Below are 72089 nucleotides of genomic sequence, written 5' to 3' on the forward strand. Positions count from 1 at the left end.
AATCATCAGGAAAATGCAAACCAAAATCGCAATGAGCTATCTACCTCATACCTGTTAGGACAACTACTATGAAAAAGCAAAAAATAACGTTGGTGAGGATGTGGAGAAATGAGAATCTGTGTACTGTAGGTGGGAATGTAAAATGTTGCAGCTGCTATGAAAATCAGTAGGGAGTTTCCTCAACAATTTAAAAATAGAATTACCATATGATACAGCAACTCATTTCTGGGTGTTATTAAAAAGAATTGTAATCAGGGTCTTGACGAGATATACCAGGGGTGCCAAAAAATGTACACATGACTTATATTCATCTTTGTTATTGGTATATATTGAGTATTACAATTTTAATACAGTTTTTCCTTTCTTAAAATGTGTATTTTTGTTTGGCTGTATGTGTGTCTATGTTTATTGTAGCATTGTTCACAAAAGCCAAAATATGGAAACAGCCTATGAATACAGACAAATGTCCATGAATGGTTGAATGAATAAAGAAAAGATGGTATATAGACGTAATGGAATATTATTCAGATTTTAAAAAGAAGGAAATCCCACCACATGCAATAGCATGGATGAACAAGTACGACATTATGATAAATGAAATAAGCTAGTCACAGTAGGACAGATACTGCATGAGTATAGAGATAATAAATCACTCTTTCAACCTTAAGGCCTTTGATTGGCCTTCGGTTTTAATTCTTATTTTCTTGACTCTTTATTCTTGAAAGTTGTCAGAGGCAAAACACTTTTCTAAATTATTTTAGCTTTAATTAGAATCATCCAATTTTTCTTATATCCTGAAATTAGATGGAACTAATGCTATGGCATAGAGAAAGTTGAAAGTTCTAGGGGAAAAAAAAAAAAAAAAGCAAGCAAAGAGGAAACAGTAGTAATCCCTAAGCCAAAACAGAGAGTGCTTTTCTTACACATGATTTTCTTTGCTTTTCTCTGGAGTCCAGAACTACTATAGTTTACTTGGAAAAGAAGCTTCAGGTTGCAACTATACTTGACTCCTTGCCAAGATTAAATTTCCCAATTGCTGCAGCAGATTTAGACAGTTTTCCTCAAGACATCCCATGCTTTAATGAATGGTTAAGACTCTCTATCCAGTATTGTCTCACCTGTTTGATAGTGGGGGAGTGTGGATCGGATAGGCCCCTCCTGTGAGCCAAACACCTAGGAAAAAAAAAAAATAATAAAAAAAAAAAAATCCCCCAACTGTAGTTGTTCTTCAGTTTCAAACGCAGTTCAGACTATCTATTCACCAATATATCAGAAAGTGAAAATCTGTTATGAGCAATTTTAGCAAAATTTGGTTTGTGGTTTAATTTTTAGAATTATTTGAAAAACTTTTTTGCATGGGATAGCTTCTGAGATTTGAATCCATAAACCTGCCAGGTTACCATTGTACAGAAGCTTGTATCCGTTGTCTTAAAAGAAAATGAAAAGAATGTAACTATAGCGCTAGCCTTAAAAAAAAAAAAAAAAAAAAAAATTCTGGTAACATTTTCCTGAGGCAAGTTATTTAACTTTTATTGTCAATTTCTTATTTTATATAAGGACATGCTCTTGCCTCAAAATATTGTTTCAGCAAATTAAAAATAAATACATTATGCTAACTTAAAATTTGAAAGTTAAAACTTTGCCTTTTTTTGTTGTTTTTTTTTCCCTAACAATCTATGTCTTAAAACAATTCTGACTTAATTTTAGTGTATAGGGACAAATAGTCTAGTTTCTTTCTTTTGCATGTGGCTTTCCAATTTTCCCAGCACCATTTATTGAAGAGGTTTTCTTTTCTTCTTTTTGGGGGGGGCTCCTTTGTTAAAAATGATTTGCCCATATATATGTGGGTTTATTTCTGTGTACTCAATTCTGTTCCATTGGTCTGTGTCTGTTTTTCTACTAATAAAATACTATTTTGATTATTGTCATTTTGTAGTATAACTTGAAGTCAGGGAGTATGATACCTCTGGCCTTGCTGATATTTGCAGGATTGCTTTGGCTATTTCAGATCTTTTGCGGTTCCATACAAATCTTATGTTTTTTTTTGTTCCATTTCTTTACAAAATACCATTAGGATTTTGATGGATCAAACCCCTAATATAAGACCTGAAAAAATACAAGGCATGGTAAGAAAACATAGATATTAAACATATGGACCTTGGTCTTAGAGAGGATTTTATTAATTTGACTTCAGAGGCAAGGGAAGTAAAAGCTAAAATAAATGAATGGGACTTTATCAAACTAAAAAGCTTCTGACAGCAAAAGAAACCATTAAAAAAAAAGAGGCAACCAACCAAATGGGAGACAATATTTGCAAATAGTACATCCAATAGGGGCTAATATCCAACATATATAAAGAACTCATACAACTCAATAAGAAAACAAACAGACAATCCAATTAAAAATGGGCAAGAGGACCTAAATAGACACGTCTCCCATGAAGACATACAAATGACCAACAGATATACGAAAAGATGCATAACTTCACTAGCTAATAGGGAAATGCAAATCAAAACCAAAATGAGATACCACCTCACCCTGTTAGAATGGCTATGATCAACAAGACTAGTAATAACAAATGTTAGAGAGGTTGTGGGGAAAAAGGAACCCTTATACACTGCTGGTGGGAATGTAAACTGGTATAGCAAGTATGGGAAACAGTATGGAGGTTCCTCAAAAAATTAAGAATAGAATTACCATACAATCGAGAAATCCCTCTTTTGGGTGTCTATCCCCAGAATATGAAACCATTTATCCATAAAGATATGTGCCTCTATGTTCATTGTAGCATTATTCACAGAGGCCAAGACATGGAAACAGATGAAGTGTCCATCAATAGATGATTGGATAAAGGAGATGTGATACATATATACAATGGAATATTACTCAGGCAGAAGAAAATGCTGCCATTTGTGACAACATGGACCAATCTTGAGATTATCATGCTAAGCAAAATAAGTCAGACAGAAAATAATTGACAACCGTATGATTTCACTCATGTGTGGGATATAAAATTGAAAGCAACAAATGAACAAGAAAAGCAAAGAAACAAAAACTCCCAGACAGAAACAACAGTACACTGGTTATCATTGGAAAGTAGGTAGAGACAGAGGAAGAAAAGGGTAACGGAGGCCAAAGTATAGTGATGGAAGTAAATCTGACTTTGGGTGGTGAATATACAATACAATATATAAATGATATATTACAGAATGTAAACTTGAAACCTATATTAATTTATTAACTAATGTCACCCCATAAGTTAAATTAAAAAATAAAAGATAAAAATTCTGAAAGTTAGGTAAATTTCCTCAATGGATAATGTAATTTTATATGGTGTTCCTTCTTTTCTATTTACAGTTTTCCCAGTCACAGAAGTAGTAACTAAAAATATACAACACAACCACCTTTCAATATATCAGATAAAATGTAAAAATGCAAAAAAATAAATAAATGAAGCTATACAAATAAATAATTGGGGCACTTGCAGGTTAAGAAATGACTCTGACATCCATAAGTCTACTCAATATAAACAGATTTATAATGATTCTTGTTTTCACTTCTAAATTACTTTTGGTCATTTTGAAACAATCTTTGAAAAAAACATTCAGCTTGAGTGTTGGAATTCCCTAATCTCCAATTAAATTTTTTAAAAAATGAAGTTTTCAAAATATAACAGTATATTTACTAGATATTCACTGGAGTCCTTCCCTCTAGTGAAAGGTTTGTTAGATTAAAAACTTTACTATATAAGCTAATATTATTTGTTATATTGCAGATAATGCAATAGCAATCAGGTAGAGGAGATTTAATGATATAAGCATGGATTTACAGGAAAGTTACTGATAGGTCGAATAAAAAATCCATTGATTTGAAAGAAAGGAGAGAGAGAGAGAGAATACTTACAGGAATTTTCTAAACTATTAAATATCATACACGGTATAAAATACTAATACTTTCTGATACCATATTCATTCAACTGTTTTGCATAACTATATTGTGTATATTTTGGTTATATATTATTGCTAAGTAGAAATCTCATTTTTAAATTATTCTTGACTACATGAAGCAATATCACATTATTAGACATCTGAAAAACATTAAAGAATAAACTCATACTGTTGACTTAAAGGTATTCTTTTGGTCATAAATGTCAAATATATTCTGGCACTGGTACTACTTTTGGAAAAGAGGGGGAATTACATATTTTGAGGCAAAACAAGTTTTTTATCAAATCTGTATGAATTCCTAATATAATTGAACTGTGTGTTTTTTTAAACTTTTTTTTATATTTGGTAGTGACATATTGAGTTCTATTTAGTATTACATAGTTTTGTAACAATAGGGAGAAAATACTAAACCTAGCTCTTTTATATATCCGACAGAAGTTTCTGAGAGAAAGAATGTTTGTACAGGCTTCTCCTGTACTACATTTATAATACAAAGCTATAAATAACAAAGAAGGTAGATATAAACTGTGGAAAATATGGATTAAGGAAGGCAAGGAACATTAGAGGCAGAGAAGATACGTTGAATGCACACTTGACATATTTTTCTTTCCCTAAAATCTGAGTGTCACTGTGGGAAAATTCCCCAGTTTTATTCTACCAGGTCACAGTATTCTTAGCAATAACATGTAGTATAATGAACTGTTTTGGAAATGAAGGATTGTATAGGCGGTATTAGGCAGAAGTATGTCATGTCTTCTGGGTTTTTAACTTCCGTTTTCTTTCATTGATTTACAGCATCAATTCCTTGCATGATCTGATCATTTTGAATTCTGAAGGGTTTTAAAACAGCAAGCAACCTTGTAAGAGTGATTTAAAAACCTTCAAAAGTTCCTAGTTTTATTTCTCATAAATGTCAAAACTCCACAAGCTATGCGGTCTTCACACGAGGAATAATCAATCCTGTATCTTTAGTTTGCACTGATGGTGAATATTTCTCATCTCTGTCAGATTCGAGTGAATAACTCTATCAGAAAAGTAAGTCTGCCATTGATAGGCATGTTTATCACTTGACATACGAATCACATTTTCTGTAGCAAAGATGAAGATCAGTAGTGACAATTCACTTTTTAATCCCTGAATGGCAGCGGCCTTCTTGTCTAAACAAAACCCCACAGTAGGTGGAAAAGACAGAATGATAATGATGCTTAATTTGAATTTTGCTATTAATGTAAATGGAAATTAAACAAGTATGCAAATGAAAAATTCTAGACCTTTGTTTCTACAAAAAGTCCTAAGTTAAGGCCACACCTCAGCAGTACTTTTGAATTAAATACAATCTCTCTTCTGATGTTGTATTTTGCCCTTCTATGGTAAATAGAACATTACTCAGAAAAGACAATGAATAAAATAGAACAAGGACAGGAGCTACCCAGATACACATTAATGATTTATGGTCAACTAGAAGGCTATAGAAAACTGAGATAAATTGTACTATTCATAAATTTGCTGAAAACTATCATGTAGTGATTGAGAAAATCAAATAAGAATTTTGTTATTTTTAATTCTTAAAACACATTTTCATATGGAAAAATTGGTTAGAGGGAAAATGGTGCTCAAAGTGTTTTATTTTTCCAATAGCATAATAAATATTTCAAACAAATTTTAAATTCTCTATAATTGTACCTTCTAAAAATTACAAATCATAGTTTTATATGGTTAAGTTTACTAAGCAATATTTAATTGGGGAATTATTTCATCTGTAAAAGAATATCTGCTTATGTAATTAAGTTCCAGAATATAGCCAGAAAATGAATGCGTACAACATCATTTATTATAACATAGCTTAGCTTTAAACTTTAAAACATTAAATTTTATAATCAGTATTAGAAAAAACGAGGTATGACTGACTTGCTAAGAATTCCACCCTGATATTCATATTTTAGTTATATCATTAACCTCTGAAATTGTCAACATTCTGCCATGCATTTAATCAGCATCTAGGTTTTAGGATTTGCTTGATTAAAGTATACATAATTTTTTTTTTTATTTAAAAATGTTTTAAAAGATAATGCTATCTGAACATCTGCTTTTCTTTCAAAATGTAGATGTGTGAACAAAAAAGGCAGTTTTCAACAAGTCTTTTTTTAGTTGATGGTATTTATAGAAACTATAATTCCATTTGAAACAAGAAGACATTAGCGTATTGCTGACTAAGCTAAGGAAACTGAAAGAATGTTAACATATCCTGTTTTGTAAACTAATGAGACGGAAAAAGAGATCTTGAGAGAGAAGACATGCATCAGAATCACATGGAAAGCCTATTAAATGCAGATTGCTGGACCCAATTTAGAGTTTTGATACAATAGGTCTCGGGTGAGGCATTTCTAACCAATTCCTCGTTGATGGTGATGCTACTGGTTTGGGGACCACACTCTGAGAACCACTTCATCAGGGCTATATGCTATTCCACTAATTGTCTTGATAAGCATATTATGAAGTTAATTTTCCTATATAAATGTATGCTAAATATTATAACTTTTACTATTGATGAAAAATAAAATATTTATCTGAAAATTATGTATTGACATTCAACACAATGAAATATATTATCAAGTGAAGAAATTCAGTTTAAAGATAATTAATAGAGCAGTTTGATTAATGTTGGGGAAAAAAAGACCCCCTCTGCCATCTTGAATGATTAGGGGTCTGGGAGTTAATAACAATAGACTGATTAACAGGAATTAGTGTAATCATATGCAGGTGCATAAAAGAAGGAGCTCTTTGAATAGCTAGAGATATGGATTTATATATCCACTTAAAAAGAGAAAGGGAGCAAGGAAGAAAGGCTTCCATAGGAAGAACAAATGGGCTTAATGGGGGAATGACAAATGAATTTACTTTTAGGGAAATTAAGGTAGGAAGTTTGTGATAATGTTTGTTTATGTCATTTCTTATCAGACATCTCTCTTCTTTCTGGCTGAGAAACTTTCTGGCTGAGAAAAAGGGATTTATAGGAATTTCATTCTTGGTCTCCTTCCTGGGAGTGAAGCTGCCTTGAAGACAGGATTCTGGCAGCTTCCACTCAAAAAGTTTTGCCTTTAGTCAGGTAAAGGAAACTCCCCAACATCTTCTTTTACATCTGTTGAATTTCAAATATCTTCAATTTAAAATAATGTTCATGCCAAAGCTGTGATCTCTTCCGAATGAAAAATTCTGTGCAAACAATTAAATCTTCGCACACTGGAAAAGATTTTCAATTTTAAAAGCAAATTTAGTCAACATGAGTATAACTAATTTTAAGAATATGTATTTAGAATTCACTGCTTAAGTTGTTCCTGTTTTTCGCAGTAAAGCAGAGTTTAAAAAGCATAATCTATTAAAATGTAACAAAATAATTAATTTGAGTAAGGAGGTTTGAATCTCAAAATTTTAGAAACAAAATAATTGACATATTCTGTACCCTAACTGTACACTATTGTATAAACAACAATATTTTCAGTTACTTATTTCTAAATATTTCCCAACCAGTCAATAAAAATGTTTCTCTTTAACAATATTTTGTTATCAAATTCCTTTATTTTTTGTTCTTGTCCCGGTGGTAGACTCTAGTCAGAGTTTTGGACATTAATGGATGATCTGGTTTTGCAGAGACAAAGAGTCTTAACAGGTTGAGAAAAACAGTCATTAGCATAAGGATACCATTTACTTAAGCTGCACTTTAATATAAATTTATAATCATAGTCATATGCACTATTTTTTGCATATATCTATTCCACAAATAAAAGTTTTTATTGCTTCCATATTCATTAATTTTTCTGGACTGTAGTGGAAGTTGACTCTTAAATTTTAGACAACTGAAAAAAAAATCTAAATTTTATTTCTAATGTGGCACAATTTTATACTATAATGGAAATTTGGTCAGTAAAAGTAATGGTCAATTACATTAGAAAGATTTAGTTTTCTAAATGCTGCTCTTACATTGTTGACTGTATAAAAGATATAACAATGAAGACAAAGAAAATGTTTGAAATATGTAAGACTTCTATTATTACCCTGGGCAAAGCACAAGTCAAAAAAAAAAAAAAAATGTGGTGGAGGAGGCATTGCAATTTGTCTGAAGCTTCATAGAAAGGATAGTGATAGAGAAAGAAATCAGGCTCCCTGACCCCCTGATATTATGGTAAATTTTCAGAAGAAAAATTGATAGCTCTCTTTAGTGATGATTTCACTCTTCGATACAAAGAGTAACTATTTTATTACATTATAGGTTCTTTAAAGTCAGGATCACGTTTCATTCTTCTCTATGCCTGCATAACTTATAAAATTTAAGAGTCCCGTATATTCTCATCATGCATGAAAAATGTTTAAATCACTTTAGTTCATCAGACACATGGTGTCCCCACTCCTATATCACAAACTCATACCCTCCACAGCTTGCTCTGTTCATATCTTCCACTTGACTAGCCCTGGATTGCACCCTTTAAAATAAACCAGTAATAGTAAGTATATCACTTTCCTGCGTTTTTGTGAGACTTTCCAGTCAATTAGTGAACCCAAGGAGGGGGATGTGGGAACTCCCAAGTTTGTAGCCAAGTGAGGCAGAAGTGTAGATAGCCTGGGCAGCTCAATGCAGCTAGTGTCTGAAGTGGGGGTAGTTTTGTGGGTCTGAGCCTTCAACTGTGGAGTTGCTGTTAAGTAACTCAGTTGGTGTCAAGTAACTGGAGAATTGGTGTTGGGAAAGATACAACAAAATGTTTGGTGTCAGGGGGAAAAGCATGCAAAGGTTCAATTATTACCCCTGATCACAAGAAGGCAAAGTGAGGAAAGGGGAGACTTACAGGAAAGAGAGTTCAAGTTTATCTCAAATGCTGTGAACAGTCATAAGAAATAATCTAAAATTATAAATCCTTGTTTCCATTTTAGTTAAAAATTATATATTTTGTGAAATAAATTGATATATAAAACACCTTCAAGAGACATCTATCATACATTCCTTTTCTAAAATTAAAGTGTATTGGGGTGACAATAGATAGTAAAATCACATAGGTTTCAAGTGTACAATTCTGTAATACATCATTTTTATATCACATTGTGTATTCACCACCCAGAGTCAGTTTATGGACATTCTTATAGGTCTATATTCTAAAAATCTTAGAATTATTGCACCTAAATATTGAATTGGATATTTTAAATAAACCTCTACAGATTTCAAAATACACCATATGCAAACATTCAATAATAAATTATTGCAATAATAAAATGTCACATGCATTATGAATAATTCATACGAAGAGAAACAATGGAGAAATTAAACTCGGAGTCAGGATATTCCAGAAAATTCCATTTAATTCCATGCATTTCTCTGTGAAATCTAATGAATCCCCAAATTGTAACTAATTATCTAATATTGTCACTGTCTTGCCTTGTTTTAAGATAATTGATTAAGTAATTTCTTAATGACCCTGTTTTGTCCTCCATGGGATTTATTTATAATATTAGCTCTCATTTCATTTAGGTGGTATTTTGATGCAGTCACTTCTGGCACCAAATTCTCTTTAAAATGAGAAACAGTGTGATGTAAGCAGTGTTGCAATCCTGAACAGAATACTGATGCATGTTCTAGACCAGAGCTGCAACACTAGATGCAAACAAGTTACTTTAACTCTGATCTCTTAATTAGTAAGACAGACAAAGTGAACTGTTCGGTTTCTTGTAACTCTAGGGTGCTATGCGCCTAATATTAAAATTCTCTGAAAATGAATAACTATATTTTTATTTTACATCTTTCATTACATATTATAATATCTATAGCCACACAGCTCCCACCACCACACCCTCCTCCCAATAAAATCTAAGTATTGTGCCTCACCACTTTTTAATAAAATAAAGAGAGAAAGCATTAGTCTTCTATTGTTCCTATAACAAATTACTTCAAATTTAGTGCAACACACGTTTATTATCTTACAATTCTGGAGATCAGGTCTGATACAGTTCTCACTGGACTAAAACCAAGGCATTGCCAAGTCTGTGTTCCTTTTTGGAGTCTCAGATGCAGCTTCTAGAGACCAAACATATCCCTTGACACCTAACCCTCTTACTCCATTTTCAAAGTTAACAATATGGCATCTTTTAACCAGTGCCCTGCAAGTTGCCATCATTTTTGTGTCATTATCTCTCCTTTCTCGCACAGCTGGCAACTATCTCAGACGTTGCTATAACCTGAAACTAACTTCCTGTTGAATAGCTATTCATACTATATCTAAAAATGCAAAACCTAGACATGCATATGGTGTAATGCAGAGGACTTTTGCTTTGGAAATAGAAGACCTAAGAGTCGAAGACGCATTTCATCACATTAAACCAATGTCACTTAAAACCTATTTTTTCTCATTTAATACTATATGAGCTAATATAAGTAAAGAGTGGGGAAATAACTTAGGTATGATAATCAGGAGTTATGTAATTTTGAGTAATTAGTGAACATCTGCAAATACTCATTTTCATATTTTGTAAAAGTGAATATATAGGGACAGACCCAATACGACTTTGAAAGTATGTTTATATGATTGTGTATATCATGTATTATGGTAATTCATGATATATGTTTGTATCATGTTACATTTGGTCAGCGTATGATAGCTTCCCTCTGCAATTGGAAGATAATAACTAAATACTATATTACAAACTATATTTTGCTACAATAACCACAATTATGATAATATAATATTTGATGAAATATATTGATGTATTACAATATGTAACAGGGTATAAAAGGAGGCATTTGGGGGATCCTTGAAAGTTAGGTAAGATAAAGCCTCATAAGTAAAAATCACCCCCTAGGTCTCAATGTTGATGAAAGTAGCACCCTTAGATTCCTTAGTATAGGATTGTTGCACAGCTGTTTGACTAAAAATACCAATTACTCATCTCTAGTTGCATATAAACATCCTAGACACTTACATGCAAAAATATTTTTAAGGAAAATTTGGGAAAATAAGAATGCAGCATTAATGTCCTCTATTCTCTATGAGAAACCTTCTATTCTCCCTGAACTAAAGGATTCTTGTTTTGCGTTCCCAGGAGTTCGGGACAGAGAAGCATTTTTTGACTCTTGGCATTAAGAGTCTTAAGGTGTGGTTCTTATAAATTATCTTGTATACAGAAGGATCCCCAATATTATCACACAAACAAAGCAAAAAAGTTTTTACAATACCAACATTATTGTCACTAAATACCCTGTCCGTCAACTTAATAAATAGAATAACTGTCTCAGAAAGAGGTGCAGGTGTGGCTTTTGATCTGTGCAGTGAAGTATAATTTAGTATAGGAAGTTATGGCATTTTTAAAGGTATTATAATACTTGAACTAAAAGATATAGAGATATGACATAAAAAAGAAGCCTTTGGACCTGCAATATACTACAGTAGAAGCAGATCCAAATATACTCACCTATAAACCTCAGATCTTTATTATGGGGAAATAAAGGATGACTCATAAGGCAGAAATAAAACCCAGAGGGTGAAGCAAAGATCCGCAGAGAATCTTTTTCTGGGAGGAGAAATAAGCCGTAATCAATGAATTGACAACACACGTCCAGCCGGATTTCAGCACTGAAACCCACCCTTGACTGCTGTTGGCCTAACAACACCAAGCCCCAATGCCTTATTAATGGAAGAATCCAATACAATTTCCCTGTGGCAGACCCACCATTATATGTTAGGTGTTTGAAAGATAGATCATTTGTTTCTTTAAGTTCACCAGTTTTTAGATTGAGAGGAAGCCTACATGTAGCCGTACACTTAAGGAGCCTCATCCACACTTGCACTTGATTTAGATGTGAGCTCCTAAAATAGGAGAAAATAATATACTAAGAGGAGCCTTTATAGGTCATGGGAGGAGCGTGAAACAGGAGAATTTGTGACTTGATAACAGGCTATGTCAGGTTAAAAATGACTACAAATTCTTTAACATTCCTTGCATTGAGATGTGTTTTCTAATTATCCTCCCCTTCCATCTGTGCTGGCCTGTGATTTATCTTACTTCTTGGTATAGCAGAGGTGATATTTCGAGAGTTTTTAGCCTTTTCTGTAAGAAAAATGCCGACTTCTGCATTAGTCTTTTTAGAGCCATCAGTTTCCATGTAAGAATCCCAACTACCCGCCTGAAGAGGCCACACTGAGAAACTCTGAGACTACATGGAGAGGAAGAAGGCTCCAGCCTTTTCCAGCCCGCCAACCATTTTGACACTGTCCCATGCATGTGAGTGAAGCCATCATGAACACTCCAAGCCCACTCAGCTTTCCAGATGAGTATGATCAATTTATACCAGAAAAAACTAAATGATAGTGAAAAGTTTTCCAGCTGAGCCTTGCCTGGAATTCATCCCTGCTCCATTTACTGACCCAAACAATTGTGAAATAGAATCTAATGTTTGTTGTTTTAAATCACTAAATTGGGGGAAGTTTACTGTGAAACAATATGTAACTGAATACCTGCTAAATATCTTAGGTGGATATAACGATCGCCGTATAGGCAATAAATGTTTTTCTAATAAATATAATTTAATCTTTATAACATTATCTTCAATTTACACTTGAAGAATTTGAAGTGCAGAGACAGAGGTCAGTGAACTAAAAAGCCTCTGAGCCAATGTGGCCTGCAAAGACGAAAATGTTTACTATTTTCTCCTTTACTTAAAAAGTTTGCTGATACTCAAATTATTCTATCTTTTGGCCAGCAGAATCTCTTCAGATTGGCTTCTGATCTTTTGACATAACCCTAATAATCTTTTGTAGCTTTTTGCTTTATAGTATAACAAAGTATTCATGTTCACTTTGTGTATAATCTGCCCCAGACCTGGAATCAGCCATTTCTCCAAGGAGTGATCTCAATTCCTTTTGGTAGGAAATGGCATTTAGAGACCACACTGTGGGTGATTCTCTTCACTATGGAATTAGGCATTGTTTCTAGGTTATTCTTCATTTTTAAAAAACAAAAGTTAAAATTTTATCATTTATTAAAGTATACTTGACATACAATATTATATTAGTTTTAGGCTATGCAACATATTGATTTGACAGTTATATGCCTTACCATGTGACCAACCCAATAAGTCTAGTAACCATCTGCCTCTATACAAAGTTCGTACAGTATTATTGACAATTTCCATGTGCTGTATATTACAGCCCTGTGACTTATTTATTTTACAATTGGAAGTTTGTACATCTTATTCCCCTTCACCCATTTTACCTATTCCCCATTCCCCTCCCCTCTGGCAACTATCAGTTTCAAAAAAACAAAAACAAAAAAACAATAATAATAATAATAACAATAATAGCTACAGTGTATTGAAACATTAAATAATTTAAGCTTATGATTTAGACACTAAGATTTAGATATTTCGCTAAGGATACTAGGATACTAACTTATTAGTCAACTTTGAAGGATAGTAGTTTTCATTATGCTGAAAACTAGTAAATGAAGGGGGAAAAAAACTGCCTTTCCTACATGAACCGTATTTCAGAGTAAACAAATAGCAGTTGGGAAAGTCCTCTCAATAGAAGCTGTTAGTAAAAGAAGAGGAATGACAGAAAGAAAATATTATCTATTAGCAAAAACTCTAAAGAAACAATGGATCTAGAAAATGACCATCAATGAGCATCACAAAAGAGAGATAATATTGTGTACCATCCGATGGAAGCACAGGATGCTAACTATTAAATATTTTCATCTAACACATCAAATTTAAGTCAAATCAATCCTTCCAGATCTAACAACCACTTGACAGGAAATCTAGAGTACAGGAATGTATCAAACAATATAATCCCAAGGGAATACAATGAGCAAAATCTAGAATGTGAGACATTCTAAAGGACAAACAACCCAGTTTCTTAAAAAAAAAAAAAAAGATTATAAGAGGAAAAAAAGGGGTGGGGGGAAGGAAAGCCTACAGACTAAGGGATTTAGATATATCAATCAAATATAATGTATTAACCTCATTTAGATACTGAGTCATGCTAATACTTGTGGGGGAAATGAGACAATCAGTGCAATGTGAACACTTATAGATGTTTGATGATATCATGGAATTAATGTGGGCTTTTAAAAGATATGTTAATAATATTATGCACATTTTTTAAAAAAGTATTCTGCATATTTGAAAGATATAGAAAATATTTTGTAATTTTTTTAAAAATACAACTAATGAAATGTATCTGGGATTCACATGAAAATAATTCAGTGGGAAGTGAAGGGGAGATAAGTAGCAGTACAGTGAAACAAGAGTGACCATAGCTGACAACTGTTACAGCTGGAAAATGGGTACTTTAGTTTCCATGATACTATTTTCTCTACTTTTGCATATGTTTCCATTATAAAATTTTCCATTATAAAATGTGAAACAACAGGAAATATTAAAAGTTTGCTGACACGCTGGTCTGAGAAATTAACTGGACCAGGGCTACTTACTTACATATTAAAAAAGCAGAATCATGGTATTTCTATCGCTATTAAATTTTCCATGCTACAATACTTTCTCAAAGTATGAAATGATGGTTAAATCCAGCTTCATTGTATGACAAATTACCAGGTGTTTGGGGGTATAAATTGATTAAAGCTTAACCTCTTTATTCATAAAACATGGTCAGTGCAGTATTCCTTAGTGACACTATAACTTAATTTTAAGCCTTTGGAAAAGAGAAGTAAATAGAATAAGATAAAATCTGAAGAGCTGAATATATAAAGTATCAAGAAAGGTTTTACTAGTTAGATTCATTAAAAGTTAAAAAAAAAAAAAGACCTTCATGAGCCAAAAAATTACTTATAGCTTTGCTGGCTTTGTAAAACGTTATGTGTTATCTGTTTTGCCACTCCATAAAAATTACAATAATAGTGAGTTTCTAAAAGTCCTAACAACTGAATGTGGACTTTGGTCTTTCAGATCAAATTACATGAAATATGCCATTTCAGTGGTTAACATACAAAACATATCAAAACTAAAACATGTAACACCTAAAAACTCTCTACTATGGTGCATTACTTAAACCCTAATGATCAGCACTATTTCATTGAATTATGCCCTGATTCTCCCGTGTTCTTCCTTAGATGCTAAACAGAGCAAAATCTGAGGTTTCCTACTAGAAGAAAGAAATTCTACCTCAAGTCTGTAACATAGGAACCCTGTCTGAATTTCTAAACTGCTACCCTGTGGTACAGATTTCAGACAATTGTGTGAGTCAATTCCTCAGAATAATTATCTCTCTCTCTCATATATACATATATATATATATATATATATATATATATATATATATGAAACCTAATGATTGTAATTAGTAATCAAGCCTACAAAATACTTTCACAGCCACATCTAAATTAGTGTTTGACCAAATAACAGGGCATCATTGCCTAGACAAATTGGAACATAAAATTAACCATGACAAGAATCCATATTCATTTTACTTATGGGCTTCTTGTTATGATGTACCTGAATACAACCCTATGGAGATCAAAGTTCCCTGCATTTTGTACCTAGCAGCTGTATTATAACTAACTTTACATCCTCATCATCTGCACTCTACAAAGATACAAACTCCTTGGTGCTAAGTGTTTAATATTGTCATTTTTATATCTCCAGTGAATAACACAGGGCCAGATACCTCCTTAAACCACAAATATCCATTGTGAGAATGACACAGTTTTTAAAACATGGTATGTTAGTACAAAAGTTCAGTAGTTTCTTATAAATGGAATTCATAGAAATATAAAATTAGACAAGATTTAAAGATAATAAATCTTCAGGTGATTAACATTAAGCATAATGTCCAACTGGAATAATTATAATGTATAATAGAGAAATTTCCAAGATTTAAGAGCCACCATATATATATATATATATATATATATATATATATATATATATATGTATAATATGTCCCCAATAATGACCTGCTGTTTATAATATTGCTTACCATAAGCATACCCTAGTCATAATTTAAATGACAGCTGCAGTTTCTACCACATCAGTACAAACAGATGGTAATTGCAACACGAATGAAGCAGATTGTTAGATGCCACTATGTAGACTGGGCATATCTGTTATTTTATGAAATTAATCATCTAATGACTCAGATGATTTGCATCCACAGTAGCAATTAGGGATTTGAATCAACATTTTGGAAGAAAGAGGGTTGTGCAGTTGAAATACTTGATTAGTAAGACATGGACTCATTGCAGTGACAGAAGACAAAAATATTTACCATACTCGAGTTAAAATCTGATAAGACAAAAAGTAGGCAAACCTCACACAGGTCAAAAACAGAGTTACCACAAGTTTACTTCCATTATAAACCAGACTGACAAGAAAGTCAGTTTGTCATTTTGTGCACGTGTGTGTGTGTGTATGTGTGTGTGTGTGTGTGTGTGTGTGTGTGTGTGTGATTTTTACACCAATTTGTTATAATAATTCTATTCATAACACTTAATTACTTATAATTTTATCTTAACTATTAGGGAAAGATAGATAGGTTGATAAATACGTACATAAATGCATAAATACATATCTATATATTTTAAATATCACCAAATTCTCTGCATCATTCATAAATATTAAAGATCAGATAAGTAAATTAACTTCTTTGATTTTATCTGTTTCATTACTCTCTTTATACTAAAGTTAAAATGATACAAAAATGTTTGTCATGTTATGTTTATGAGATGTGATTTTAAAATCAAATCTATATACATATTGTGATTTGTTTCCAGTTGGACATTTTCAGCACGAATGTAGTTTCAAAAATAAAAAAAAAATATAAAAAAGTATATATATATATATTTAAATTGGGAAAGATATAAATATATACAATTTGGATATAGAAAAGCATATGAATGAGTAATGCGTATGTATTGTACCAAAGTTTTACAGTTCCTTAGATCACATTCATGATTCATCTTTTAATAGCTTTGTTCTTTTCCGGTGATGTTATTAGTGAGTAAAAAATAAACAATTGGTGGCATATAATTTAGTGGAACATATGTCTGTTTATTGATACAAGGGAGACAGTTTCAAACCACTAGGATCAGCCCCTGCTCCTATTTCTATGCACAATTGTATATTACCGGATTTAGCTACATATTAAAAGCTAGAACATTAAATTTTTGCTTTTTAGGTACACTTTCTCAATACATGAGGACTTTTTTAAAGCTCCATAATAATTGCATTGTGTTTTATCATGGTAAGTATTTCCAAAATCTAACAACAAGTTTAATATAAGGGAGGAATCAATATTTTCTCAAATAAATGCCTTTTAAATTAAGTTCAAGCAAATTGCAATCTATGCATGTAGAATAGCAATGATCAAAAATGATTGATTAGGTAATATTACTGAATTTCTAGTACTTTAATTTTTTGGAAAAGAGTCTATGTCCTAATTACTTTCCAATTGACTTAGAAATTTTATTTATAAAATTGTATAATTCTTAATGCTTGTAGGCATAGAACCCCTGAGCTCAATATTCCTTTATTTTAACATTTGCAAAATCTCAGCTCTCTGCGAGTACCTGCAGCATTTAAACTTGAACAAACAAACCCTCTTTTCTTATATGTGATAACTATGTCCTTTCTACAGCATAATCATTAGTTTTAGAGCTCTGCAGAGAATGAGGGACTTGATCGCAGTACTCAACTTTTCATCTCCTCCAAATATGGATATCCCTTTGAAATGAAGATGTTACTTCAGAATAGTAAAGACACATCTTCTCCTACAGTTACGGAAAGCATTTAGTTATGTAAACAATTCTTGAGCTTCTGAAGGCAAATTTCTCTATTATTTTCATCATCTATATGATAATATGACAGTAAAGCTAAAACTGCATCTTTTAAAAAGAGTTTAGCAGAAATATCAAAGTTAAAATGTAGTTTCAACAAGAAAAGAAAACCAAGACTAATTTTCTGATAAAGAAAGCAACCATAATCGGGGTCTGATAATTAACAATGATTGTAAACTGGAAATATATAGATCCTTAAAGGTGCAATCAAATAACATGAGAAGAAATTAGGAACATAAGAAAACAAAATCAAGTTTATTTTAGAAATGTCAAGAACCAGACATATTTAGGCAGTGAGTTAGAACATTATAATTCAGGCACGTTGGCTGGGGAAGAATAAAGCCCACAAATCAAATCATCCTCAGGGAGATAAACTGAAAGTCTTAAATACCTAAATTGTTCTTCTATGGCCTCCTCTTTCCCTTCTTTCAGTAGCTTTCAGAATAATTCCTGGATATTCAGACTACTTGCTTTCCCTAAGAGTCACCCTCTATGTGCACTATGATTACACAATGCACATGTATGGAAATGTCCTCTCTTAACTCTTCCTATCAATGTTCTGATAATCTGGGCCTTCAGTTAAACAGGAAAAATAAAATCGTTTGAATAAAGCAGAGTGTTTGGTTGTTTCACTATTATGAAGCGAGAATTTGCAGTTTTATCTGGTATCTACCTTTCACAATAGTTATATATGTAAAGAGATGGATTAAAAATTTGTAAGTATGTATTGAATACTTATGTGTATATTAAAGTAAAATATCTAAAATGATACACTTTATTACATATATATATATATATATATATATATATATATATATACACACACACACATATATACATAAACCACAGTGAGATACCACATAATACCCTTAAAATGGCTACCATCGAAAAGCAGAAAACAAGTGTTGGCAAAAATGTGGAGGATTGGAAGCCCTGTGCACTGTCCATAGGAATGTAAAATGATACAGCCACAGTAGAAAACAGTATGGCATTTCCTCTCTAAATTAAAAATACTATTACCATATGATCCACCAATTCTATTTTTTGGTATATATACAAAATAACTGAACACAGGGTCTCAAAAAGATATTTATATACCCATGTTCATAACAGCATTATTCACAATAGTTAAAATGTGGAAGCAACCAAACTGTTGTCTATCAATCAATGAATGGATAAGCAAAATGTGATACATACATACAATGGAAATTTATTCAGCCTTAAAGGAAATTCTGCAATATGCTACAACATGGACAAAATTTGAGGACAATATGCTAATTGAAATAAGTGAGTCTCAAGAAGACAAATTCAATTTATATGAGGCACTTAAAGAGTAGTCAAAACTATAAAGACAAAAAGTATTATGGTGGTTGCCAAGATATGTGAGGTAGGGAGAACAGGGAGTTATTATTCAGTAGGTATAGAATTTCAATTTTACAACCTGAAAAGAGTTACATGATGGATGGTGGTGATGGTTACACAACAATGTGAATGTATCTATTGCCACTGAACTGTATACTTAAAAATTATTAAGATGGTAAATTTCGCTGTATGTATTTTACTACAATAAAAAAGTTAAATATATATATATATATATATATATATATATATATATATATACACACACACACGTATATACGGACATATACTGAAAATGTCTCATATATTTAATTTTTTAAATCACAAAACAAAAATGCATTTAATGAAAATTAGCATATAATTAATAGAGTGCTATAGTAAAAACTAGGTAATTATTCATCAATAATAACCCAATCTTCCATGGAATATACTAGACTATATTTGCTAGTCCACTTGCATCTATTTGTAGTCATACACCTGGGATGACTTTTCACAAGGAGGATATGAGTAGAAATGATGTGTGTCCCCTCTAGCTTGAATGGTTAAAAGTGTATGTGCCTCCTGTATTGACTCTTTCTTGCAGACAGCCAGATGATGCACATGACACAGTTCCAAAATCCCAAATATTTGAGCACTAGGCTAGATGGAATATTTTTGTCCCTGAAATATAGCTTGGAGCAAAGATTCTTACTGCCTGTCTCATTTGTTCCATCTAAAATGTGATTTAAGGGGGAAAATAGCTTTTTGTGTATTCCCGAGATTTTATATTTGGTTGTTACTTTTGCCCTAACTTAATAAATATGATAAATCAAATGTGGGTGTTGCCAAAGAAAGAAAGAAACAAAAATTCAAAATCTATGATATTCAATTAGCAGTTACTTAGAAGTTGGAGAGGAAACTGACTTCAGAGGCTGGAAAGAAGCATCTTTATGTAATTGATGAGGCCCATGGAGAACTGTCTTCCAACTTGCCTTGTTGTGCTGCTAACAATGTTTTTCCCAGCCAGTGAGAAAGTCTGAGATAGCCTGCTGGGTGATGAGACACATTTAGCCATTGTTCCAGTTGACACAGAGTGACTCAGAGATATTTGAGAGAAGTTTTTCTCCTATCCCAACCAACCTTCTAGCCCCCAGAAAGTTGAGTGAGACCATTTGAGACTGATTATCCAGACCCAGCTGAACCTACCAAGATCAGAAAATCTGCCCTCTCAATGCACAACAGTGGGAGAATTAATACATAATTCTTGTTTTAAGCCAGTGCATTTTGAGATGATTTGCCATGCAGCAAGAGCAAACTGGCACGGAATTTGATGTGGGAATAGAGGTCTGCCTTAACGATAATTTAAACCACTTGGCATTGTCTGGAACCATGTCAAGGCTGCAAATGTAGCAAGGAAACAGTAAAGGATAGGTAAATGTAATAGTGCTGGAAACAGTGGAAACACATTTTTACCAGGTTGGAAAAACTGCAACTATTGGAGTAGTGGCAAAACAATTAGCAAGCTGGTTGTCTGCAGTAACACGGAAGATAGAAAATATATTTGGTGTACTTGAACATCTGACTAATGCCATCAGATGAAATGTTATAAATGTCAATTGGTTGAACCTCGTCTGTGGCAAGAGACAGATGACCTAATGAAGAAATTGTTTAGCTTGCAATCCAGGATTTAGAGGAAATAGACAATATCTAGATCTTACTGAATAATACTCTCCTCTTCAGCCTCCTCTGTTGATAAAGATCACAATGTGAAATGAAATCTGGTATCAAAAATCAAATCTAGGTTTTAGCTCTAACAATCCTTGTTACGACTTCTGAAAGACTTAAAGTACCTAGCAGTCATTCTCAGTTTGACAAAAAGGACTTCTCAGAATGCTAAGGGTGTAGTCTCTCAACAACCTGATATGCAGACCAAAGTAGACAGATGTATTATGGATGTGGCTTTGGCGACATGGAGTGGGCCTTCATCAGGTATATTTACGGACCCACCAGAAACTTTTAATAAAGGTGTACTGGCAAAAGTATTCTCAGCTCTTAACAAAAAAGAGAATGCAATAAACAATTAGAAACAAAAAAGTAGGGGGAAAAAAGGATTCTGTGCTTCCTACTTTTTACTGTTGAGAAGCAGGCTGAGATATCTAATATGAGCAATATCTTATGAGAAAGGAATGTTATTTTGTGAAGATCTGGCAACAATTGTTTACCTGGAATTCAGAATTACCATGGACCAGTGAGTCTCATGTTCTTTCTGTTCTTCCAAATCTTTTTGAATGTCATTGTTATTGCAATTATCCTGTTCTTCTTTCAATGGTGTACATTGTGTACCTTTTGGGAATGAGTTACTTGACTATGTAGTTCACCATTGCCTGTTAAGAAAGCTACAATTTGCCACAACCAGCAAGCTCATGGAACCATTTCTGTTTACTTCCTATGTGTACACTGCTGCAAAATTTCCAAGCTTCTTTTGCAGCAAATTGCAAGATTCCTCTAGTCAAAAAGAAATTCAAGTTTATTTTAGTGGTCTGAAGAGAGTGAATTTAGGCCAAAGGCTGAAAATAATGGTTTCACTTTCATTGGTTTAAACAAACATGAAATACTTCAATAGATGTAACTTTCCAGAAATGAATGATGTATAATGTAATAAGTTCTTTATTCCTGGAACTGCTCAAGCTGAATCAGGATGCTATCCTCAGAGGTATACGTGACAGAGAGAGAAGTGGATGAAATAGAGTTCATCTTGACTCTTAAGCATGATTCACTGAGAGTGGCTGGCTAAAGGATTGCTGGGGAACACTGAGAAGACAAGTCCAAGACGTTCACGGAGTGCTATAACCAATAACCAATAATTTTCTTGGGAAAGGGTAAAGTAGTGAGTGACAGCCCATTTAAATGACCTTTAAGATCTAATTAAAATTCTATTATTACTGTAAGTAATCTCTTTTTTATGGCCTAAAGATATTCAAGATGCTGATTCATCCATCATAGGATGAATTATTATAACTTTTTTTGTAATACAATTGCTCATTAAATATATTGCCGCTTAAATAAGAGCAATAGACCTGAACATAGACGTGAATTGCTGCTAGGAGTTATTGCAAAATTAATTGAACTTTCTTGTTGACTCTTTAAATTGATTCAAATACTATATTTCAAAACTGTGGTTAATACATAAAGATGATACACTTTCCTTGAAACAAACATGATAATTTTTGTTCTAAATTCATAATACATTTATTCAGGTATATAAGTGTATATGAACTGAAAGCTTATTTTTGAAGTACTTCATTGTGATTTACAAATGTATTTGACTTTCTCTTTTAAGTAGTAAATTTTGTTTGGAACATGGAGCTTTTCAGAGAAAGAAAGTAAAAACTTACAATTTGTGATGTTCTTCAGACAATACCACAGGGACTTCCATGTGGAAAGGATGCTGAAAAAAAAAAAATCTTTTGACTTTCAGAGAATTTGGTAATTAACCTCCTTGCGGTTTCCTCCAGGCTATTCTGTTTATCTCAATACAACAATGGTAACTTAATTCTACAAACAGAAATTAAATAGGCTTTGGACCAAGATCCTTTGAAATAATAAATTTAATATTCCATGCTTACTAAATGTACCTATCTATAGGACTGATATGAAATGAGATTTTAGTCTCCTTCCCTTATATCTTATAGTAGAAGATTTGTTGCTTGTGGAAGAAAAAAAAAAGTGGTTTCATCTTATATATTGATATTAGTTATAAAGATAAGAACTAGTAAATGGAAGACATCAATGTTTTTGTGAACATCCCTTGATAATTAATGTATTACAAATAACTTAGTACTCATTTCATAATATTAACTGTAAAATCAGATTACAGAACACTATCTAGTATAAATCAAAACTACAAAACAGATTATTATAGGTACCGTGTTTCCCCAAAAATAAGACTTAGCCAGACCATCAGCTCTAATGCGTCATTTGGAGCAAAAATTAATATAAGACCTGGTATTATATTGTATTATATTGTATCATATCATATCATATTAAAGACCCGGTCTTATTTTACTATAATTATTAATTTTTGCTCCAAAAGATGCATTAAATCTGATGGCCCATCTAGGTCTTATTTTCAGGGAAACCAGGTAATAATCAGACTATCTATAAACTTCCCAACATCAAAATTTAGGTAAACAAAGACACTAGGATTAAAATCTAGACAGGCGAACTCCAGAACCTATGCTACTATCTACTATAGTTAGGTGGCTGTTTGTATATGGAAACCTGTACAGCATTGTTTTATGGAAGACTTCATAACTTTTTGGAACTGAAAGATTTTCCAGGTTTACCTTGTACATTTTCTATCCCAATCCTAGAATAAGTCATATTGCTAGAAATTCCTACTGCTTTTGTTGGAGAATGGTATTAGAAACCAAGATAAAGATGTGCTCATTACTACTAGTTTTTTTTGTTTGTTTGTTTGTTTTTTTTGTTTTTTGCTGCTTGAGTCTGTCATCTGAAAGAGCAAGGGAGGAATTCTGTGTAAACACCCATATGTATAAATATTTCTATATGTAACGATCTATACTTATATTAAGGTAACCATGACTTCTTACCAATATCGCCAACTCTATTTCATTAACAAATGGATCATTTTATTAGGTGCGAAAGTAATTGCGGTTTTTGCAATTATTTTTAACCTTTTAAACCGTAATTACTTTTGCATCACCCTATTGGCTTATCTGTAAACTCCTATTCCAACAGTAGGTAATTTGGTCTCCACCATCAACCATACATTACTTCTCTATTCAGTTCCGGTGCTGTTGTGTAGCAGTATCTGAATTGTTAATATATTGGAGACTTTATAAACTATAGCATGGTGCCTACACAGTTTCTTTTGCCTTTAGTCTTACAAACTCCATTTCCAAAGTTACTTAGGTCAGCACCTTTTTCCTCGGTCACTTCAGTGAGATCGTATCATACATTTATAAAGCAGTTAGAGTGTTCTGTCACATTCTGCGTAACATACTGCAATCCCAATATCACCTAATTTTATTTCTATATATTAAAATTTATGCTTTGTGACTTAAAGCTCTATAGATTTTGATAAATCTATATTCTTATGGGTTCAAAATTTCAGTATCATACTGAATAGTTTCACCACTCTAAAATATCCCCAGTGTTTTATCTATCTATCTTTCGGTTCCTCCCCCAACCTCTAGATGACAAGCATTGAACTTTGTAGCATCTCTACAGTGTTGCCTTTTCTAGAATGTCACGATTGGACATACCATATGCATTCTTTTCAGTTTGTCTACTTTCAGTTAACAATATGTATTTAGCAACCATGTAAGTATCTTTTTGTGGCTTGATAGGTCATTTTTTTTCTCACTACTAAATAATATTCCATTGCACATATGCACTAGTTTGTTCATCCATTTACCTATTGAAGGAATCTTTGGTTATTTCCAGTTGTTGGAAATTGTGAATTAAGCCAAGGTGCAATAAAAACTCACATGCAGATTTTTGTGTGGATAAACATTTTTCCATTCAGTTTGGAATATATGGTAAGACTTTGTACAAAATTACTAAAATGTCTTCCAAAGTGGCTCATCATTTAGCATCCCTACTAGTATTGAATGAGAATTACTTTGGCTGCACATCCTGGCCAGTATTTGGTACTGTCTTTTTTTTTAATTTTTAATTTTAGCCATTCTAATAGGTGTCTATTAATAGTAATTCACTGTTGATTTACTTTGCAATTCTTTAATGACAAATTATGTTGAGCATCTTTTCATAGGCTTGTTTTTCATTTGTATATCATCTTTTTTTTTAATGTGCCTGTTCAGAAATTGTGCCCATTTGCAATAGGATGTTTTTGTTTCTGTGTTTTTTCTCTGGCTTCTTTCAAGATTTTCTCTTTGTCTTTGGTTTTCAGCAGTTTTAACATTATATTCCTGGGTGTATTTTTTGGCATTTATTTTCCATGTTATCAGATTACCTAAATCTCTGATTGGTTTCTGTCATTAATTTTCAAAGATTTTAGCCTTTGTTACTTCAAATATTTATTCTGCACCATTCTCACTTTCTTCTCCTGGTATTCAATTATGCCTATGTTACACAATTTGAAGTAGACTCACAGTTATTGGACATTCTGCTATTTTCTTATCATCTGTTTTTCTCTTTGCAATTCAGTTTAGGATTTTTTTTAATTGGTCTATCTTCAAGTTCACTGTTACCCCCACCCCCTACTCCCGTGGTTTTGTCCAGTCTACTAATGAGCTCATCAACAGGGGGACAAGTCCTCTGTCCCTGACAGCATTCTTCATTTATGTTACAGTGCATTTTATTTCCTTTGAAACCTTTTGATTCATTCTTAGTGTTTCTTTCTGCTTACATGACTCATCTATTCTATGCTGCTGACTGTTGACTTCATCCATTAGAACAATTAACATATTACTTATAGTTATTTTTAAAACACTGTCCAATATTTCCAACATCAGTGTCAAATATGAGCCTGATGCTGATGCTCGATTTTTCTTACTTGCATTTTGCGTGTCTTGTGATTTTTTTAATTTAAGGCTAAATATGAAGTATCTGGTAATAGCAACTATAATAAATAGAACTTTAGCATAAGGTTTCCTATTAATCTGGCTAGGAATTTGGCTGTGTTTAGCATTTGTTGTAGTTGCAGGTGTCAAAGGCTTGAAATTGCCCCAATGTCCTTGTTTTTATCTCCCTTGATTCCTTTGCTCTTCCCTAAACTCTCCTCTTTATATACAATACGTGTTTTGTAACCCTTTCAATTGCAACACTGTGTTACTGTATTGAAGCTGTGTTGGTGTAGAGGTAAGGTGTAGGGCAGGGGAAGCAATGATTATGATTAAATATGATTAAATATCAGTGGGACCTGTCTCCTTGGGCTTGACATTTTAAGTGCTTTTAGCTCCCCACCCCACCCCCCCCACCGCCTTTCCTTAGGTGAAACTGAAAAGTGTAACAGAGAATGCTCTGGGACTATCTGTCAATGGTTACATGTCCTCTGTCCCTGTTAGCACCAGGGAGGTATCTTTCTTGGTTATTTACCTATAAAACTTGGTGATGTTCTTGAATACAAAACCCATGAAAGTGTTTCTCCAAACACTACAGTGCCCAGAGGTTTCTCACTCTCAAGTTAGTCCACACTCACCTTCTAGCAACTCATTAAAATTACTGTGGAAATTCTTGCAAGGTTATGACTCCAGCAGCTGTTTTTCAGATAGGCATATCTCAGCTGCAACTCTCTGGATGCATCCATATCTACAGAGTTGATGGTGGAGGTTGAAACTGTGACCTCACTTCTCTGATGAGTCCAAGGAAAATCATTAATTCTCAGTTTGTTCAAAATCTGTTTTCTTGTCATTGTACGAATATGAGAGACAACTTCCATCCTCGTTATATGTCATAGCTGAAATCTGAGTCATATTTTTTTAATTTAGAGAGAAAAATGAGAATATGATGCAATAAAGACTTAATTACATATTCTCTGTTTCCATGCATGAGAAGTATTAATATTTATCAGATGTTGGCTACATTGAGGTGTAGAGAGTATAAGTATCCTCTGATGACCTAGTTACAAATCTTACTAATTTCTTTCTTCGTTCAATTATATCAGACATTCTTAAATTTCTGTGAATATAAACCTCCTATGTATATGTAAAATAAAGTACACATATTCCCCTTGAACTTAGAATGAAGGCTATATAGTTGTACTTTTCAAAAGTAGATTCCTTTATTTGTCTCGACTCCAAATATTTAATACTATGACAACATGAGGATCAGAGACTTAAATATATTATAGTTCATAAAGCTTTACTCCCTGAACTTTGAAGCAGCAACATTTTTATTCTCTGAAATAGATAGGCTTATTTCCAGTGGCATAAATTTTACATTTTTACCACTGATCCTCCAAATCCAGCATTGTCTGAATAATATAAAGTGTTTGGTATATTCAATAGGAAAAAAAATACACACACACACACACACACACACACCAGGGGTGCCAAAAATAGTATACACATTTTGAGATGTTATCTATGAACTTCAAGCAGAAGTTCACTGTAATCGGAAGTGTCTGGAGGCTGATGGTAACCACTTTGAGCACCTCTTGTAATTGCAGAAGTCAAATGTGACTTGTATTCATCTTTCGTTATTATTATATATTGAGTATTACAATTAATACAGTTTTTTCCTTTCTTAAAATGTGTATACTATTTTGGTGCCCTCTGTGCGTGTGTGTGTGTGTGTGTGTATGTGTGTGTATAAAACATTGAATCAGTAATGACATAACAACACGACAAAATGACCAATGAATATGAATATTAGGAACCATAGTAAAAGGAATGATAGAAAAAGAGATTTTTTTAAAAAATGAGCTCTATTGCCTCATTGTATCTCTCACCCCAAATCATAAAAAAATACTAAATTATTTTCCTTAAAATGCTTAACAATATATGACAATTGACAAAGTTACCAATTATTTAGGTATATTAATTAGTTCAAGATCTTACCATGTAGTAAAATTAAATATTTAAACATAATTTAGATTTGTATCCATACTCTACACGATTATAGTACAGTCATTGTACCATTATTTGAATAATATGAAACATCAGCTGATTCTCTAAATGAAGAAGGAAACTTTTTTTGGTTTCTTCTAAGATTTTTGAGACAAATGATTTGGCAAAGGGAAGGAGAGTCAGAGAGGAAGACATTTATGTTGAATGTTATTTAAAACAAACTTTAGAAAGTGTAAATTTATGAGATTCACGAGAATGCGTGTCCTCTTGAGTCTTTAATTTGTCTTGGGACTTTAACCCTCTTTATTCTATTAGACTTGCAAAGGTATAATTTATTCCAAATAAGATACAGTATTGGTGTAACATTCTAGTTCAAATGACAGCAAAATGGAATCGAAGCCCTTCACTTTATTTTTTTATAAATAAAGGGTTTAAGGCCATAATTGATTTCCTTGTGATATTAATCAGCTATTCAAATTATAAAATTATCCTACACACCACTTAAAAAAGAAAGACAATTGAAACATTTGAATAAAACATTTACTTAAAATAGACTTGGATTCTATTTGTGTGAATTTCAAGGTGCTAGATACAGCTATGATTTACAGAAGCTCTTCCTCTAATTTATGGTAAAGCATCAAAAAGCAATCAATTTTGAGATTGAAAAGTTGCCCAGAAGTAAATGAGATTAGAGTTGACAAAAAAACATCTTTTTCTCTTCCACTTTAATGCCATTTCTGTTCCTATGCTCCTCTTTATAAATGTAAGAGAAAATTATATATAAAAGTAACAGTATGAACTTGGCATGTCGTAATAATATGAAAAGAAAAGTTATATTATATTTACACTATGCTATTTTTTACAGTCTTTTCAACAGAGTCCCATTTTCACTCATAACTGGAATATGACTAAGTTTGAGTAAAAATATTATATTTCTCCTTTTCAGTGCCACTTCCATCCACCCATGACTTGACATTCATCTTTGGATACCACAGAATCATTGTAAACCACATTAAGGATGGTATTTTGCACTGTCAGACATTTCCACAGACCTAGGAGTCAAACATAAATCTGTTTCTTTTTTCTTTTTCTTTTTTCTTTTTTTTTGATGGCCTCAATATAGGTACACCAAGCCTATGTATATAGCATATTCACATACAGGCTGTACAATTTCATTTAAATTCTTATTGAGTTCAGAAAGAAAATGCCAGATATGTACCGGAATGTATTTAGAGCTCTCTATTTTACTGTCAGCACAAAGATTTATAACCATATCTCCTCACAAATATGCACATGCATAACTCCATGCAGGGCAATAAGGTAGGTGTTAGAAATGTTTTAAGCAGTCTTTGTGCAATATGATTTCCCCATCCAGTAGTCTATCATTTTCCTAAATGCAAGACATTTAAAAATGAAGAAAGTAATTTTCCCAGGAGGTTACTGAGTATGACAATTATATGGATCAACTTCTTGCATGAGTTCTTTGCAAACTGGCCTCAATCTGTATTTGAGCATACAGGTATCTATCTAGCATTAACTGAATGCAAATCATTGTGATATTAAATATCTGGGGTCAGTCAGTAGTGGTAGGAAATTAATAGCCCCCTTGCTTTGCTATAAGGATCATTTAATCCATTTGAAAACAGATATGTATGAACCATTCCATTGATATAAAAATATATATATAATTTAAGTAATTAATATGTAATTGGTATTTTATGGGAGTAGAAAAAAATGCAATTAATTTTGGCAGAGGATGCCGAGCATGGATTAAGTAGGTCACTCTTAATCTGGGCCTTGAAGACTAGATCAAAATTAGGGAGAAGCACACTTGACCAAGACCAAAATCAAAGCAATAGTGGAATTAAGCTGTGTTATTATGTTTTCTCATTATAAAAGTACCCTGGATTGTCAACTGTAGCTATCTGTTGGAGGCACAAGGATTTGTGTTGTATCAGTGAATAGATAAATAAGAAAGATTTATGGCAGCCTGTATCAAATGCATTTCATGTGAGCAGAAATCTACTCTGGGTTCATCCCATCACAAATCTTCTCCACAGCCACTAGAATGGAGCTAAAACATTAAACACATACACAACACAGAGCTAAAGTATTAAATTCACATCACACACACACACACACACACACACACACCTTTTTATTAAATGTTTGTCATTTCCCCATCACTACATTATAGTATATGCATTCATTATATCATGAAATCCTCTTTAGAATCCTAGGTGATCAGTCTTTATATTTGTATTTTATTTTCAAGTTTGTTCATGCTCAGGAAGCTTATAAAACTTGTCCAAAGTGTATAATGATAGATAGCATCACTCTTTATTTTTACATGAGTCCAGAACCAATATTCATCTTTGTACTGAATTAAAACAAGAGATTCCCTGGAATTTAAACCCATCCCATAGCTCAAAAACGTGATCAAATATACTGATCTCCCACTTGGTTTCATATATGATTAACATCATAATCTCTGGAATTGAAATGCCTCTGGCTCTACCCTCTACTGGCTATTTGGACTTAGAAAACAATTCTTATACTTTCTGTGAAACAGTATATTCATAAGTACTAAAGAAGAAATAATTATCTTATTAACCTGAGGATTATATAAGATATTATCTTTAATGTGCTTAAAATGTTTTCTCAAGCATAGTAAGTACTCAACAAATGTTAGATATATTATTAATACAATTGTTAATTATTGTGTATACATTTTAATATCAATATGTTGGTATATCTCTTGATTAGTTGATATTTCTATAAATATAATTAGTCTGATGTAATAAAATAATACTTAAAATAGGATGTGTAAAGTTTATGAAGCATCCCCTTACCTAATCTTTTCTAAAAAAAATGTTGATAATGATAAAACATAGACATAGACATATCCCCACAAACATTAACTCCCATCTAATTTCTGAGGAAAAGACCAAATTCCTCTTAGGAGAGAAACACTGATACCTATAGCATCCTTACCTTAAACTCACAAATTCTAACCAGTCTTCTAAGCTTCAGTCTGTCTCCACTTTAGTCCATCTATAAGAAAAATAATTTTCTCACATATCTCTGTGATGATATCACATCTGTAGACCTCACAGAAATCTACAGTGACTCATGATGTTTAGTGAGATGGAAATATAGACCCCCTTTTGCTATATGGGACATTTGAATTCTTCTAATTCAACTTTTTCATTTCAGAGATGTGAGACTTGAAGACTCAGAGAGTTAGTGAGCTTCATTTATTCAAGCATTCAACATCGTGTCTGTCGGATGTCAGTCAATATGACAGACACTGGGCATATAAACATAAGTCAATAGTACTCATATTTTATTGGTGGATACTGATATGTAAATAGGCACATAATGAAAATAATATATATGATCTAGTGTTTCATAGAATCTACTTTTCAGCAAGAGTGTATTTAACTGCTAGTTTACAACTGCTGCTTTTCACCCTAGAATATTTTACCTCTATGAATCTTAAATTTTATTTTCTATAAAATGAGGATAAAAATGCCTTATTTCATAAAGAATATTAATAAAGATTAATTTATACAGTAATCCCCCTTTATCTGAGGTTTTGCTTTCTGCAGTTTCAGTTAATCATGGTCAAAGGTAGTCTGAAAATATTAAACAGAAAATTCCAGAATGAACAGTACATTAAGTTTTAATTCCTACACCATTCTGAGTAGGAAGATGAAATTTCACACAGTGCCACTCTGTCTCACCCAGGACATGAATCATGCCTTTGTCCAGTATATCAACACTGTGTATGCTCCCTACCCATTTGCCACTAAGTAACGGTCTTGGTTATCAGATCTACTGTTGGGGTATCAGAGTGCTTGTGTTCAAGTCACCCTTATTTACTTAATAATGGCCACGACACACAAAAGCAGTGATGTTGGCAATTTGAATATGCCAAAGAGAAGCCTGAAAGTTCTGGACTTCAGAAGTCATTTTACCATCTCACATCATCACCCGAAGAAGGGTGAGTACAGCACAATAAGATATTTTGAGACAGACCCCATTCACATAACATTATTACAGTATAGTTATAATTGTTTTATTTTATGATGAGATATTGTTTTTGATCTCTTACTAGGCCTAATTTATAAATTAAATTATCATAAGTGTGCATGTATAGGGAAAAACATAGTATATAGAGTGTTTGCTACTACCCAAGGTGGCAAGCATCCACTGGAGGTCCTAGAACATTTCCTCCATGGATGAGGGGGAAGGGGTGACTGTACAATGTGTATTAGATACACATAAACTATTTGGGCATAGTAATTATTTCCTACCTTTCATATCTATCACTTATCTGATAGATATAATAATGTTGCATTTATATTGAAGAATATTCCACTATATATAGAAAGATACAGCTAACTGACCTAATTAAAAAAATGAAAACCTTCTGCTTTCCCATTATATATATCTATATATAATTTAACTGGAAAGACAGAAAAAAAGAAACAGGTGGGACTTCCAGAATAGCAGAGTGAGGGCTTCCAAAAATATGGAAAAGCAACAACAACATTGCCAACAAACTGTCAAAGTCAATATTTTTGGAACTCTGAAATTAACCAAAATATTGAAGCAAACGGGGAATATTTCTTTGAGAAAAATCTACTGAACTTCAGTAAGAGCAGCAGGATTTGTGGCAGTATAACTTGGCCTATTCCCATCCACATCTCCCAGCTCGGCAGCAGCCTTAAAAACAAGCAGGCGCACAAGCATAGTAACTGAGAAAGGAAGTAGCTGTGTAGCCATGGGTGAGGGTAGACCGGATTTGGAGTCGCTCAGAAAGTAAGTCCGATAATTAGATATAGGTTCATTATTTTACTTGTCTGGCTTCTCCTTAGAAAAATCTCAGTTGCAAAATGATGTCATTATTTGTCCTAACTAGAAGTTTATATCAAGAGAGTAGCCCTATCTCCAGGGTCTTTGTTGAAAATAATGAGTGAAAATAAATTTTAACATTATAGCTGCCTAAAGATGCCTGATGAATGCTGTAGCAAAGATAAAGATAAGCAAAACATTAAAAGGAAGATCTAGGGAATGAGTGTCCGCAGTGGGCTTTAAAAAGCTTTGAAATATTATAGGAGACCTAATGACTGTGCAAGTGCAAAGATGAGTTCAGACCCCAGAGGATGGCAGACAGCCCCAAACTCTCACTTAAGGAAGACCCCAAGGTCCTTTGTGAGCAGGAAGTGAAGATTAAGGCAGAATTGTAAATTATATGAGATTAAAGGCATGGCCAAACATTGGTAATAGGCAGAAGCCTTATGGTTCAAGACATTAAAACAAAACAAAATTCTAACTAATCAGCAGCAGCACTGTAAGCTAACTGAGCAGAAACGTTATTGCATGGCAAAGAATACAGGCTATTAAAGAATTAGTCCTGAAAGGCAAAATTATGTAGACAATAAATAAAAGATTAGTGGTTGCCAGAGGCGTGGGGTATGAAGACCAATAGGCAAAACACAGAGGATTTTGAGGGCAGCGAAAATACTCTGTCTGATATTACAATGATGACTACATGCCATTATGTATTAGTTCAAACACATAAAATGAACAATATCAAGAGTGAACCCTAGGATAAATTATGGACATTAGTGATTATGATATGTCAATGTAATCTCATCCTTGGTAAAAACTGTATCATTCTGATGAGTGATGCTGATAATAGGGAAGACTATGCATGTAATGAAGTCTATGGGAAAATCTCTGTACCTTCCTCTCAATTTTATTATGAATCTAAAACTGCTGTTAAAGAAAGTCTTGGACAACAACAACAACAAAAATTAGTCCTGAAAAGTCATTAAACAGATAATAGTGAAACAACAAAATAACAAAAAAGGAAGCAACAATAATGCGTGGAACTGGACTCCTGGCCAAGATAGCGAATTAAGTAAATGCTGTGCTTGCCTGCTGCCAGGGCCACATCAAAATTACAGCAAAATTATAGAACAACCACCTGAAGACTAACTGAACAGAACTCCTATAATTAAGGATATAAGGAAGAAGCCACATTGAGACTGAAAGATGCAAAAGGGGTTGGTCTCATACCCCTGTGTGACAGTTAAGAATTGGGCGAGATATCTTGTCTGTGGAGGTCCTCCTGAGGAGTGAGGGGTTCCTGGTCCACCAGGCTCCCCAGCCAGGATCACCAGTGACAAGAAGAGGAGTCCCCACAACAACTGGCTGTGAAAATCAGTGAGGATTCTATCCAGGTGAGATGAAGGGCTGCTATAGACAAAGGCATCCTCTTAAAAGGCCTGGGCACAGACTCACTTGCTCACAAACACCCTAAGCTCCAGCAAAGGGACAAAAGCTCAGAAAGCACCAGGACATATGGGGAGGAACTGAATTGTCTAGCTCCAGGGAGATGATGGAAGGGGCAACTCTCCTCAGGACTAAAGTGATGGCAGGCACCATTGTTCCTTTGCTGAGCCCTAACCACACCCAGCCTGCAGGCATATATAGGTGTCAAATCTGAATGTCCATCAAACAAGATGCTATCGCCATCCTGGAGATTCCCTGAGAACCTGCCCCACAAAACGTGCACACTGGCCAGAACCCCTTTCAGAGGCTTATCCATACAAATGGCCATCCTGGGCCTGCACCCAAGACTTTCCTAAAATCTCTGAAAGGTCTACAAATGCCAAATGAGCAGCAACTGGCTTCAGCATACCTCATACCTATTCCTAAGTGGTCCCTGACACTACTGGCAGCTGGACTCAGTTCCCTACATAGCTCAGCAGAGGCAGCTATCAACTGCAGATTATATTGTAGCTACACAAGGTGGCCTTAGGTCAGACATAGGTAGCAGCTGATCTTGGCCGGCAGCAGAGCCCCTACCAAGAGGCCTCAGAATCAACAAACCTGGTGTCTATCTTTAGACCACACCAGAGCACCACACAATTAGTGTCACAAATAACACAACCAAAGTGTGGGCTCTGCAGGCACCACAGCCCTGCTAAAGTGAGTCCTGCTCCATGAGGTCAGCACTCACACCAGCGTGTCCACTGCAGTCAGGGCCGGTCCTCAAATGCCAGTCAGCCTGAGAGTCAATCTCACTCAGTGGTGTGCCAATGGCAATCAAGGCTCACGTACAACAGGAGGGTACACACAACCCATGCAAGGTACACCCCTAGAGTAACAGGCTCAGGTGACCAGGGAGACTGTGCCACTCACTGGGCACCAGAGGACACCTACTACATATGGCCACTCTGCCAAGACTAGGAGATTTAGGAGATTTAGCAACTTTACCTAAATATGTAAAAAAACACACAGGGAGATAGCCAAAATGAGAAGACAAAGGAGCATGTCCCAGATGAAAGAACAGGACCAAACTTCAGAAAAAGAACTAAACAAAATGGAGACAAGCTGTCTATCAAATGTAGAATTCAAAAAAAAAAAAAAAATGGTTATAGAGATGCTCGATGAACTAAAGGGGAAGAAAATATTATCTCAGTGAGAAATTCAACAAAAAGATAGGAAACATAAAAAAGGAGATAGAACACATGGAAAAAAAAGAAAAAAAAGTCTGAGATGAAGAATACAATAATTGAAGTGTCGAACACATTAGATGAAATCAACAGCAGACTAGATAAAGCAGAAGATTAAATCAGTGATTTGGAATGCAAGGTAGCAGGAAACACCTAATTGGCACACCAAGAGCAAAAAAGAATAATAATAAAAAATAGTGAAGATAGTTTAAGGGACCTCTGCGTCTTCAAGTATAACAACATTCACATCCATCTTAGGGGTACCAGAAAGAAAAAAGAGAGCAAGGAATTGAAAACCTATTTGAAGAAATAATGATGGAAAACTTCCCTAACCTGGCAAAGGAAAGAGATATACAAGTCTAGGAAGTGCAGAGAGTCCCAAACAAGATGAACCCAAAGAGGCTCAAAACACAACACATCACAATTAATATGCCAAAGAATAAAGACAAAGAGAGAATCTTAAAAGCAACAAGAGAAAAGCAGTTAGTTACCTACAAGACAGCTCTCATAAGACTGTCAGTTGATTTCTCAACAGAAACTTTGCAGGCCAGAAGGGATTGGCAGGAAATATTCAAAATGATGAAAGCAAGTACCTACAACCAAGCTTACTTTATGCAGCAAGGCTATCATTTAGAGTTGAAGGAGACATGAAGAAGTTTCCAGAAAAGAAAAAGCTGATGTGGCTCATCACCACCAAACCAGTATGATAGCTAGTACGTATTACAAGAAATGTTAAAGAGACTTCTTTAAGAAGAAGAAGAAAAAATTATGAATTAAGAAAATATCACGAAGAAAAAACATTCTCCTTGATACAGGCAAACACATAATAAAAGCAGTGGATCAACCAACACTAACGGTAGTACAACATTTTGAAGGCAAAAGTAGGAAGATTATGTGTAATTACAACAGTAAATTAAGGGATACACACAAACACACATGCACAAAATAAGTAAAAAATAATGACAAAACACAAACGTGGAAGGGGTGAGTAACAATGATAGTGATTTTAGAATGTGTTCAAACAAAATTTCCATCATAAATATGACTTAGCTTAAAATAAAAGCATAGAAGCTCCCCAATTCTGGGAACCATGGCTTTGGAAATTACTCCCCCTGGACTCTGTTTCAGCTGCAAATAAACATTGTTTTGCATGGCACCCACTTTTGGTGTAATATCTGGTTCTTTGCTCCCCAAGTAGTGAACCCAAGTTCGGTTTCATAAGCTTCAATAGTTAAATGTCTTATATTTAAAAGATTTCAGAGCAAAAGGCAGTGAAGGAAGCCAATGTGACCAAGTATGGGAAGCCTGCTCATAAGACACTGTGAATTGGATGACACATGGGAGGGTAATAATTCATCACTTGCATACCAGAAATCATCCAAGGCTTAATGTAACTTAAAAGGAATGAAATATGCTGAATATGGAAAACAAAAATTCTAACTTTATTAAAAGTGACCCTCAGGAAAGCAGAAGTCCCAGGTGAAATTTCTCCCTATATAATAAACCTAATTTCTTAAGTAGCTGCATATTGAAGGATTTCTTTCAATTATATCAAACTCCAGGTAATGGACCATGCTTTCTTAGAATGACTGGTAAAGCTGAACCCAATATTCATGTATCTTCTCAAATATAACTGAGTTTTCTATAACTTTGTGTACTGTGGACTTAATTTTCCCTGGTTTAGTTGCTCTAGGGAAGTACAAGGTATTTCTGTATTTCCTCGGTTTTGTGGGTGTGTGCAACTGTGTGAGCATGCACGCGTGCACGTGTGTGTGGGAGGTGGGTAGTCAAACCAAGTGCTATATAAATCTTATGTTGGCCTTTTATTTATTTGGACTACTTAAGTGATACATAGACAAAAACAAATTATCTTGTTGAGATCATGAGGACACTGTTTTCATTGTAGTGTGAGATACCACATTCTGTAGAAATCATAGAAATCATACATTTACCAAGGTATTGGAAAACATATGACTTGTAATGATCAGAACAAAAAATTGGGACATATGAATTGTGGGTTTTAATTTCTTTGAATTTTAATTCATTAATGTACTAGAAGTTCATTTTGATTATAATTCCTCAGGGTTTTAATTCTAGGGACTTTAACTTGCAAACAAATTTAATATTTAACTTCAATATCTATTAAGAATGTTCACATATGAAATAATTATATTCAAGTTTATGGCATCTCTAGGTTATCACTGTCATATTATTCATGTTAGTGTACAATGTTATTCAATTTTTCTGACATACTTTTCATGGGTTTTATGGGACAAAATCATTAGGAAAAATTTCCTTTACAATGTAAAATAGAAAGTTAACTTTCTGTCTTTCATAAAAAATGGCAGTTCAGTTAGTTTAATGACCTCCTGTGGCCAATTTTGTAGTATTGTTGGCACAAATGGAAAACAACTCATTGATGGTTATAAAAGCACCTAAGGAAGATTTAAGAATTGGAAGCTATGAGAAGAAACTTATGAAGGTGGAAACAGGACTGTCATCAAAAACTAATAATCTCCTCCTCAAAGATTTAAGGTTTAAAGCCAAATGCAAGAAAGAAAAAAAAATGGAGGATGGTAAAAAAATAATAATAATAACACTTAAACTCCTTAAAAACTTACACATATAGCCTCAGGTTGCTATATGTAAGAACTTCCATATAGAAACTTTCAAGGGAAAACTTTAAGATTCTTTTATTTTTAATTAAAGTTTATTGACTGACAATGGTTAGTAAAGTTACATAGGTTTCAGGTATACAATTTTGTAATACATCATCTATATATCACACTGTGTGTTCATCACCCAGAGTCAGTTCTCTTTCCATCACCTTATATCTGATCCCGTTCACCCTCAACTACCACCACCTCCCACCTTACTCTCTGGTAACCACTAAACTCTTGCCTGTGTCTATGAGTTTTTGTTTTTTCATTTGTTCATCTTGTTCTTTGGTGTTTTCAATTTTATATACCACGTGCCAGTGAAATCATATGGTTCTCGACTTTTTCTGTCTGACTTATTTCACGTAGCATAATAATCTCAAGCTCCAGCATGTTGTTCCAAAAAACACAATGTGACATCGCCTCACACCAGTTAGAATTGCTATCAACAACAAGACAAGTAATAACAATACTCAAGTGTTGGAGAGGCTGTGGAGAAAAAGGAACCCTCATATACTGTTGGTGGAAATGCAGACTGGTGCAGCCATTATGGAAGGCTGTGTGGAGATTTCTAAAAAAAACAAAAAATAGAATTACTGTATGACCTAGCAATCCCTCTCCTGGGTATCTATCCCAAAATTCTGAAAACATTTATCATAAAGATATATGTGCTCTGATGTTTGTTGCAGCTTTATTTATGGTGGCCAAGACAAGGAAACAACAAAAGTGTCCTTCGATAGATGATTGGATAAGGAAGATGTGGTATATATACACAACGGAATACTATTCGGCGGTAAGAAAAGATGAAATAATGCCATTTGCGACAACATGGATCAATCTTGAGATTATTATGCTAAGCAAAATAAGTCAGACAGAAAAAGTGAAAAAACATATGATTCTTTAAGCTTCCTAAAAGAGAAGATCTCCACCCTTTGTCACTTTTACCCTTGGATGAGTGATTGGGCGGGGGCTGGGAGTTGAGGAGCTGAACACATTAACTCAGCCCTTGCCATTTGTTCTTCTTGCTTAAGGATATGTAAGAAGTTTGACTCTGTGCCCACAGAGAGACATGAGGTTTGGGGGTCAATAGTTATATTCAGGGGGTTATTAACAAACTCACCTGGGCACAGAATAAGGCCACATCCTCCAAACATCTTTATCAGAAATATAAATGATGCATTGATATGCATCTGCTTGACACTTAGATCTCTCTCAATTATTCATCTCGGGTGTGGAAAGAGAGCTATTATTTATTGGTTTCCTAAAATCCCAGCAGCTTGCATAGGCTTTACCTAATAAGCAACAAAATGTGTTGAATGCATGGTGTTATGTTTAGATAACACCACCATAAAACTTGACGTGCCCACTCATGTGATTCCTTAGAACTGTGTTTTTGTTTTCTTTTAATTTATTTTTTAAATTTATTGGGGTGACAATTGTTAGTAAAATTACATAGATTTCAGGTGGTTTTAAAAAAATGTTTGGATCATTGACACTGTTGAAAGACTGATAAATATTTTGTAATTTCCCCCCCCAGAAATCATGTGCTTCAGAATAGAACTAGTCATACGACTTCAGAGATTCATGGGTTCCACATTAATAGTCACACCCTAGGAAAGATTTAAATTGAAGTTCAAGTGAACTTACAAATTAATTTCTATATGATATTAAGCATTCACTATACCTTTTACATTTAAAATTGCATTAAGCCTTATGAGACACTTTATAATTCAGTGGAAGGTAAGTGACTGGAAAAATTAAATATTAAGCAAATGTTATAGCTTCATAAAATTGGCATATTAAGACCAGAGGTAAGAAAATGACCCATTTTCATTATTATACCAGATATATTATTTTAATATATAAAGTGTCAAGTACTAAGAAAATGACCAGTACTTTAAGTATTACTGTATAGTTTCCATTACTGAGATATCTATGTTTTTAAAAAAAGTTAAGAAATGTATATATGATGCAAAATGCCTCAACATTTTTAGTTTTTTTTTAAGTTCACTATCGTTTTATTTCTTATTCAGTTTGCAGAAAAATCATCTAAGATATAAACATTCATATAAGTATATAATAAAATCAAATAAACAGATAATTTGATACTAAGAAATATGCTAATTCACAATTTTAAATTCAAGAAAAGCTATTTTTCTTATTTCCTTGCATTCTATATCTGAAACTCATGAATGTTATATCACTTGTGCTAATTCATCAAAAATAATTTAAAAAGTAGCATTAAACAGAATTTGATATGCAGTATAATAAAACATATTAACTAATGGCAAATAAATCTATTAACTATGGTAGGCTGATAATGGCTACAAAAGCTATGAATAGTCTGTGCAGATATAATTAAGGTAAGCACCTTGAAATGGGTATATCATCCTAGAATATCAGTGGGCTGTAAATGTCATCACACATCCTTACAAAAGAGGCAGGAGGAGATTAGATCTTCACATCCAGAAGAGAAACAATATGAAGGCAAGCAGAGAGACATGTTGCCACATGCCAAGGCATGCCAGAAGCCACCAAAGCTGGAGGAGATAAGGAACAGATTCTTTCCTCAGTCTCCAAAGGGAAAGTGGCCCTGCAGACACATTGTTTTCAGAATCTTTGGACTCTAGAACAGTGAGATAATACATTTCTGGTGGTTTAAGCCAAAGATTTGTGGTCATTTGTTGTGGCAGCTAATAGAAACTAATACATTAGGTGATATCAAGTAAGCACCAAGTATTTTCTAGGCTTTCCTTAAGGGCTTTCCTGTACTTTTATTTCATCATTAAGTCTTCAAAAGATTAAGTAATACCTTACATTTATGATATGAGTTATCTAAGGCAGGTATTGTTCTAAGTATTTCACATGAATAAGCTCACATGATCTTCAAAATAAGTATATGAGCTAATTAATACTACTGTTCTAATTTTACAAAGGAGAAAACTAATACAGGGGCAGGTATTTATTTATTTTTTTCCTGATAGCTAAAGAACTGATAAATGGCAGAATTGAGTCTTGAATCAAAATTATCTGCTTCCAGATGCTATACTCTTGAGTACTAAACTCTGATGACATTCTGAGATGTTGTACTCAAAACCTTAGAATGACTACTCCTTCTTTCTCCCATATTTCAAATAATGAAACGCAAACAAAAGAAGATTAACAAAATCCCATCCTGTTATATGATGCAGGCAGGATTTGAATCCATGCAGGTAGACAAGACAATTTGGCTTTCAACCATTGTGTTTTCCTGTCTCTCAAATAATTTTATTAGTTTCAGTCTATTTGTCCATGGTATAGATTCCAGGAGAGCAAATAATATATCTGTGAATTATGGTCACACTGAAAAATCACACAGACATTCAGTTGACATGAGAGGAATTATGTCTATAAGCTTACTTTGTATAAATAATTTGCAAATACAACTCAATCATGGATTTTACTTGATGTAAATGGATATTGTTAAAACATCTATGCAAATATGAATTTCATAATTAATTTGAGACTTTTTATTATGAACTATGACAAAATAGTCTTACTAATGAGCTGGCGTATTCATTCTAAACACCCAAGCACAATCTGTGGTATTTAGACATCTCTTTCAGTTTCAAACAAAATTTAAGAAATTATTAGAGAATAGCATTTCAATTAAACTTCTTGTAAGTCTTAGAATATGTGTGCTATTGTAGAATAAGATGTTTGGAATTTACTGTGCAAATAAGTTTTCTGTTACACTTTTTTTCACAATGACTCAGGAAGTAGCTGAGACCTATTTTCCGTATTCTTTTTCTCTATCTATTTCTAACATACCCCTTCATTAACATCCTACATACATGCCATGCACACCTACACATATTCACACACATGGTAATTTTAGATGTTTAGAGAAAATACAATGAAAACTATGTACTATACTTTTTTAATGCTAAAATAATCCTACTGAAAGGATTTTAACAACAGTAACATAATATATATGGGTATGTAATGTGTATATATGTATGCTTTTAATTCAAAGATTCACATGGCCAGTTCATATATAATCTATTGTTAGTGTCAATGGGTCACTAGGAAGTGGTGTAAACTATGATTAATTCGTTATATTAGGATCGCTAAACTAAGCTATTGTTTGGGTTGGCTACTGAAGCAATTGTATTTATATCTTTTGGAAGGTTTTGTATTTGTTAAATATTTTGGAAATAAAATAATTTATCTGAGTCACTTTGTGTTATAAAATTGGAATTACATCCGTTTAATTGTGTTATCAGTAATGGTTTTTAAGTGTTAGGAGTGTTAAGATGGAAATCTTCTGTCTTCCTTAACTATAGAATTGTACTTTCCTGTATATTTTTAACTTTGTGCTTACCCTTCATTCTTCCTCAACCTACAGAGAAGAAGAGCTTTCAGAAGCTCACTTTAAATTCAATATCTGACAGTGAAGTTGTTGGAACATCCCTTATGCTCTCGTTTTATGATATCTATTTTTTCAAACTAGCTTTTTGTTTCCTCTTCCAACTTTATAAATTCCTTCACTTATTTTCTTAAAGATCTGATTCTTCATCCTAATGGGAGTTTTGTTTTCAAATTTTGTTTGCATGCCTTATGTTTTGTATTTCTAAACATGGACCCACCATTGAATGTAATTAATGGGTCCCCACATCTTCCCTGCATGTTAGGCCATGAGGCCTTCACACAGCCATCGCCACAGAAACTCACACATCTATACACAACGGTACAGTGCACCCAGTGGCCCGTTATGTCTTTTACCAAAGCTTTAAACCCCCTTCTTGCTTTATATTTATGATTATTTTTACTTTTCAAATATCTTTATGGGAAATTCCAGTTCATCTGAGTGCTCTTTAGTATGCCTGCTGGGGCAAAGGCACTCTGTTGGCTGAAAGGGAACTGGTTTTGGCCAATAGTGCTGAAGCACAGAAGCCTACCAACAACCTCAGGGTTGCTAGATATCACAAAGACTGCTCGATTCAATTTGAATTTCAGATAACAAAAATGTATATACTTCAGTATGTATTCCAATGATCGCATAGGACACACATTTAAAAAAGTACTCCTTGTGAATCTGAAATTCAAAACTAATTGGTTGTCCTATATTTTTATTTGCTAAATCTGGTAGCCTCAGCATATATTTAGAAAATAAAAATTAAAAAAAATTTGTCTTTTGAGTGTCTAATGTACAAAGTGAAACTTTGGTGTGTTATTCCAGTGCTTCAGGACACAAAAGCGATACTTGATGCTACCATGTGGTTCAGGAACATACATACATCTGTCTTCAAAGGCAAGAAGATGTGCCTATTGAATATGGATTTGAGTCTTTCCTTAAGATCATCTGTAAAACATTAAAGCATTACATATGCTGACAATACGGCTCTATGAGTTAGGTCAGGTCTGCAGTTAGTGACTGACGCTGTTCAGCCTGCTTCCACAGCTTGCTGAGATTGGGTTTATTCAGAGTGGTTCTTAAAGAAAAGGACATTTCACAGCATCCTACATAAGTTACGAACAGGCCTGATTTCAGAATATTACAGTGTTTTGCCGTGAGCTCTTTCAATTAAAAAAAAAGCCTCTTCCAGGATTAAAGCAGCCATGGATGTTGTCCAACCCTATTCTAACTTTCTGTAGCCAGAAACCCAGGCATCCCCCACCCTCAACCTAAGTCTTTTCTAGGGTTCATTATTCAAGAAAAGGGGTGAAGATTTTTCTCTGAAACCTTCAAAATGCAAATATTTTGTCATATATATATATGTATATATATATGTATATATATGTGCTTGTGTATATATATGACATATATCATGTATATGACATATATACATATATGTATAGATATACATATACATATACATGTATATATATATACACATATATATGTATATCTATATCTATACATATATATATATATATATATATATATATATATATATATATATATATATATATATATATAACTGTGTTTAAAGTCCTCGTATCTGTATTTAGGGAATCTCTCTATTTACTCCTCTTAGGAAGATCACTAAAGTTATTTCTCAATGCTTTGTTGATCCCAAGAGTTTCTTTCTCTTTAATGTTTTGATAAAGTTGGCATTTAGTGGGTGGTGGTAACAAGGAGTTGACAAAGAAATAAAATAATTTGAAGCAGGCCACCCATTATGCATACGTCATTATGCATATGTCATATGCAAGGGGTCATTATGCATACAAGTACATATTGATGATTTCTTTGTCTCTTTTTTCCTGACTGCTCCAATCACAACCCAAAAGATTACAAAAATGAATTAGTTGTATTTATCAGGAATTACATATGTGTGACAGGTATTGGTCTTAATGAAAACATACGTACACAATCATTTAATCTTCCTAACACTCTATGAGTTGGTATAATTATCATTACCTTACTGATGAGGAAACAGAGACACAAAGACATGAAATAATTTGAATAAGATTTGTTTAGATAGTATGTAATTTTGAAACCAGATAGATAGTCTGGTTCTAATATTTATAGTTTGAATCACTGGGGTCTACTGTTTGTCTGCCTCTCAGTAAAATGGGAATCTTCAAAACTAATACCATAAAGTCTTGTATTAAATAAAGGTTTTGCCCTTTACCCAGTCACCTGGAATTAGAAGCATCTAATCCATTTCCTACTTTTCTTCAGGTGCACTAATTTTTCTGGCTCTATTAAAAAAGAAAACAAACAAACAAACAAACAAACAAAAAAACATATATCCACCCCTGAAAAGATCATTACATTTTTTATTCCTGTTTTCCTTGCCTGCCGTATTTTTTTACAACTCCAAATCTCTCTTATTTGGAATTGAGGGGCGGTATATACATATATATATCTTTATTTTTCTTTTTTTTTTCCCCTTCTCCTGACACTGGTCTCTCCTATTTCATTTCAGTCTGTGTAGTGCCTTTAGAGAATGTATTGAAATCACAAACCTGATTGTTTTGCTACCTACTACCTTGAAATTTTGTTTCTGTCTTCAGTCAGTACCTGGGCTATAAGGAAACTGACAAAAGTTTAGGGTAAATTGCCTGGTGTTTTGAGTATAAATTTCTTAAAGTAGTTTAAAAGCTGATGTCAAATACTAATAAAAATTAAACACATAAATTGACAATAAATAGATAACCTACTTATCTCTGTCTCAGGCAGATTATCAAAGATGCTAATATTTATTTATGTTTTGAACATTTTTTCACTTTGCTTCAATAACTCTTATTTGTCTGTCAGTTCTTAGGTTGGTAAGACTTTCTCTGGGAATTCTTCTTGATACACTAAGCCTGGATTAAGTTTCACACAAAGTATTGCAAATTACTATGCATTTTAATTGCCTTTTTAAGAATCTATATGCCTCACTAGTCTCTGTGTAAAAATAATCCATTGTACTGAAGTGACCCTGGCTTTATTTTTCTTTCTTAGTGTTGCATATAATCTGTTTTCACTCTGATGGATCCTGGGGCAGTAAAGTAGGAGGTATGAGTTGAAATACAGCTTTGCACAGTTGTATAAATTCGTTAGAACCAGGTATTTCTTTTTTTTTTTTTTTTTCATGGGGGTAAGAGTTAAGCCTATTTTGGGCACTAGAAATTTTTACAGTGTACCATTGTGTTGCTTTTTGATAATTAATGTTATCAATGTTTTCTAAAGTCTCTATGCCTTTCATTTTTCAAGTCCCACTGCTGTCAATAACAATTAGATACCGGCATCTGCAACCTTCACACACACAAAGAAATTCTGAATAAAAATAGCTTTAACAATGCACAGCTGTGTGAAAAATAACATGCAGAAATAACAAAATAAAATTGAGGAATCATCGATATAGTGTGGAAAGCCAAGGTCTTAATTACTGAAAACCTGACAGAATTTAACTATACATTTCATTATTATTAAATACTAAAATTCAAATACCTTATGTTTGTCATACAAGGTTAAAGAAAAATCAAAACACATTCAAAATGTGAGTAATTAAATCTAGCACCCAAACATAAATCCAGAAATTTGGAAGAAATACACTATCAGAAAAATGTAGGCTTGGGAGTTGGGAGGGAGATGTAAATCAACTTGTCAATCTTGGCTTTAACAATTTGGAGGGAAAATATCCACCATTAGTATTGATAACTACAGCCCTGGCATTATTGGAGTTGGGGTGAAAAGGTCTTATCTGGGAAAACCATAGGAGTATTCATCTGAAAGTCTTTGAGTATTCATGGCATCATTTAACACTTAGATATCCTTGAGTGAAACAGATCTTTAGTCTACATAATCCAAGATTTCTGTGGGTTCATTTCAAACCTCAAGTCAGTATCCAACACTGGAAACACAGGAAAATGCTGAAAAAGGGTACAGCAATAGACAATCAGCAAAATAACAATCTGATTGTCTGATGAAAATCTGATGAATATCATACCTCCCCTGAAATATCAGATACTTGGGATAACAATATATGGTATAAAATAGGTATTTTGAAAAATTTTAGGGAAAGTAACTATATCAAATATTACCTGAGATAATTAAAATGGAATCCAAATGAACTTCAAATGGAAAAAAAAAAGGGTATTATAATAAAGATGAAAAACCTAATAGATTAGATAAATAGATGACAAAGGAACTGGCAAACTGGAAGATGCAATGATCTAATTATCTAAAATATATCTCAGGAAGACAGACAGAAATTTAAAGCACATTAAGAGACTGAAAGAAAAGGAATGAGAATGTTTAAATACATCCAACATGAAATGTAATGTTGAAAGAGATAATGACTAAGAACATCATAAGAATGTTTAAGAAAGGCATCCTTAGATTCAGGAACCAGAATTTATCTCAAGAGAAAAAAAAATACACGTATAAATAAATTCATTAATATAAAATTGCATCTATATAGTTATAAACTTATTGAAATTCTAAGGAGTAGAGGAGATATTTAAAATAAATGGGAGGGAAAGCTGATAACCTACATGATGATGATTTCACTCACAGGATCTTTAGAATTTAACTGTAGAATTGGAAAGACAGTAGAATATTGTTTTAAAATAGTTAAAAAATCATGTTGGCTTGATTATATTCCTGGTTAGCTGTCAATCTAGAAATGGATACAAATAGAGAATTGGGAGGGATTACTAAGACAAGTACTAAAAATATTATTTAAGAAGAAAATAATCTCAGAAAGAATGTCTGAGATGCAAGAAGGAATCTTTAAATAGAATTAGTAAAAACATAAGTAAATATGAGTTTAATTTGACTTTATAAAAATACAAAAGATATATATTTAAAATCAGGCAATGGATACACAAGATTTTCAAGAATTCAAAAAGGAAAGTGTGACTCTACTTTGAGCACTTAAATTTACTGTAGAGACAACCCTTAAGTCTAGAGTTTAAGTATAACGTTCTACATATTTATTATTATTTAGTTTAATATCTAAAATATTAAAATTGATTTGATTACTTCAGAGATTTGAGAAAAGAGGAATTAAAAACTACCTTAATTCAAGATTATGGAAGAAAGAGAAATGAGAAGTTCATAAATGAGGACACATACTATTAGGTAAAATGGTCAGAGGTATATTACTATAGGAAAGAAAAATTATGTGCAAGTTGTTTAAAAGAGGCTCCTATTGAACTAACAAAATAGAGAACTTCATGGTAATGTAATGGAAAGAAAAAAAAAACAAGACTAACAACAACAACAAAAATATTGCTGACCTATTAATAGTCATAAAGATAAAAATTTATTTGGAAAATATATTCTTACAATGGAAGAGTAAAGAGATGAGCAGATTTGAATTTTTAAAATTAAAATAGTGCTTATTTTTTAATTGGATTTGTTGTTGTTGTTGTTGAGTTGTATTAGTTCCTTATATATTTTGTATTAGCCCCTTATCAGAGGCATTGTTTGCAAATATCTTCTCCTAATCAGTTGGTTGCCTCTTTGTTTTCTCCATTATGTGTTCCTATGTTCATTGTAGCTTTATTTATGGAGGCCAAGACATAGAGAAAACCAGTGTCCATCGATAGAATATTGGATAAAGAAGATGGGGTATACATATACAATGGAATACTACTCTGACATAAGAAAAGATGAAATAATGCCATTTGTGACAAAATGGATGGATCTTGCGATTATTATGCTAGGCAAAATAAGTCACACAGAATAAGTCGAGAGCTCTGGATTTTACTGATATGCAGGATATAAAATTGAAAGCAACAAAGGAACAAGACAAACAAATGAAGAAACAAATCTCATAGACACAGACAATAGTTTAGTGGTTACCAGAGGGTAAGTGGGGTGGAAGGGGTTGTAAGTAAGGGTAAATAGGGTCAAATATATGGTGATGGAAAGAGAACTGACTCTGGGTGGTGAACACACAATGTGATAAATAGATGATGTTTTACAGAATTGTACACCTGAAACCCATCTAATTTTACTAACCATTGTCACCCCAATAAATTTTGATTATATATATATATATATATATATATATATATATATATATAATATTATAAATGTGCTATACATTATATTATAAATATATTATATATAATATGTAATATGTAATATATATAATCAAAATTTATAGAAAGAACTCTAGTTCTTTCTTTCATATTTCCAAGCCCTCACTCATATATTATATATATATTATGTATTTTACATATATATTATAATGTATGATATAGTACATGTTATATATTGTATATTTATAATATATAATATATTTATAATATATATGTAAATACATAATGTGTATATATATATATATATATATATATATATATATATATATATATATGGGCTTGGAAATATGAAAGAAAGAACTAGTCAGAGTAAGAGGAAGGAAGGGAGGAAGAAAGGAAGGAAGATTAGTAGGAACAAAATCCAGAACAACACTAATTTCTCCATCTTCTAATATATATCTTTCTTTCATCTTCTTATAGATGGAGAAATTAATGTTGGAGAGTAGCAGCTATGAGATGAGATTCAAGGGGAGTATAACATTATTAATGAAAACATAGGGGAGGTTACCAAAGGAAATGAATTTTTATTTGTTTTTCTTTGGTGATTTTCCCCTCTAGTGCTAAATAAATTCATTAAAAAATAAAAACAATAGAGACAACATCAACAGTTTCTGTGGGGGGCAAGGGTAGCTTCATTACCATACCTACAATCCTGGTGGCAGGTCAATGCCTCTAAACTTATCCTGTCTTTACAGGAAAACCATGACTGTCAAATGTTAATCACTGGGTTTAACTTTTCTGAAATGATAAAATGATTTTGTATTCCGCGTCTCTGTTATATTTTTAATATGGGAGGCGATTAACAAACCAGTCCACAGTTCAGCAAATTATGCTATCAATTACAAGTCATAATAATAAGAGCATGTATATAGTATCATTTGTAATCCTTTCACCCTTAGATTTGTCTTTAGGTTTTCAAGGCCTATAATGTACAGTGGGATGTACTATAATGGAAAGTGAAAAATAAATTCATCTTTATTACTAGATACTAGTCAACATTAAAAAATTCCTAAGGAATATGAATTATTTATCACTGTTAATTTTTAAAGATTTTTCCACTTGGAAATTGTATCTTGAAATGAAGTTTTAACGATGTTCATATTTGCACAGTCCATAGAACTTCCATTATTCTTTCTCATGCATACAATTTCATTCTAATAGCAAGTATTGTCTACATTAGAGAAAGAGGACTTTATAAATTTGATCTCAAAGGCAAGGGAGGTAAAAACTAAAATAAATGAATGGGACTATAGAAAACTGAAAAGTTTCTGCACAGCAAAAGAAACCATCAACAAAACAAAGAGGAAGCCAACCAAATGGAAGAAGCTATTTGCAAGCAATGCCTCTGATTAGGGGCTGATATCCAAAATACATAAGGGACTCATACAACTCAACAAGAAAAAGACAAACAATCTAATTAAAAAATGGGCACAGGACATGAACAGAAACTTCTCCCAAGAAGAATAGAAACAGCCAACAGATATATGAAAAAATGCTTAACTTCACTAGCTTTTACGGAAATGCAAATCAAAATCAAAATGAGATATCACATCACACCTGTCAGAATGCCTATTATCAACATTGCAAATAATTACAAGTGTTGGAGAGGTTGTTGAGAAAAAGGAACCTTCATACACTGTTGGTGGGAACGTAAATTGGTACAGCTGCTATGGAAAACAGTGTGGAGGTTCCTTAAAAAATTAAGAATAGAATTATCATATGACCCAGCAATCCCTCTCCTGGGTATCTGCCAAAATATTGGAAAACATTTATTCGTAAAGATATATGTTCTCCAGTGTTCACTGCAGCATTATTTACCGTGGCCAAGACATGGAAAAAACCAGTGTCATTCGATAGACGATGGATAAAGAAGATGTGGTATATATACACAATAGAATACTACTCCGCCATAGAAAAAATGAAATAGTGCCATTTGTGACAATATGGATGGATCTTCAGATTATTATACTAAGCAATACAAGTCAGACAGAAAACGTAGAGAACCATATGATTTCAATGATATGTGAGATATATAACTGAAAGCAACAAAGGAACAAGACAAACAAATAAAGAAACAAAACCTCATAGACACAGACGCAATTTAGTGGTTCCCAGAGGGTAAGGGGGGAGAGGGGATTATAGAAGAGGATAAAGGGTGTCAAATATATGGTGATGGAAGGAGATCTGACTCTGGGTAGTGAGCACACAATGTGATACATAGATGACATAATACGGAATTGTACACTTGAAACGTATGTAATTTTACTAACCATTTTCACCCCAATAAATTTAATTAGAAACAAAAACTTTAAGTTTGTTAAGAACAAATGAAACTAGATTTCTGATACCTTATACAGTACTCCTATCAGAACATCTACTACTTGGGATACTAAAACTATTTTTAAAATCAAGGATGCAAAAGAAAAAAAAAAAAAAAAAAGACTGGGAAAGCATAAAGGAAGAAGACATATTGGTATACCAGGATCAACTATCTTATGTATTACTAAAAAAGATCCCTATACCAGAACAATTTTAACAGTTTTAACTTTGTTTCACAAAATTAAAAACAAGTACATAAAACATTTAAATCTTTATTTTATTGGGGTCAAAAACTTACTTTTTGTTTCTAAGTTTTGTTTATTTTTTCACCAATTTTGTGTGAAATCCAAATATATTTTTCAGTTATTCTAAAATTCATATCTGTGTTGGGATACACATTTATTTGATGTCCTTTGATTTTTTATTTACTCCATTTTCCTCTTTCAAGAAAAGTCATGGGGATTAATATAGTTTTATGATGTTCTGACATTATAAGGATTATGAAGAAACTTTTAGATTAATACTGTGGATCCAATGAGCCTTTGAGTTTAGTATTAAATAATATTAAAATATATGATTAAGTATGAGACTTAAATGAAGAATTGGGTGCTTAAATGTCTATTATATATTTACAGACATTCCTGAATATCAAAACACAGAATTTAAATATGGTTCAGTGTTAAAATTATGATACCTTAAATTCCCTGGAGTATGACACTGGGAATATTAGCTAAGAAATAACCAATGTTTAGTTTAGTTTTGTTTTGTCTGATTCCTTTTGTTCCTCTTGAAGCTTCTTTGGCACAAGTTAATGTTGGCTTTTCTTTTTTTTCTGCTTCAGCTTTCATAGCTCTTAGCCTTATTAAACTCTTTCCCACCATATGCCAGGTTATTATCTCTAATGATGTAATTAATAGTTAGAATGCCATTTTCTTTTTGATTTCTCTCATGTGTTCCAAATACGCCACTGTAGCTTGATTTTTTTTTTCTCTCTTTAAATTAAAAATGCAATCCATAGAACTGGTATGATTGAATTACATTTTGGTAAATATCAGATATCAGTCATCCAAGGTGTTGCAGTAATAAAATTGTAAAAGCAAAATAATAATTGAATTTCAATTTCATATAAATTATCTTATTTTCCTACATGAAAACTCAGTGAGTTATACTCTGTATTAAAATTTGAGAAATAAAACACATAAAGTGGGATTTTTCATTGATCACACATCTAAAAATTGGCAGAATTTAGAATTGAGTCCAGTCCTTCTGGCTCACTTTTCTTTCTACAAAACCACAGCTGCTAGTCAAGAAAACACTCCAAGAAAAACACTCAAAAGTCTTTAAACTGAGTATATCAATTTATTTTTACAGACTTCCAAATACCTGTACTCACCACCTTCTAGCCCTCCATGAGTTTTGATCTTCCCAGAAGCCTGTAACATTTACTAACTAATTGATTTCTCCCCAAATATCCTCAATTTTTGTTGAGGCTTCCCTTAAAATTTTCTGCAGTAATTGAATTAAATTATTTCTTTAGACATAAATTCATGCTGTTTAATTAAACTTCCACTGAAAGCGAAGGACAGGAGATACTAGTGTATTACTTTAGGGAATGAGCTATGAAAAAAGGTGAATCTGGCAAATAGTAACATTAGCTGGGGACAGGAACATTAACATTAAATTCTTTGCTTAGAAAATATTTATCAGTAAATTTTTAATAGTAAGTCATTAGTTATTTTAGTATAATGCAGTATTTTCAGATATATTTTTTGATATAGTTGAGTATTTTTATTAAGTGAAATTTAAGTTGAGACCTTAAAGAGTTGTAGGAGTTAGGAAAGTTATGCAGAATTTGTGAAGTTTTTGGATAAAACAAGTTTGGTTTGCTTCCCAGAACTTAGATGTACTTTGGAAAATACTAGACATGATTATGTAGCTACACAATATAAAAATTAAGAAAAAAAATTGGGGAATATATATATATATTGGGGAATACCATATATATATATATATATATATATATATATATATATATATATATATATATATATATATATATATATATATATATATATATATATATATATATATATATATATATATATATATATATATATATATATATATATATATATATATCCAGGCTTAGACTTGACTAAGAAATGGTATTTGATAACCACTATGCTATATTAGATTTTACTTCTCTTTGCACAACCAAAATACTATAAAATATAGTTTTAATGATTAGCATACATATAGTAAATAACATAAGCTTAATTATTAATTGTATGTATTCCTTAAAATAAGTTGATTGTAAACTAAAGAAAAAACATTTAATAAATATGCATATTGATTAAGGTCATGTGTCCCAGCATATTTGATATAGTTTTAATTAACTCCTGTTCTTCAGTTGCAATAATTAATAACAACCTCTTTCACTCTTACAATTGTCCAGTTTAGACAATAATAATGTAGCCACATTAGTTAAAACTAACTTGTTTTTGTATTATATTTAAAGCTAGAATATGGTGTATGATATTTGTTTTTTTGTTATTTATTTACAGACATTTTTAGGGTAGTTTTAATTTAAGCAACATTGAGTGGAAAGTAGAGAGAGTTCCCATATAGTCCCTGTAACCACACATTTACCATTTCCCCCACTATTTAGATTCTGCCCCAGAGTAATACATTTATTACAATCAATGAGCCTACATTAATACATCATCATGCAAAGTCTATGGTGAAATTAAACTTTTCTCTTGATGTTGTACATTCTATAGGTTTCAATAAATGTTTAATGACACATCTACAATTGCACTATTACATAAAATAATTTCACTGACCTAAAACTCCTAAATTGGGGTGATTCCTTCCACCTTACCCCTTAAATCCTAACAACCACCAATATTTTTACTGTCTGCACACTTTTGCCTTTTCCAGGATGTGATTAAGTTGGAATAAAAGAGAATGTAGCATTTTCAGATTGACTTCTTTCACTTAGTAATATGCATTTCAGTTTCCTCCATGCCTCTTCATGGCTTGATAACTCATTTCTTTTTAGCACTAAATAATATTCTGTTTTATGTATGTACCAGAGCTTTTCCAGTCACCTACTGAAGGACATCTTGGTTGCATCTAAGTTTTGCTAATTATGAATAAAGCTGCTATAAATATCCATGTGCAATATTTGCTGTGCACATATGTTTTCATCTTCTTTGGGTGCATATCAAGAAGTGCAGTGGCTGAAACATATGGAAAGAGTATGTGTAGTTTTACAAGAAACTTTCAAACTGTCTTTCAAAGCACCTGCATTGCAATCATGAGCTGCATGAGATATTTTGGTCAACAATGAGCTGGGATGTTGGGCCCATAGATTATAATGGAGCTGAAAAATCCCTGTTACCTCGTCATGCGGTAGCCATCCTAATGTGGCAACACAATGCCTTACCGATTTGTTTGCGGTGACGTTGGGGTAAACACACCCACTGTGCTGCCAGATGTATAAAAGTAGGGCACAGACAATTATGTACTGTACAAAATACTTGAAAATGATATTAAACAACTATGTCATTGCTTGATGGATTTACTGTACTATTTACCATTATTTTAGAGTGTACTCTTTGTACTTATTAAAAAACAAAAGTGTTGTAAATGCTGGTAGCATCCTCATACATGCTGGGTTTATCGCTTCTCTTGAAAACATTATTTCTCTTGTGTTTGATTTTAATCTCACATTGTTTTGTTAATCAGGGCCCCTAAAAATATAAAATCCACTGTTAACATTGCCATAAGAGGCCACATTGAGTGACTGACCCAGAAACAAAATTAAAGGTAATTAAAGGATTATGAAGGTGAAAAATCAATGGTTATTGCTCCCCAGTCAGGCATATTCCATTCTACAATCTTGAAAACAAGAACAAAGTGATGGAAGCTGTTAAAAGATCTGCTTCACTGAAGGCAACGAGACTAACAAAAATTTGAGAGGGCCTTATATCAGACATGGGGAACTTTCTAATGACCTGGACTGAAACTTCTAATGACCTGGACTGAAGGGTATCACTCTCAGCATAATGAAACGCACAAGTAAATAAAAAAGTTTGTGATGTTGAAAGAAAAGGCTGGACCAACTATGACCTTGAATGTAATGCTGGCTCTGGGTTGTTTAAAGGACTCAAGAATTGTTATTCATTATATAATATGAAAGTGAGTGGTGAGTCTGCAAGTGCTGATGTGAAGTCAGCTGAAGAATTTTTAGAAACTCTAGATAAACTCATTCTGGAGGAACATGACTAGTCAGAGCAGATATTGAATTTGGAGGAAACTTCCCTATATAGGAAAGGGATACTTGAAAGGACTTTCATCCAAGCCCGTGCCAGGCTTCAAGGATTTTTAAGGACATTATTATAGTCTTGCTTGGGGACAATGATGAAGTCTATAAATTAAAACCAGAGTGTGATCTGGCACAGTGAGAATCCAGGGCCTTCAAGCATGTCATAAGCACACAGCGCCAGTGTACTCCAGGAGCAATAAGAAGTCATGGATGACCCAGCTCCTCTTCCAAGATGTCCTCCTGAATTCCTATGCCAGTGAAATGGAGAAATGTTGTTTGGTGAATAGCATACCTTTGAAGACTTTGCTGATTGTTTATAATGCTCCTGGACATCCTCTTTTTATTGGTTATTTTTAACCCACTATCAAAGTGGTGTTTCTCCCTCCAAACACCACCTTTTGATCCAACCAATGGATCAAGGATTCATAGCAGCTTTTATGGCCTACTACCTGAGGAGAATCTTTGGTCAGGCTATTGGTGCATGTGAGAAAGACACTGAGAAGACACTGATAAAATTCTGGAAGGATTACTGTATCTATGACTGCAGCAAGAACATCACTTGGACTTGGGGTAATATCAGCAAAAAGTGTATGAATGGATTTGGAAGAAGGTTCTCAGGAGGTTTGTCCATGACATCAAAAGATTTGCCAAAAATGAGGAAGTTGCAAAAATTAGCAAAGCTGTGGTTGATGTGGCAAACAACTTTAACTTGGGTATGGATGAAGATGACATTGAGGAGTTCCCAGAAGTGGTTCCTGAAGAATTGACTAATGCAGAGTGGTTGGGACTGGAACAGGGACACACAGCTAAAGAAGCAGGAAGAGAAAAGGAAGCTACAGGAAAAGAAAAAATCTCTAAGAAAATTCACAGTGAAGGAGTTAACAGCAGATTTTGGAGACTTCAAGAACTCCTTAAAAAGTTTTAAAACATGGCCATGATACCAAGAATTTCATGAATGGAGAGAATATTTATGGTGCATTATCTGCTTATAAGCCAATTTATGATGAAAAAAATAAAAATAAAAATAAAAAAGAAACCAAGCAAACCACTATGGACATACTTTTGTAAAGAGTGACACCTCAAGAAGAGATTCAGGCTGGGCAGCCAGTAGGTATTTTGGAAGAAGTCTGTTATCATAGATGACAGCTCCAAGCCTGTTACTGCCCCTGAAGATCTTCTAGTGGGACAAGGTGTGGAGGGGAAAGCCTGTGATGATACTGACCCTGTGTAGGTAGAGGCTGAGGCGTGTGTTTGTGTTCTAATTTTTAACAAAAACATTTACAAAGTTAAAAAAAAAAAAAAAATCCAAAATTTTGAAAACAGAAAAAAACTTATAGAACAAGGATATTAGGAAAGAAAATATTTTTGTACAGCTGTACAATGTGGTTGTGTTTTAAGCTAAATGTTATGACAAAAGTTTCAAAATCTTAAAAAATTAAAAAAGTTTAAAAAGTAAAAGCATTATTTATAGTCAGCTGAGGTTAATTTATGATTGAAGAAAATATTTCCAAATGACTTAATTTAGCCTAAGTGTACAGTGTTTATAAAGTCTATAGTCTTTTACAGTCATGTCCTAGGCCTTCACATTCACTCACCACTCATTCACTGACTGACACAGAGCAACTTCCACTCCTGCAAACTCCATTATTGGTAAGTGCCCTATACATGTGAACTTTATTTTTCTTTTATATTGTATTTTTACTCTACCTTTAATATATATATATATATATATATATATATATATATATATATATATATATGAGTTTAGATATACCATAGTTATCATTGTGTTACAGTTGCATACAGCATTCAGTACAGTAACGTGCTGCATAGGTTTGTAGCCCAGGAGCAGTAGGCTACACCATATAACCTAGGTGTACAGTAGGCGATACCATCTGGGTTTGTGCACTCTATGATATTCACAAAAACAAAATCACCTTAGGACACATTTCTCAGAATGCATGCCCGTCATTAAGAGGTGCAAGACTGTAGTTAGCATTTCCACCAACAATAAATAAGAATTCCTGTTGCTCCAAATTCTTGTTAGCATTTGCTGTTATCAATGTTTAGGATTTTGGCCATTCTAATAGGTAAGCAGTGGTCTCTAATTATCGTTTTAATTTGCAATTGCTATTGCAATATGAAGTTGAACATAATTATATAGTTTTGTCATCTGTTTGTTTTCCTTGGTGAGGTGTCTGTTAGGAGTTTTGCCCATTTTATAACTGGGTTGTTTCCTTACTGTTGAGATTTATGAGTTCTTTGTATATTTTTTATAAGAGTCCTGCATCATGTCTTTTGCAAATATTTTCTCCCACCCTATGGCTTGTCTTCTGATTTTCTTAACATTGTCTGTTGAAGAGCAGAATTTTTAATTTAATGATATCCAGCTTCTTGACTATTTCTTTGATGAATGGTACTTTTGGTGTTGTATCTAAATTGTTGAGATTTTATCGGGATTGCATTGAATCTATAGGTCAAGTTGTAAATAACAGATATTTTGACAATGTTTAGTCTTCTCATCCATGTACATGGAATCTCTCCATTTATTACTTCTTTGTTTTCTTTCATCAGAGTTTTGAATTTTTCTCATATAAATCTTGTACATTTTTGTTAGATGTATACCTAAGTATTACATTTTTGGGGGTGCTAAAGTAAATGTTAATGTATTTTTTTAAATTAAAGTTTATTGGGGTGACAATTGTTAGTATATTTATATATATATACACACACACACACAAACACACACATATCAGTTTCTTTGTCATTCATCCATCTATAGACACCTAGGTTTTTTTCGTATCTTGGCTATTGTAAATAATGCTTCAATAAACATAGGGCACATATATCTTTTAGAGTTACTGTTTTTGCTTCATTCCAATAGATAAACAGAAGTGGAATTGCTAGATCATATGGAAAGTCTATTTTCTTTCCCCCACATGGAAAGCTAGATGAATCCCTTTTCCCCAGGTAGGATAGGATCTGATAAATCTCCAGCATTTTAGTAAAAGTGTTGGTAAATTTTTTTCTGGTAAAAGTGTTTCTCCTGAGAGTTGGTCTTGTTAAAAATAAAATGCTCTGGCATATTTTAAAACGGTTACTTTTCCCTCCACTTGACAATACAAGGGAATTTTCTCTCGTATTGTGAGGACCTGGAGGTAAAACTAACAAAAGTGTTGGAGCCTCCAGGTAACTGATTACTCTGGATTTTTAATGCTCAGAATTGTCCAAACTGAATCTGTAGCAGTTTGTGAATTACTGCACAGGTTTTCGTGTATCTGTCTGTCTTTCCAATTTCTAGGTCAGTGCTTTGCTCTGTTCCTTCAATTCTCTGAGGAATCTAAGAGGTGTTGAGATTTCAGCTTGTTCAGCTTTCTTATTGTTAGGACTTGAGTGGCAACCTTCTAAGCTCCTAGCATATTGGACCATATTGCATTATATTTAGATCTAGGGTTAAGTATAAATCCTACTTGTTTACTAAAAACTTAATGCCCTCACTATTCTTTAGCCAACTGTTTTCACTTTAATTGTTGGTCCATATCCTCAGTAATAACTTTTTATCTCCATTGCTTCAAATGACATTTATTAATAATAAAATGGGATCAAGCATCATTGAGGAATATTGGTAAATATATAATAGATTTATCATGATCCTTTTTTGTTATTATTTCTTATAATTGCTTTAATTAGTTTGCCTTCACTTTATTTGAAGCATTACTTCACTTGTGGCAACAAGTGTTTATTCCAGCTTGAGTAGCAAATAAATCTGTACAATTGTTTCTTACATGTGTAACTACTTTTTTCATATATATGTGAATATATATCATACATATATACATATATATAAACATATATCTATAGACAATCCTTATCATTCCCAAATGTTTAACGAAATAACCAAATCCAAAATTTTTAATCCAAACAGGAACTTAAAAAATAGTGTTTAAAAGGTGTAAACACTATTTATTTATTTTTGTAAAATAAAAAAGACTGTTAGTAGTCTCTGCATATAGTAGTTTATATCATTAAGAATAGTTTATATAACCAAGAATAAAAGGTTTTATGAGTTATAAATCTATGAATTAAAATCTATGAAGAAAAAGAAATATCTTCTATATTAAAGAATGAAATTTGACATTAAAAATAAGACTGACCTTAGAAGCTCCTTTATGACCTTTATTTCCTATTTTATAATTTTCTAATATCAATGTAAATGTAAGGGGTTTCATTATTGAACATGTCCTCCAAAAGAATAGTAACTTTTAAAATTCAATTAATTAGATCATATCCTTTGTTCCTGACTTTTAATGTCTCCCACCTTTTATCATTTATTAATATTCCTAAATACACTATTTTTTGTAAAGAATTATGTATACCTTGGACCTTGAAATGGGTTATACATATCAATATCTCTATGAGGCTCTCCTTATACAGAATACAGCTTTATTAGAAAATAACTGAAAAATTACCTCGCTATAAAGATAAAACAATCCTGAGATACAGAGTTAAAATGGATTATAGATGACATTTGTTTGAGTAGTAAAATCATTGAACCTAGGATGAAAAAAATCTTTCTTTTAGTACATTTGAGAAATAGTGTCACAGGGAAAAATACCATGGATTTTATCCTGTGTTTTAGGAAGGATTCACTGGGTAGATATATTTATGTTACTAAAATGACTATACATTGAAAGAGATGGTTGAGGAATTTATTTTTATAAAATTGGTTTCTTAAAGAAGAAATTCATTTAAAAGTATTTAATCAGAAATTCAGAGTGTTTGCTGCATGGTTTATATTCATGTCTCTACAATCAACATCATAAATTTGCACCAGCAGTTTTAATAATCCATACATATTATTCTAATTATTTGATGACTTTTACCTTTAGATAGATATTTATATATTTATATAAACATATATAAGTATATGTGACTATGTATATTTGTGTATACATATACTACTTACAAATATATATGATGTAGACATCCCTCACTTTTCCCTCTTCCTCACTTTTGCTTTTTAAAATATATAAAAGTCTTTATTTAATATTTGTAAATATAGGGGTGTAATGTCTGACTCCTTTTAGTTTCTCAAAGGATTTTGTAGAACTATTTTTATAAAGTAATGTAAAGTGTTGTTTAGGAATATTTTTGTTATATATACTGAGAAATGTGTGATTAAACTTAACAAAAAACTCACTTCAGTTCCTGACCTAGTTATGTAAAAGCATACCATAGAATTTCTCTATGTCAGCATGAGTTTGAAGTAAACCCACGCAAATCACATACAATGTCAAACTAGTGATTGCATTGCAATATGCTCACAGTATGAAGTTTAGACAAACATTTGTCCCATGATATGAAATCATAAAATATTTCATCTAATATATATGAAGTAATTGTTAGTATAAAAATTTGCAGAAATCTTATAAGTAAACCAACGATTTTGTCCTCGAGATCTAACAATGGCATTATATTTATACTTACTTGACCCAAGTTATGACTTGTTGCTCATAATAGAGAAAAATACTTATGTATTAATCTGGATAAATGTTAGGCATGTGTGTCTTACTTACCTGGTGCCAGGTAAGTAAATAATGTATTTTTTATTTTTGTAAAATAAAAAAGTAAAATAATGTATTTTACTTTTCAAGTTTTCTATATTATCTTATGAGTACATGCAAATATAATTTGCAAGAAGTGTAGTTTTTTGCTTAAAAGGGACTTGAGCAGAAAAATGGACAAGAAATATGTTAGACCCACACGAATGGATTCAGCTACTCTGAAATCCACTTTGATAGAAATGATACTTTTATGTGACCAGCGAATATATTGTTAGAAAAATAAAAAGATAAGAAAGAAGTAGAGAAAAATGAAATACGTAGAGGTTATAGATTATCTGCATGCAGCACACATTTTTAAGATGACAAGTGTGTTTCAAGTACTTTGGTAGATTTCCTATCCATCCTTTTGAGGAAAGGGAAATAACCTTGAGAAGAAACAATATAAATTTTTTTCAAAAAAGAACTGAGGTTACTACAGAGCTCTAACTGAACACACACACACACACACACACACACACACACACACACACACACACAGTGACAGAAAAATCTGTTATTAAATACCTTTAGAGCAAATTTCATCCCCTCCTCCATATTCCCTCCCCCAGGAATAAAGACTACAATTCTGATTAATTATTTCTTGTAGATAAAATTTAAAATGAATCTCTTGTAGACAAATACTTACTCATGAATTTTAATGTAAATTTCGATCCTGAACAGATATTTCATGATTTAAGATAATTATCGTATGGAATACAGGAAATTATAAAGTACTTTGAAACGTGTCTGATACTGAGTAGTTATTTACCAAGTACAAATAGAAAAAAAAAAAAAGAAAAAAAAAAATATATATATATATGTATACACATATAATATTGAGCAATAAAATTGTAATGATTTAAGGTGAACAATGTGATTGTATATAGATTATAAAATGATTATCACAATCAAGTTAATTACACATCCACGACTTCACATAGTTGCTTGTGTCTGTTGAAGAGGCTTCAGATTGATTGTCTAAGCAAATTTCAAGTTTACAATGCACTGTTATTAACTATAGTCAGCGTGCTGTACAATACGTCCCAGAACTTATTAATTTTATAAATAAATGTCTATCTTGTGATCATCATCTGCCTACTTTCCCCACTCCTCAACCCCTGGAAATCACCATTATACTCTGTGTATCTGATTTCAATTATTATTATTATTTTTTCAGATCCCACATATAAGTGAGATCATACAATATTTGTCTGTGTCTGGCTTATCTCACTTAGCATAATGCCTCCAAGTTTCATCCATGTTGTTGCAGATGGCAGGATATATATATGTATACACGTATATCTACATATGTATACACATACATATATATATGTATACATATACAAATGAAATACATATATATATATATACACACACATATACAGAGCATGTCAAAAAATGTATACACATTTTAAGAAAGAAAAAACTATATTAAAATTGTAATAATATATACCAATAACAAAAGATGAATATAAGTCATATATATACACTTTTGGCAACACCGATATATATATAATATATAATCTATATTATATATATTTGTTATATTATATATTATATATTATATATGTAATTTATATACATATAATATTACATTATATGTATATATATATCACTATATATATATATATATATATTCATTCATCCCTCAATGGACACTTAGGTTGCTTCCATATCTTGGCTATTATAAATAATATGAACACTCATACAATAAACACAGGAATGCAGACATCTCTTTGAAATACAGATTTTCTTTCCTTTGGATGTATACCCAGAGGTGGTATTGCTAGGACATAAGGTAGTTCTATATTTTTAATTTTTTGGAACCTCTGTGTTATTTTCCATAATGTCTGTACCAATTTACATTCACAGCAGCGGTGCACAATGGTTTCCTTTTCTCTATATCTTCAACAATACATGTTATCCGTTGTTTTTTTATAATAGCTATCCTAACAGGTGTGAAGTGATATCTCATTGCCTTTAGGGAACCGGAAACTTTCTAATGGGAAGTAAACCTGCCTGACTTTTGCCCCAGAGGAGACATTTATCTTTATTGTACTGCAAAGTAAGCAGACCTGTCTCGCACAGTAGAACCTAATTCAAAACTGAAGGGAAGAGGTTGAGGTGTTGCAGTCTGTGGCCTCAGTTGTTTAGGATACAGAGCAGAGAGGAGCACAGAACAGATGAGGTGTTGGTAGAGAGAAATCAGAATATTTGAGGTTTTCAGTTTATTATTTTTCGTTTACAGTGATTGAAATCCTCTGTGTTTAATTTTCTCTGTGAGCTCTGGATCCCCAGACAAAATTCATCAGCAGGGACAGGGATCAGACCACGGCTCTAGATTGTGTTTCTGTGGATGTTTTTCGGGATGTACAGGGGACAGAGGGTATTCAGGAGATCTAGTATTATACTCTCTATATGTACCCTGACACTATTTGAAATAATTGTTCCCTTAAGTTTTAATCACCTCATCTTTAGGGGGTGAAACACTGAGAAGCTGGTTGACTGTCACCATTATTAATTTAAATAAATGCCTTACCTACTCCCTACTAAAACAAATTTTGGCTCTGTGTTCATGGAAACTAATCTTACCAACCCTGCATTGGATGAGGTATTTTCATGACTAAAAGTATAAAACAGTAAGCCATGATGTAAATCATATTTTTTCAGTAATAGGAAGTGAAAGGTATAAAAATGTATCCTACTGCTTTTATGGTTCCAGATGGACAACTCTCTTCTACTGCCCCCCTCTCCCCCTACAGTGGTTTGCTGCAATTCTTTCCTGACATAGACAACATCATTACATGGCAAACTTTCCCCTTTTATAGAGCCTGTGAATATGAGTTGGAAGAGAAACCACAAAATAAAGCTTAAACCATGTGTCTTCTCTCTCAGGTTTCTTCTATTCTGCTTGAGTTCTAGAATCCAGAGCACCTTCTGTTATATTTTTCACAAAATAAATGATCCGTATTCCATCTGGCAGAGGATGAAGGGCAACCCCTGTTTTGAAGAGTCCGTTTTTAGCTATGTGCATCAATCTAAATTTATCTAAATTCTGAGACTCTCAAGGACTATATGAAGTAATTATTTCTATCATCATCCATATCCTAGTCTACATAAAAAGTCAACTCTCCCTCTTCATTTTCCTGCATCCAAAATGTCTATTTAGAGCTTTTCTCTGAAGATGTTTTCCCCCAATTATCTTTTGTGTTTGTTTTGATTATTTTACTTCATTTCAGTGCGGGTGGAGTAAGAAAAAGATAACTAATGTGGATAAACCACCTGCCTACAGAGAAACACCCCTTCTAGTCTTAATGCTTCTTCACCATATCAGAGACCTTGAGATTTCAATGCACAGCCAGTACATTGAAACTCTTTTACAGATAAACCACTAACTTTTAAAAATTATTTATTTTAGTATATTTACAAAGTTCATATTTTGTATTCTATGATATTATTCTTTTAACCTAAAATTAATGAGACTAATTCTTCTACCCACAGCTGCAAGTATCCCTAATTTACTCAAAGAAAACCATGACCTGGAAAATGTCCTTGTGATGCACTGTTAAGAGCAAAGAAAATGAGAATAATGTTTTTTTAAATTTAAATATTTTGGATTCTCATTTCGTAAGTGTATTCTTAATCATATTGCATGAATATATACACATACAGTAAAATTATACACACACATAAGAAAGTTTTACTCTCACAGCACATTGAACAAATACTTTGTTGGTTTCTTTACCCCTATAAGTCCATTGTCATGAAAATAATAGAGTAAAAGAGGGTCTTATAAAATGAGAAAATTCTTCATGTCAAATTGAAGGTCAAGAGAATTTTTCATCAGAACAGCAGATGAGATTTCCAAATTCTTTATTCAGTAATTTAGAATTTATTTGAAAAGATTTGACTTTTGAAGTTCAGTGTTAATCATAATTTTAGAAATAAGAGTATTATGTCATAAAATATCTTTAATACAGATAATAGGAAGCCCTTCTATTTCATTCTTCTTTAAAATGTCAATGTGAACTTAATATATTTTATATATTCTCAGAATAGTATCTCAATATTACTTCTCAGTTCTAAGGATTCCTTCAATTCTGCAATACATTATCTCAGAAGTACCTTGTGTTCAGGAAATGTTCTTTAATTAGTTCTCTTTTCCAAAGGGCCCACCACTGCCATGAATATCACTAAATGATATGCTGGTGGTCACAAAGAATTAATGTGACCCTTTACTGACCTAATTGAGAAAGTAAACTTTACTATTTATAAAGGGTGAAATTATATATTTGGTTATAACAATGTATTTAAATGAGCAAATTATAAGTATAGGTCAGTAATTTATACTGTAGCATATATTATTATATATTCTCCCACATAACATTTTGAACTCAGTATAATGTTAGCTAGGAAAGTGCTAAAAACCCTTAAAAAATATTCAACAAAACAGTAACTTAGAAATCTCAATAAGATGATGGCAGATATTTTGCTACTTTAAATGGTAAGACCATCATATGATTTACCCTCATCTGTAGTGTAGTCGTTTAATTCGGGCAAATTATTTATCACAGTAATCAAGGATTAACTAGGTTGCAACTATAGACTCATTAAGTCACATCCAGCAAATAAATTATTTATTTTTAAACTAAAACCGAATTCTGCATTTTTTATAATGAATGCTAATAATATGTTTAAATATTGTAAGAAATTAATTTTAGAAAAGATTTACCTAAATGCTGACTGAAAAATAATTAAGATACTTAGACATCACTTCCAAGACACTTAGGGGTCATTACATCTTTACTTTTGCATTTTTGGGAATCCTTGAAAAAAACAACAACAACAGAAAATCAAATCAGCAAGCATTGTTTAATACAGTAGTTCTCCTTATCCATGGTTTCATGTTCCAGTTTCAGTTACCCACTTGTCAACCTGGGTCCAAAAATATTCAGCGGAAAATCCAGGAAATAAACAATTCATAAGATTTAAACCCCATGCCATTCTGAGTAGGATGATGAAATCTCCCACTGTCCTTCATCTCACCCAGGTTGAGAGTTATCTCTTTCTCCAGCATTTCCATGCTATATACACCTTCTAGCTTATCAGACTGACTGTTACGGTATTGTAATGCTCATGTACAACTAACCCTTATTTTACTTAATACCGGCCCCACAGCATAAAAGTAGTGATGCTGGCAATTCAGATATGCCAAAGAGAGGCATCAAAGTGCTTCCTTTTAGTGGAAAAGCACATATATATGGAAAAACATAGTATTAGGTTGGTATGAAAGTAATTGAGGATTAAAAGGTTAAAAATTGCAAAAACTGCAATTACTTTTGCACAAATATATATATAGTTTGGTACTATCTGCGGTTTTAGGTATTCACTGGGGTCTTGCAATCTACCTCCTTCAGATAAGGGGAACTACTGTATTTATTACTAGGGTGCAGTAAGTAACACAGACATATTACATACAAGAAAAGATAATATGTGGTATAAATAATTGGTTAAACAGGAGCTGGAAAGAGCAAAAAGGGAAATATGAGGGATCAAGAAACTACTGCAACACGCAGCCTTCACCCTTATGGTTGGTGGAAAGAACAAAGCGGGAGAAATGGGGATGGAAAGGATCCGGGAGCTGTGAAGGACAGAAACATGGAGCTAGGACCTAGGCTTTGCTGTACACTGAATGTTGTGTCCCCTCAAAATTTCTATGTTGAAACGTAATCCCAATGTGATGGTATATGGAGGTGGGGCATTTGGGAGGTAATTAGGTCATGAGAGTGAAGCCCTCAAAAATGACATCAGTGCCCTTATTAAAAACAAAAACAAAAACAAAACCCACAGAGCTCCCTTTCCCCTCTCACTATGTGATAACACAGCCAGAAAACCCTACCTGTGAAGTAGGAAGTGGTCTCTCACCAGACACTGTACCTGCCAGCATGCCCACCTTGATCTTGGAGTCCCTGACTTAGAACTGTGGGAAATCCATCTCTTTTGTTTATGATCCACGCACTCTACGGTGTTCCGTTATAGCAGTCCAAATGGACTAAAATAGGTTTTGAGAAGCGCGTGTGTCCTATCTGCTTTTGGAACCTCAAAGTAGGTGAAGGAGTGTTCGTTTGGGGAGTACTGAGAGTACTCAGAGGCTGGCACCACTGTTAGTGTGAAGTGCTGATGTGGGGCAGAAACTGTCAGGAATGACCCATAAACCAAAAGCAGGTATTCCCTTCTCCTGATTCCCAGTATTCCTCTAGTTCCTGCTATGGATATGACCTAAAAATAAGAGAGCTAGCAAAAGGAGTCTGTAACGTGTATTTTGTACAGTTCCAGTCTTAGTTTCAGAAATCTGATTATAAATGGGTAGGTCAACAGCTGAGAGAGAGAGAGAGAGAGAGAGAGAGAGAGAGAGAGAGAGAGAGAGAGAGAGAGAGAGAGCTGAAAACTGGTACAATTACAATTTGAATATTTCTAGATCTGGCCACTTGTGTTTAGATATTGACAATTTCCCCAAATCTGGCTAGTCTCAACTTTAGCTAAGTTCTTTAACATGTTTTCTTTTTCTGTTTTTCTTCTGAATATATTTAATCTGAGATTTGAATAGGCAGTCTTTGAGGGGAAAAGGACTTTTTTTTTTTTTTCTTCAGCAATATTCATAAAATTTGAGGGACCCAACTCCTATGTATTCACATATAGCTTTATAGGAGAAACCAGTTAAATCCATTGTGATTTAGTTAGCTGTACTAACAGCTTAGATACAACCTTAGCAATTTCATCCACACTATGCCCAAGCTTTTTCAAGCTTATGTATACCTGTCAGACTTTCTTTGGCAACATATATAAATGTTTGCTAATACCCAGAGATAAAAACCCAGTATTTCTGAAAATATTTCTGTATTATAAGGATAGCATTGGTCTCCAATGCAATATATAGTTTGAGTCCTAAATTTTGCCTAGAATACTACTATCAATTGGGTGTTTAAGGTTATAATCTTGGAGAAACACAATGGCACTCCATGAGTGGCAAAGATTCATTTTAGTCCTTGTTTTTACAGTCATTGTCTCTCATATTACCATGATGGAGAATTGCACACAGATGCTATGTGATAGAAATTCTATATCTTCCCAATACATTGATTTTGCCCTATGTCAAGTAATTTAATGAATTTTTAAATTTAAACCAGCATGGCGATACAATTTAGCAAAGAGCACAAATCTCCCTAAAATGTCAAAGATTGCATTCATGAACGCAAATACATTTCTAGTACAATGAGAGGTGTTGCACTGTTGCACATCCGCAGTCATCTGAGTGTATTATTTACTCTTCTCAGGTTTTAAAGAAATGCTATTTTTGAAAGTTAATGATTTATATTGTGACACAAATAACTCCTTTAATTTTGAGATTTAAATATGCTGTTGAAAAATTTCACATTAATGTATTCATAGCTCAAAAGTAATATTAATATTCAACACCTAAATGTTAACAATTAATTTTAACAATTTGTTAAAATGAGATTTAATTTTCCTCAGTTGAAGTATATCTGCCCACAACTCCACTAGCTCTTCAGTACCAAATTAACAGGAGACTTTTAAAATTATATGAAACTACTGACACATTTTTCTTTTTTGAAATGCTTTCTCCATGCTGTTGACATTATTTGGTACAGGTACGTCTTCCGTCTCTCTGACATTGATCTTGTTCATTTTCTCTGTATTTCATTCCTCAGTTCCCTCTCTGAGTAGGGAATAATAGTGGTCAAGAACAGCGCAGTCTGTAGACTTAATGTCCAAGTTGGAATCTATGTGCTATATCTTAGTCTTTCTTGATTCTGTGCCTTATGTATTAAATGGGAATAACAGTGACACTTATTTCATATGATAGCTCTAATATTGAAAAGAAAAAAGATAACATGTGTAAAGTACTTAGAACACTGATTGGAACATAGTAAATACCAATACCTGTTGGCCATCATAAGCCATTAAATGCTGGTGTCTTTCAAGACTCCCCCAAATTTTTTTCTTTCCTTTTCTACATGCTCCTCCAAAACCATCTCTTTTGCTCCCATGGTTTACTGCTCTCTTATACTGAAAACTCCTTAAAACTATATATTTAGTTCTAATTAGTCTTAGGTATTCCACTCCAAAATATTCAGTTTCTTACTCAATGTCTCCACTGAAAACCCGGCATGTAAATCACTGACTCATAATTTCCCCTTAAATACGTGCATATTCCTTCTCTCCTGCCCTTTTGTATGGTACCATGGTCCATCAAGTCAGAAATATGCTTGTCATTTTGATTCTTTTTTTTTCTCCCTGATTCCTCACAGCCAGTTAATCACACATCCTTCCCATTTTAAATGCTAAAAGTGTGCTTTATCTATTTTTCCCCAGTGCTCCAATTTAATATTAACCTCTACACGTTTATTTTTTTTCAATTAAACAGCTACAGTATTCTGCGTATTTAAAGTTTCTCCCTTCTTACAAAGTAATCATACAAAGAGATCTTTGTAACATACTAATTTGATAAAGTCATTCTTCTTTTTTTTTTTTTCTTTTTGTGTTTGATAAAGTCATTCTTCTACATAAAATCCATCAATATCTTGCCATAACCCTTAGAATAAAATCAGTGTTTCCACATATCTCATAAAGCATTGCTTTTCCTTCCTCTTGCACACATATCAGCCATTCTAAAAATGTTGAATTATTCAAGTGGATATGAAATATTGCATTTTCTGAGATGACTGTTATATATATGACTGGGATCCCTACTATTGTGACATAGTGTTTGTGTTACCTGCATTTGTATCTGAGTGGGAGCCTGCAACTCCTCTAACCAGTATAACTGGTTATAACCAGGATAAGTCCTCTAACCAAAGTATAGAAGAAATGACCCTAGATTTCTTCTAAGGCTTAGCCTTGAAAAGAATACAGTTTCCACTTCTCTATCTATCTATATATCAATCAATCAATCAATCAATTAATCAATCAATCAATCATCTATCATCTATCTCTACCTCTATCTCTCTCAGACTGCTCACCTATAGAACCTTGCCACCATGCTGTGGGGAAGCCCAAAGGGTCCATGTAGAGAGACCACATGGAATGTCCCACATCCCACATAGAGAGGGACTGGAGTCCAAAGTCAACAGCAAGCATTGACTGCCATATACATAAGTCAAATTTTCCTGACCCACAAATCTGTGAGTGTAATAAATGGTTGTTTATGTCACTAAATTTTGCTATAATTTGTCATGCAACCATAGTAACAGGAATATATGCTAGATAACTATTTCTGTTATCTAGGGATTGACTTCCTTTTCCCAGAATATTTTCTAATGTTTCAAATCAGATATCACCAGTATCAGCTTTTCTGATCAACACCTATTCATCTTCTTCATTTCAATTTAAATATTAGTTTTTCTGGTCTTTTTTCATCTCATAGGCTATAATGTTTCTTATTATTGCTTACTCCTATATATTCCATTCTTCCGTTATCAAAGCACTCTTCAATTTTAATGTGAACAGTTGTCAACCTTTAATGGAATTTATACTGAGGGACAGCAGAATATATGTTTTTTCCATCATTGTCCTTTTGTGTACATAGCAAATTATGCAAACTTGTGGTGTGTGCTGAATCAGCATTTTTCTTTATGAATACATCGGTAACATAAGGCAAAACTAATAATTATTAAAGATAAATAGCTTAATAAAAATTGATGACTTTCCTCAGTTCAATGGATTTGTAAGTTTGACTTGAAAAATAAATGTTGGTATTAAAAATATTTGCAATTCCTCTAACCCAGTCCATCAAATGAAGGTGGTTTCTTAGATTTTCTTAAATTGGGATAAGAGGTAGAGTTAAAAACTGTGGAAATAAAATGTGTTCAATCATTTAACTTATGAAATTGCATGTATATGCTTGCAGTTAGATCTATGGTTTTGGGGAAAGTGAGCAAGCAAATGATAGAAAGAATAGAGATATTAGGGACCTACTCGTGGTATAAATGGAGATGTTTTAAGATTGTTGTTAGTAGCCATATATAAAACACAGTTGGTTCCTACTGACATTTTCCTGAAAATAATGCTGCCAATGTTTTTAGCCAATTGAGTGGAATTTTTGTCTTGTGTTGTATTTGTCTTGTTTATTTATGTAATGTGATGATACATGAAATGAGCTACATGATATGTATTGCTTGAGAACAGAATCACTGACAGAAAGCTTTGTTAAGCTTGGTTTAATTTCTCCAAAATATCTTTTTATATCTTGTATATTGTTGGTAAGTTTACAAAATTCTTAACAAAACTGATACATTGAAACCTTATAAGGAAGGGAAAAATGTAGTTGCCATCATTCATGTTGTTTTTTCTTTTTTTTAGATAAGATATTATATGTTAAATGTAGTTGTCTATCACTCTACAAATAAAAACAGATAATATTTAAATCAGAATCAAAAACTGGAATAAAATATGTAACTTGGTTAGTAAAATTACATAGGTTTCAAGTGTACAATTCTGTAATACATCATTTATATATCACATTGTTTGTTCACCACCCAGAGTCAGTTCTCCTTCATTACTCATATATTTGACCCCCTGTACTACCATCGTCACCCCAATATATTTTAATTAAAAAAAAAACTCAAAAAATATATACTTAGTCTAGAAATCAGTAGAACCTGGATAACTTTTCCTTCTACTTCTAAATGGTATTATATAGATAGATTTGTTGAATAAATCATCTGGTCCTAAGGTTTTATCAAGGAAGATGCAGTAAAAATATACTAAGCTACTACCCTGTTTCCCCCAAAACAAGACCTAGCCAGACAATCAGCTCTAATTCATCTTTTGGAGCAAAAATTAATACAAGACCCTATATTATATTATATTATATTATATTATATTATATTATATTATATTAATGTTTATAATTATAACCAGTCTTATATTATAGTAAAATAAGACCAGGTCTTATATTAATTTTTGCTCCAAAAGACACATTAGAGTTGATTGTCTGGCTAGGTCTTATTTTCAGGGAAACATGGTAAGGCTTCAATTTGTTGAGATATTTTCTCTTCTCAAATTTTTTTCTAGAAGACTGATCTTAGACAAATTTCAGATTTTTTATCTATGCTTGTCCTCTACCTATGTTAAATTGTTTAATTACCCAAAATGTGTTTAATTGCCAAGTTTTCAGTCATTTTTGTTCATCTAGGAGCAACTGAGTTGAAACATATTTAATTGTGGAATTCAAAGCATCAGCAAAACATTGCAGTTCTACTTGAGATAAGGGAGGGGAGGTAATTATCCCTTATACCACTGGAATTATAAATGTTCTATTTATGCAGAATGAACAAAAGCTACAATTCCAAAGGATCAAACCAACAAAAATATAGATGTAGATGTAGAGAGAGATATATAAAGTAGAGCATCTATACATATGTACTTTTTCCT

The sequence above is a fragment of the Rhinolophus sinicus genome, linkage group LG04, assembly GCF_036562045.2.
Source record: "Rhinolophus sinicus isolate RSC01 linkage group LG04, ASM3656204v1, whole genome shotgun sequence".
NCBI classification, from domain to species: Eukaryota; Metazoa; Chordata; class Mammalia; order Chiroptera; family Rhinolophidae; genus Rhinolophus; species Rhinolophus sinicus.